The sequence below is a fragment of the Megascapheus bottae genome, chromosome 4 (genome assembly GCF_031878675.1).
Source record: "Megascapheus bottae isolate mThoBot1 chromosome 4, mThoBot2.hap1, whole genome shotgun sequence".
NCBI lineage: Eukaryota > Metazoa > Chordata > Mammalia > Rodentia > Geomyidae > Megascapheus > Megascapheus bottae.
In genome coordinates, this window is record NC_143512.1 from 13,392,024 (window position 1) to 13,453,286 (window position 61,263).

Genomic DNA, 61,263 nt, shown 5'->3' on the forward strand with positions numbered 1-61,263 from the left:
GCACTGCAAAGAGCCGGAGGACAGAGACTTCATATTATTTCCCTCCCCTAGGTGGAGAGGGAAGTAGAGGCGACTCAGACCCTCATTCCTAGAAAAATGAGGAGCCCCCTCCTCGCCCCCCCCACCAGGCTTCGGCCTGCTGGCCCAGCTTGCTGGCTGCTGGGCCGGGAGGGGCTGCCAGGCTCGGCCTCCTGCCCACTGCGGGGCGCCGGGGGAGGGCGGCGCGCGGCTCGAGATGCCGCGTTGCCATGGAGACGCTGCCGCATCCTGACTGCTCCTGGCAACGGGGTCCCGCAGCCAGGCAGGCGCTCGGCGGGGACCCCAGGGAGCGGGCGCGCCAGGCTGCCCACGGCGCCGCCAGACCCCCGGGACACGGATTCCGCTCCCCCACCCACAGACACCCCTCGCTCACACTCCCAAGGGCACACACATGTACACACGCGTCCCAGCTGCAGCAGCCCAGGCGGAACTGCAGCCCCGGCCCTCCCTGCAGCCCCCACTCATTAATTCAGCAAACATTTGCCGACCGTCTCAGTGCCAGGCGCGAGCTGGCCACTGCGGGCTGCGGCGGCGACGAGTCACCCGGGGACGCAGCGCCGCCCCCGCCCCCGCCGCACAGCCTGCGGGGGAGGCGGACGCGCGCACGGCTGTGGTCAATACTGTGACCCCAGGAACAGCCGTCCTCTGGCTTTGCTCGGCCCTCTGCATGCAGAATCGGCTTAGACTGTGCAATCTTTGGGGAGCCCTGTGGGGAACCCTTGTTTACAGAGGAAGAAACTGAGGCCCTGGAGAGCTCGTTTATCCACCTGAGGCCTCAGTTGATCTGAGATAGAGCTGACCTTCTGACTTGAATCTTAACCATCTCCCAGCACATCCTGCCTGTAAAGGTTTCCGGAGCATTAAATAAGGCAGGATTCATGAGACAGGATTCAGCTCGGCTCAGGAGTCCGTAGGAAGAATTCCAGGCTCAAGTTTGGGTCTTGGGAATAAAGAGGCAGGCATTCTGGGCTGGAAAAAAACAGCCTTTGCAAAGAGCTGGGGGGGGGGGGGGATGAGACTGCAAGCTGAGGTGAAGAGAGCAAGGACAGAGTGCTTACACATGGGCATGGCGTCCCCTGTGCCAGGTCACCGGGACTGGATTCTATCTCTCCTGGGGCCTGGCCAGTGTGAGCAAGGGAGGGCTTGCTCTGACTGTTGCTCTGGCAACCAGAAGGAGGAGGCTGGCCTACAGGGATGGACCTGGGGCTCAGGAGAGCAGGCCACCGTCTATCATTCCAGAGAAGGACAAATAGGCTCCAGCCATCCTGAGTCCATCAGGGGATGAGGCAAAATGCATCATTCTTGCAAAATGGTACCGGTACCACAAACTCTGGGAGTGGGGCTGGAGTTTGGCCTAGTGGTAGAGGGCTTGCTTAGCATGCATCAAGACCCCGGTTCAATTCCTGGCTACCACATACATAGAAAAGGCTGGAAGTGGTGCTGTGGCTCAAGTGGTAGAGCTCTAGCCTTGAGAAAGCCCAAAGACTGGGGGGGGGGAACCTGGAAGTGACAAAACTAGATGCACCCCAAGGTGGGGGCTCTAAGGGAACCAGAACAAAGAGTGGGGGCAGCAAAGGGAAACATGGTTCAGATTGACATGGGAGAAAGACAACAGCCAGAACAGGTTTGAGGTTCCCACAGAGGCCAGGGAATCCTGGAGAAACAAATCTCACACGTTACACATGAGGTGAAACAAGAGTTCTTTCTAGACTCCTCCTGCCATGGTTGCTCTTCCCTAACCCTGCCTGGCAGAGCCTGTCCAGGGCACCCCTCTAGACTAGCATCCGGCCCCTAGCCTCCCCCTTCCCAAGGTTAGCCTCATTTTTTCCCTTCCATGGATTCAGGTCATTGCTCCCTGTCCTCTCTCCAAGGTGCCGCAGAATGTGACTAATTCCCTCCCTTCATTTACGGGTCCTGTTACCTGGGAGGTATTTATAGCGCCACAGCCTGCCTCCCTCCCCTACCTCCCCAGACTCAGCTGCTCCCCCCCATCTCTTCCCACTCCCTCGGCCAACCTTCACCGCCTCTCTCAGCAGCCTCAGGTCTGCCACCTCCCACAATCCCCCTGACAGGAAGAGAGCTGGCTCTGGCTGGATAAGGCTTGGGGCCTTTCTGAATGGAGGACTGTCTGCAGAGAGGATGCCCCACCCCTCTTGAGCACCCCCAAAAGAGCACCAATGGGCTCAGGTCAGGGGAGGTTCACCATTAGCTGCCCCCCCAACAACATGGCATCATCATGCAGTCTGATGTGTAGACTCACAACAGGTAATGATTCTTGAGTGCTTACTGCAGGCCAGGTATTATGATTCTCCCTGCTTTACAAATACTGAGGCTGAAAAAAAAAAAAAAAAAAGCCACATCTGCCTTCAAACAGCGTCAGGTTTCTCCTGTTCTCTTCTAGAACCCTGCCTATAATGTGTAGGAAAACACCCCAGGGCAGGAACAACAAAACTCCCCCACACAGCCAGCACAACTTTGTCCTCCTGGCCACAAGCTATGTGGGAGCCGTTGTAGTGCTGTGAGAAAATAGCTCAGAATGGGGTACTCCTTTCACATATGTGACCCCACCTTGAGATAGGGATCACAGAAGAGCAGATGTGGGAACACAGATTCTTGCCAAGGACAGAACAAGGAGAGCCTGGTATACATGGAGGATGGGTGGTGAGAGAGTATAGCAGGAAGGGGAGAAATTAGAGCCCATGAGAGCCTTAGACATTTATAGGACTGAGATAAACACTCAATGGCCCAGGACTCCATAACCTCAGAAGATAACCTGGATGGGTAACAGTCTGGCTCAGCCTGGCTCAGATCCTCAGCAGAAATGCTTTAGGGCAGGATGGAATGGGAAAGAAGGCTGAGTTCGAATCCCAACTTTGTCCTCATAAGCTTGGTGAAAGCAAGGGACTTTCTTTTGTCTGAGACTTGATTTCCACGTTCAACGTCACACCTCACCCTCAAGTAGTTGTGAGAAAACTGAGGATTGTAGAACAGGCAAAATAGCAGCACCAGCCTGGTACACAGAAGGGACCTCTCCTCCTGGTGGTTGGTTGTGTGTGAGTGTGTGTGTGTGTGTGTGTGTGTGTGTGTGTGTGTGTGTCTTAGGGCTCCAGTTTAAGGTCAGGGCACTACCCTGAGTTTCTTTTGCTCAAGGCTACTGCTGTGTTACTTGAACTGCAGGTCCACTTTCAGCTTTTTATTTATTTAGCATAATTTAGTGGAGATAAAAGTCTCAAAGACTTTCCTGTTTGAGCTGGTTTCAAACCATGATCCTCAGATCTCAGCCTCCTGGGAATCTAGGATTCCAGCACCTGGGGATCATTTGTTTTTGAGATAGGATTTTGCTATGTAGCCTAGACTGGACTTGAACTCACAATCCACACCCAGCTTTGGTTTGCATTTTTTTCTTTTCTCTCAGATCTAAGGCAAGGTGTTGCACCTCTTCAGATCCTGCTAAGAAGGGTTGCTCTCCACCCTGGTGTTGCTCTCCACCCTGGTGCCCGCATAACGAGGCTGAGGATAAGCATCTCTGGTGTTGCTAATATTCACTGCAGGGAAGCCACCCCCTTACCAAGACCACAAACCCCCTCTCTCGTTGAGGGATTGCCTTGGATCCTTCCGCCTACACTGACCCCTCCCCCCGCCTTGCTTTTGCAGCCTGAAAGAAGAAAGACCCCGAGTCACTCTAGTTCCCACTGTGGGGAGCCAGGTCCAGTGGCAGTTCAACCAGCTCCTCTAGGGGGCCTCCAGGGGCAGAGTCCGGAGTGGAAACCCTGGGACTCCAGCCAGGCCGGGCACAGGTCTGTGTGGCAGCACTGGGAGCCAGATTAGGGAGAAGCAGAGGTGGGAAACACGAGGCCCCGTGGCTGGGCCTTGACAGGGCTGTGAGCACCGTATGGATCTGACCCGGGCCACGTCCCCACTACCCTGGGAGAGAGGAAGGCAGCCTGACCCGACCCAGGCTCCAGTAGGGGGCGCGGAAGAAGTCAGCAACCCTGGCCACAGCGGCAGACCGGAGGGTAGGCGTGGGCCTTGCAGGGCACAGGTTGGGAGAGAGCCATGGAAATGGGTGAAGTTCTTCGTCTTCAGCCCGGCGCGTCCCAAGCTTGCTGTGTGACCTTGGACAAGACCTGGCCTCTCTCTGGACCTCCATTTCCTTCGTCTTCACTCTGGAAACTGAACTCCCAACCTTTTTTCCCCCTCGGCCCCCCATTGTTGTAGCTGGGGGCCCGTGGGCTGAGGCACCAGAGAGGGGTGCGTGCCCAGGGGGCCCTCTCCCTCCCCACCCGTGGGCACACAGGGTCCTCAGTGAAGAAACACGGTGTATACAAATAATTAAACAGAAGAATTGGAGTGATTAGGGCAGATGATTATTGTCAAATTATGATTTATCTTGTAGTGGAATTAGTATTCCCCCAAAGGGCCCGGCGTGGCGCGGCGCCCGCCACGGCCCGTGATTAATCGCCGTCTCCAGAAGGTCACCTCCAGCCACTGCAGATTAACTCAGTGGGGAAACTTCTTTCCGTAATTCAAGCTGTTGTTCCCACAACCTGTCATCCACTGCGGAAAAGGACGATTTCGTCAGGGAGCCCGGGGCGGGGGCCGGCCGGCTCGGGGCCCCTCCCGGCTGCACACATGATATATGGTGCGTCCCGACACGGGTGACCGCGAGGGGGGAGGCAGCGTCCGACGTGGGGTGGGCGGCAGGAGTGGGGGCAGTGGGGGTGGGGTGACACGCCGCCAAGCACAAGTAGACTGTGCGGGGAGAGAACGCGCGGGCGGTGGCAATTAGGAAGAAAATTGGATTTTTCAGCGTCCAGAGGCAGCTGGGATCTGTGGTGTGATGCAGCCAATCCCCCCCCCCCCGCCCCTTTCCCAATACTCAGGCACCCAGCTCCAGCAGACAGGGACTCCCCCAAGAGAGATGGCCGTCTGGGGGAGGGCATCTGACTTCCTGAAGGGAAACGGGAGCTGTACAACCAGCCCTGGGCAGAGAATTGAGACTTTCTCCCTTCCCCACCCCACTGGTGGATTGTGACACCCAGGTTTCCCATCTTAGCTATCTGGAGCATGGAGCACAAGCAGGGGGAGGCTTCTGTGAGGAGGCCCTGCCTGTGAGAAGGCCTGAGGCTGGACACCCAGCAGCGAGAAAGGACCCTGGGAAACAGCAGCTTTCCTCATATGAGAGCTAGAATCCAGACCCCTGCACTTTGGAGACATTGCCAAAACCCAGGATCAAGTCGCCTGGCACTGCTAATCACAGCCACCTCTATTTAGCAGATCTAAAAAGAAGCTCAGCTTGGGCTCCCTGACCTGTCTCCAGTAGGAGATCCATGGAGTGCCTTCCCCTCCCTGCCTCCTCACCAGAGCCTCTGCTACCCACTGCTCCTTGAATGGAGGGAGGAGGAGTAGCTGAAAGCATAAGCCCCTCCTCTTTTCCTACCTTTCATCCAAAGTGGGGAGGGGGGCATCTGTACCCACACTACAGAACTACAGAAGTAGGACGGGTTCTCGAAGCTGTCTTAGCTTCCCAACACCCTCAAGATTATCTCCAAGATTTTTTTTTTTTTGGCTAGTCCTGGCTAGAACTCAGGGCCTGAGCACTGTCCTTGAGCTTTCTCAAGGCTAGAGCTCTACCATTTCTGGCTTTTTCTATGTATGTAGTACCAAGGAATTGAACCTGGGTCTTTGTGCATGCTAGGCAAGCACTCTACCACTAGGCCCCTCTCCAAATCTTTTAAGGCTCTTCCCTTTTGGGGTACAGCCACCCCTTCCACTTGTATCTTCCTCCCTACACCCAGAAATGTTAATGTGCACTAATATTTAAGCCTCCCCACTTCAAATATCTCTAACATGCTCAGTGCTCCATCAGTGAACTTCTATTCATCCTTTTCTTTCCAGCTCATTTGTCTCCCAGAGGAAGAGAGGGTACTCCAGAGCCCACAGCTCACCCTGCTCAAAAACCATGCTCCCTTGGTCTCCTCCACTGGGCTCTGTGGGTCTCCTACATCCATCTGCTCAGACCCCCCCCCACCTCCCCTAGCCTGAGTAGAGCAGGAACTCTGGGAAAGACAGAGGGGGGTGGTGTCTCCTTTGTCCACTCCTTCATCTCACCCCTTTTATTTGCTAGGGCAGAAGGGGGGTGGATAGAGGACAGAGGTGGAGCCCTCGCTGGCTGGCGCCCTCGAGGTCTGGAGGCTTGTTTTTACTTGAGAACAGAAGCATGTATTATGTATACTGTGGTTTGCTCAAAACATTCTGGAGTCTGAGATATTTAGAGTTGTGAAGACCCAGCACTATTTAGAAGAGAAAATCTATTTTTCTCCCTTTCTAAAATCATTAGGACTAGACATGGCCATTTTCTTTGGAGGGGGAAGGGGATTCATCCTATCTGAGTTTGCTGAAGGTAACTGTCTTGTTTAGACTTCATCTGATGATGTTCAGAACACTTTCTGTGGCATGCATGAACTGCCCACTGAGGGATAAGCTGAAGGAACTAATTCGCACCAGGCTAGATGAAGAAGCAGGGTACTGGTTGCTCAAGGCCAAGGCATGGAAGTCATAAGACGGCTGAGTCTGGGCTTCCAGTCATTCTCACTGGAGACACACTGCAGAGCCATGGACTATCCACACAGAGGGCGCCAAAACTCTCACCCCACCCTTCCCCAGACCCAGGATGGGGTGGGCATGTGGCCTTAGCAGGGACCCTCCTACAACCTAGAAGGAGCTTCCTGTGAGTTCTGGTTCCAGTCCCAGCTATGTCTTACCAGTCTTGAACCCTGGATCCTCTAAACCTGTTTTCTCATCTGTAAATGAATTCCAACCTTGGAGTTCCAGTTTGGTCACTAGCACTCCAATGCATTTGTTTTGGGTTGTTTTGTCCTGATAATGACCTAGCCTTCTCAGGGTGGGAGGGTCTAATATCTTCACCATTTTCCAGAGGAGGAAACTGAGTCAGGATATCCCTTCCCATTGGCAGAAAACCTCACCATATCAATGGTCCTGAAAGTTAACAAAGATTCAGCTACCACCTCAGAACTCCCTATTGCTCTCTGCCACAAAGCACAGCACAAAGCCCTAGCTGGCCAGTTCCTGCTCATTCCCAAAGCGTCCTGCTTCTGGTTCCAGCTCCTAGCCTCCTGTCTCCACATTGGTTATCAAAATCCTTTAAGCCCTGGTGCTGGTGGATCGCAGATCAAAGCCAACCCCAACATGTTGGTAAGTGGCTCAAAGTGGAAGAGCACTAGCTTTGAGCACAAAAGCTCAGGGACAGGGGACAGGGCCCAGGCCCTGAGTTCAAACCCCACCACCAATTAGAAAAAAAACAAAACAATTAAGTCTCAGCCTAATGACTCCAGGAATCTCCCCACCCCCACCGCCTTAACCTCCAACCCTGACGGCCCCAAGGCCCACACGGTCCAGCCACAGACCACCTGGTCCTCCCACGGGGCCCTCTGAGTCCTGGCTGTAGCAAGGCCTTCCTAGCCTTATAGCCCCATGGGTGCTTAAGGGGCACCCATGGTGGGTGCCCCGCCCCTAGGCGCCCCCCACCACACACACACACACACACACACACTCCCTGCAGCGCCGCGGCCCCTCTTTGATTCTGCTGCCTCTGCGCCCCAAACCTGATTGGCATCGAATTACGCCGCGCGGCGGAGGGAGATAATGGCGGGAGGCGCGGCAGACATGAAAGCAGGGGGGGCGCAGCGGCAGTCCGGGGCCGTTGTTAATGACCCAATAAAAAGGAAGAGGGGGGGAGAAATCACCCGCCCTTCCATCCCCGCCCCCAAGACAGCGGCCGGTGCACACAAAGCCGCCGCCGACTCGGAAATTACCGCGGCTCAGCCCAGCGCAGCGTGACTGGAGCGGGGGTGGGCTCACCTGGCGGGCCCGAGGGAGGGAGGACAGACGGACGGACCCACCGACTGACTGACAGAAGGCGGGCAGCAGCCACGTGGACGGTCTGGGGACTCGGACAGAGCACACTCACGCATGCACACGCGCACACACTGGTTTAATTGGATTTTGTTTGCATTGATTGTGACTTTTTTAAATAGGAGAGTAAAATATAATTTCTTTTGATTACTGAAATCCCTTTAAATTTTGTGCATATCTCCATCGCGGCTCTCAGACTCCTTAGTTATTTGCAGCGTGACCCATACACACAAAAGTGACTCAGACACACACACACACACACACACACACACACACACACACACACCTGCCCAAAGGCACTTTCAGAAGCATGACACAGACCCAAATGGTCACACACCCCTCAGTCAGGCTTCAGAAACACACATGGGAAAGACACAAATGGGGGGAAAGCACAGGGACAAACACATCACACAGGCAGGTCTTCCTTGACAAGAGAGACAGGAAGGCTGATACACACGCAGAGCTGTGGACAGTCACCACCAACACGTGGAGCCCCAAAGATACCCCTCAACACCAACACCCAAGCCTAGGTCACACAGAGACATGTGTCTATCAAACACCCCACGCCAATAGTCTCTGGGACACCTCCTATACCTTCCACACAACCCAGTTCACATCTTCACACATGTCCAATAGCGCTGCTCTCACCCGTTCTCAGGAGGCCCCACAACAGAGATGAGGTGGTGAAACTGAGTCACCAACCCCTAGCACTGCAGTGGAAAAGGGGGAGGAGCTGCCTTGAATCCATGAATCTGAGACAGATGGCTTTTATTATTTTGTTGTTGTTTGGTCAATCATGGAGCTTGAACTCAGGGCCTGGAGCTTTTCCTTTTTTTTTTTCCCCACGGCTACCACTCAACCACTCTGAGCCACAGTTTCACTTCTGGATTTTTACTGTTGGTTAATTGGTGATGAGTCTCCTAGACTTCCCTACCCAGGCTGGCTTCAAACTGCCATCCTTAGATCTCAGCCTCCTGTGTAGCTAAGATTACAGGCATGAGCCACGAGTGCCCGGTCCACAGAAATTCAGTTTTAATCATCGTGGTTGCACTTCTCACCTGTAGGATTGTCTGACATTCAATAGACAAGTGGCGATCCTTGGTTGACATTTCACACACACACACACACACACACACACACACACACACACTGCTTTTGGTTCCTAATGTCTTTGTAGGTAGGGAGGTCTCTCATAAATCTAATTTATGTCCCTTGTGTCATAATCTAAGCCTAAGGACATGGGAGATCTAGCCCCTCCAAGGAGCCTCTCCTGCTCCAAAACACAGTCCCCTGAGCACCATATGTCCTCACAGGCTTGTGTTTTGAGTTCAAAACTCATTTTCAGCCAGACCCTGTGGTTCATTCATACCTGTCATCCTACCTACTCAGGAGGCTGAGATCTGAAGATCATGGTTCAAAGCCAGCCCGGGCACTAAAGACTGAAAGACTCTTATCTCCAATTAACCGCTAGAAAACCAGAAGTGGTATTGTGGCTCAAGGGGTAGGATGGTAGCCTTGAGCTGAAAAGCTCAGGAAAAGTGCCCAGGCCCAGAGTCCAAGCCCCACAGCCAACATGAAGAGGAAGAAGAAGAAGAAGAAGAAGAAGAAGAAGAAGAAGAAGAAGAAGAAGAAGAAGAAGAAGAAGAAGAAGAAGAAGAGGAAGAGGAGGAGGAGGAGGAGGAGGAGGAGGAGGAGGAGGAGGAGGGGGGGGGGGGGAGAGGAAGAAGAAGTTTCACCTTGAATCAATTATATGTCCTTGGGCAAGGCCTTGGCTTCTCTGGGTTTTAGATGCCCTAACTATCAAATGGATTAATAGTGTCAGCATCCAACATAGAAACTGCTCCCTAGGGTTGGGAGTTTGGTCTAGTGGTAGAGTGTTTGCCTAGCCTTCACAAAGACCTGGGTTTGATTTCTTGATACCACATACATAGAAAAAACCCGGAAGTGGCTCTGTGGCTCAAGTGATAGGGCAGTGCTTGGGCCCTGAGTTCAAGCCCCAGGACTGACAAAAAGAAAAAAGAAACTGTTCTCTGACTGGGCTCCTGAGCCTTGATTAGAGTCCATGTTGAGGTCAGAAGTGAAGGGTTGAATTATTTATTTTCCTCCTACACACACACACACACACACACACACACACACACACACACAAAGACAAAGACTCTCCCTGCAATTCCTCAGGTTGACAAGGGGACTTTATGAGCCAAACCTCAGAATCTAATTAATGCAGTAAAGACAGGCCTAGCCATGCTAGCCATGGGAACACAAACAGCTCAGTTACCTAAAATGATGGAAAGGCAGGAAATAAGATTGTTGGTAGCTTTCTCTCCTCCTTTGACCTCAAACTCAGGCTTTCCTGTCCCTTGCTACCCAAAACCCACTCTTGAATTCCAGTTCACTGTGGAAGTCCTTTCCTACGTGTAAACCCAGTTTCTCCTGCTGCCATTGAGGAAGTTCATGAGATCCGCCATCAGGCTCCAGTCTGTCCCCAGCCAGGTAGGGTAGAAAGTCTGTGCTTGGTTTTCTAATAGCAGGGCTGGGTAAGGCTGATTTTATTGGAGAAGTGGAGTATGGGTTGAGACTTAACCTCTCAGAGCCCAATGTCTGGTCCAGAAGAAAAGCAAGAATGAAGAAAGGGACTGGTGGCAAAGAGAAAAAAGGTCCCTTTCTCCCTCACAGGGGCTTGTGAATATGACCCTAAAGGAGGGGGCCCTCTGGCCAAAGCTGTAGCAGGAGGGGGCAGCCCATGCAGGCAGGGGCTCTGCCGCGTTATAAATCACCCTCGACTCAATTAGAGCCTGTGAAAGGTTGTGCACACCCAGCAGAAAGCGCCGCGCTTGGCGGGCAGCCAGCTCCCTGAGGGGGGCGGAGGCGTGTGTGTGTGTGTGTGTGTGTGTGTGTGTGTGTGTGTGTCTGCCTAGTGTGCAGAATGTGCTTGTGTGTCCTTGTGTGTGTGTTGGTGTGTCGACATGTGTGTACCCACTAATTCCTGTCCTATGGATGCGTGCGAGTGGACTGAGAGAGTGTCTGTGTGTCTGGGTTCATACCTTTATTATGCTCTGTCTGTTGGTCACTGCGTGGGTCTGTATGTCCCTGTTTTACTTTATTTATACCATGTGTACAAACCTGTGTGTGTTAATTGTCCTCACACCAGTGCACTTTGTGAGCATGCGCATAGCTGTCTCCCCACCACCCACCACATTTCCTCTCTACATGACTCATCCCCATGTACACCCAGGTGTGAGTGTATGTGACTTGTGACTGTTACATGCATGAGTCTGCATCTCCCTATACAGGGAGATGAGTTGAGCTCTATGTGAGGGAGGAGGTGAGAGATATTCTTGGGAGTGGGGAGCTCTGGGAATTTAGGGAGAAGCAGAAACAGGAAGAGATACGGATGAATGGAATTATGGGCAGGCAGAGACAGAATGTGAGAGCCTGTGGTGACAGGTAGGGAAACAGCTTTCAGGAGTAGGGAAGTGGGCAATTTAGACGACCTACCAAGTCTAGCCACCCCATCCCAGACACCAGCTATGCCATGGGGGAGCTTCCCTAGAATGGCCAGGAAACAACCTTAAAGTTCACTCTCCTTCCCTAATAATAACCCAGATGAGCATTATCTCCTTGAACCCTCACAGGCAGCTAGGAAATATGCTATCACAATTCCACTTTGTAGATATGGAAACCGAGGCTCATTGACTTGCTCTCAGCTAATAATTAGTAGAGTCTCAACTTGGGTCTTCCTAATTCCACAGATTTTCTACATTCATTACTGCTTCCCTAGGGGTCTAATAGGTCACACTCAGGGGGAGGGTGGGAGCAGAATCTGTTTGAGCATGTGCGGGGGAGGGGGGGCTATGCCTCCCCATCAGCCAGAGCCCTCTGTCAACTCCTCAAGCCCTTGTAGGTTCCAAAGAAAATATTTATTGTTAGAAGTAGAGAACTGAGAATAGCTGGCAAAGGCTTGGAAATGGTCCCTGCAAGCCACTCCATGGATATTGGACACCATTCCTTCCCTACCAGGAAGAAGTGATACCTCAGGCCCTAAAGAAAGTTGAAGAAACAAGGTAGCTCATGCCTATAATCCTAGCTACTCAGGAAGCTGAGATCTGAGGACTCTCAGCTTCAACAGGAAAGTCCATGGAACTCTTATATCCAATAAACCATCAAAATTTGGAAGTGGAAATATGGATCCAGAGATAGAGCACAGGCCTGGGAATGTGGCTTGATGGTAGAGTGCTTGCCTAGCATACATGAAGCCCTGGGTTTTATTTCTCAGTACCACATACACAGAAAAGGCTGGAAGGGGTGCTGTGGCTCAAGTGGTAGTGTGCCAGCCTTGAGCAAAAGCATATCAAGAGAAAGAGAGAGAGAGAGAGAGATGGGGGGGAGCATAGCTGGGCACTGGTGGCTCAAGCCTGTAATGTTTGCTACTCAGGAGGCTGAGATCACAATTCCAAGCCAGCTTGAATAGGAAAGTCCCTGAGACTCTTATCTCCATTTAACCACCAGAAACAGGAAATGTACTATGGATCAAAATGATAGGCCTGGAGTTCAAGCCCCAGAAGTAAGATTTTTTTCTGCAACCAGGTTGGACCCTGCCATATCTTCCTCCAAAAAAGAGGTGAGACTCCTTGGATGTATCTCCAGATTAGCATGTCCCATATACTGACAAAGATTTTTAGGCTTTTCCATCCCCCAACCCCACCCCAGGAACACTCAGAGCTCTGAATCAGTATCCCCACAGAGAAGGGTATGCCCAGGCACCATTAACTGGGAGCCAATTAGAGGCAACTGACTTAGTTTCCCATTATGATTACATCTCTTTGAGAAGGAATGAAAGGATCAGAACCATTCATCGTGAGCCCCCTCACAGCCTAAAGAACTCAGACTTGGCTATGGCTCCCAGGCCCTAGGTGCAGACTCCGAACATCAAGAGAGAATAGAATGCAAGGTTTCAGCCTCTCTCCTACCACACACACTTCAGTCTGCAATAGGTCTCTTCCTCAAACTCTTGGGAGATGCTCCCTGAACCACCATCCCTTAGTGACTATATTCCACTCCTACATATTGAGTAGGTGCCAAGGGTAAGAGACTCACAGCCCCCACCCCAGAGCAGCATCCCCAAGGAAACCTAGCCGCAGGCCCTTCTTCAGCCCACTCTCCTGTAGCTCCCACATCTGGAACCATTTCAGGCCAGAGAATCCTAGAGCTGAGCCGTGCCTCCTTTGATGTTGGGGCTGTAGGGAGGGGTCGTGCCCTTTGGGGGACTGGAGGTCACAGCGCATGGATGGCACCCCTCCTGAAGCTAGGAAAAGTGGAGGGAGACTGGGAAGAGTGAGAGTGGACAGGGCTGGGGGCAGGATGGGGTAGTGATACTCAACACTGAAGGAGAAGATTCTCTACTCTGGTGATGAGCAGCAACCGCCATTCTGGAGGAAAGGAGTTCATGCTCTCTCTTACTGAGTCTCAGTTTCACCACTACTTGAATGGAGAAGATTTGTGGTGAGAGAAATCTTTTTTTTCCAGTCCTAGGGCTTGAACTAAGGGCCTAGGAGCTGTCCCTGAGCTTCTTTTGCTTAAGGCTATCACTGTACCACGAAGCCACAGTTCCACTTTGGGCTTTTTGTGGTAATTGATGAGAGATAAGACTCTCACAGACTTTCCTGCCTTGCTTGAACTGTGAGCCTCAAATGATAGCTAGTAGACAGGATCACAGGTGTGAGCCACCAGCACCTGTCTGACAGGATGTTTTAATGCAGCACCATAATGTTCCAAAACTTCAGTAATACCTAGGATGGAGCAGTAGATACTATCATTGTCTGTGAGTGCTGGGACTTGAGCTCAGGGCCTGAGCACTGTCCCTGAGCTTTTGTGCTCAAAGCTAGCTCTCTATCACTTGAGCCAGAGTTCCATTTCTGACGTGTGTGTGTGTGTGTGTGTGTGTATCATCCACATCAGTCAGGAATGGCGAGCCAGACACTGGATCATTTGAAGGGGAGGATTCCGGAGGCAAATCAGGAAGAAGTTTCCACAGGAAGGGCTGACCCTCAAATATGGCAGCATCAGACAAACTAGAGTGGTGGGGAGAGGGCATTCCAGGGGCGCAGCAGGCTTGAACTAAGTCCTGAGGATAGGAGGGTGTCCTGCAGGGAGAGGAGGGTCTGTTTATTTGAGGGTAGAGAGGCTAGTAAGCCTTGGTGGAAGCTTCTACGCCCCTCCCCTGCCAGTGGGCCTGGTTTATCCTGGGACAGTTATGAAGGGGGAGGCAGGACCCTAACAGCCACCTCTCAGGTAGGCCCTGAGGCCTGCCCCACCTGCCCTGCCACCTAATCCAAGCCCTAGGGTTCTACAGGGGCCCCTCACACCCACACCACCTATTCCCCATACTCCAAGCTCCTAGAAATCAGATAGATGCTCTCTCCTTTATTTATTCCTGTTTCCTACCCACCCACCTCACCCCCCCCTTTTATTTCCAGGAGACGATAATTATTCAGATCATCGTGGTGATTTACTCGGCAATCAGAGCCGCTCGATGCGGTGGCCGCAGAGCCGAGACAGACGAGCTTCGCCCGGAGGACGAGGCTGGGGGCTCAGCCCCCTCCCTCCCAGCCGCCCGGCCTTTGTTCTCTTCGAGGTCTGCACCCGCGCTGCTGGCGGCGTGGAGGCACCCACCCGCGCGGACACAGCAGCCAGCTCCGGGCTTGGGAGGCGCGTGGGGGACTCCTGGGTTCATTCAGGACTGAGAATGGTGCCGTTGCTGGGTGCACGTTTCTGGGGGGGGGTAATGGTGGATGAGTGTAACAACGTGCACGAGCAGTGTGGCCAGGTGTGCACTGCATGACGGGGGGGCGGGCGTACATCTGTCCCAGTCTCGTTCCGAAATGCAATGGGGAGGCGCCCCACGCGTGTGTTCTAGGTGCATAGTGGGGAAGGCAGGGGGCTGGGGCTCCTGCGTGGAGGTGTCCGCGGATGGGCAGGGTAAGGTTCTAGCGTGTTCTCTCCATCCGAGCTTCCCCAGGGTCAGGGCTGGGGCGCAGAGGTCGCGCGGGTGGCGGTGTTGGCCGCGCGCACAGGCACGTGTACCCGTACGTGTCCGCCGGCCCCTCCGGCCCCCGTTGTCGGGGTGACGGTGACCTCATTGCCGCCCCCGCCAAGGCCCCCTGAAATCCCTGCGCCTCCGCGTTTGGCTGATCTCAGTGATAGGAGCGGCCTGCGCTTCCTGATCAATCGCTTAAAATTCAGGGTCGGCTCGCTGGCGGGGGAGGCTGCCTGCCAGCCCCGCGCCGCGCCGCCGCCTCCCCCGTGCCGTGGGGCGGTGGTGGGGAGCCGCGAGGCTGTCGTATTGGAAAACATCCCCGCGCTGGCTGGGGGGCCCGATGGGGCCAGCGCTGGAAGCCGTTCCACTCGAGCAGATGGCTGTGAAACTTTGGCGGCGAGATAAATTGGGTCTGACGGCGTGAGGCCGGCTCACAGATGGGCGGGATTCTCACGCCGGCCCCCACGTCCGGCCGGGCTGCGGGGCAGGGCCGGCGAGGCTCCGAGCCCTCCGTGGGCACCCGCCCGACCAACACAGGCCTCCCGAAGGCCACTCACGCGCCCAGGGCCGCCCTCCGCCGAGGACGCCCTCCATCGCATTCCTTCCGGCCCCACATCCCCCCCCCCAACACACCCCGAGACGAGCCCAGAGGGAGGGGCGGCCCCCAGCTCCCGCCCAGTCACCTCCGCCAAGCTGGCAGCTGGGCTTTCCCCCTCCTCTGCCATCCGCCGAGGCCTGAAGCGTGAAGGTTAACAGCTGGGGGGGGGGGGCTGCGTCTCCCTCCCTCGCCCCCTCTGCTGCAGCCCCGCCCACCTGCCAGCCCTGGGGATGTCGTAAACAGGGCTGAGGTGTGTGTGTGTGTGTGTGTGTGTGTGTGTGTGTGTGTGTGTGTGTGTGTGCGCGCGCGCGCGCGGGTGTCAGTGGGGAGGCTGGAGGGAGGGAGAGCAAAGGGAGCTAGACAAAGAGAGAAAGCGAAATTGTGCAAGAGGCCGGACAGACCTAAGCAGAGACAGAAACGGGGACAAGCCTAGAAAGAGGTCGAGGTGGAGACGCAGAGAGACAACCCCAGAGAGGAGGGAGCGGGGCGCCTCAGAGCCCGAGGGGCAGCGGGAGGCAGGGGAAGAGTGGCGTGAGGAGTCTGGCAGAGGTACACGCTGGGAACCGCCTCGACGTCTCAGCAGCCGGGGAGGGTGGGGACCCGCAGAGGTTGGGGTGCAGGACAAGATCCTGGACTACCCCGCCCCCATGAGAGCTGAGGTCCAGATGGAAGGAATGTCACTGCCCCCGGCCGCGCCCTGGAGCCTCGCTCGGCCTCCAAAGGGGCGCTGGGGGTGCAGGCGCCGGCGGGGTGTGGACGCCGCACCGCCATCACTCTGCCGTAGAGCCGCGGCCCTGTCGAGCCGCCTCCCCCGTGCCGCAGGCCAGCGGGCAGATATCGATCCCGCCCAGCCAAGCTCGATACCCGCGGCCTGCGTCCTACAAAGAACCCAGGGCTCGCTCGCCAGGCCGCCCCGCGGGGTTTCCCTGCCAGAATGGACCCCCCCCCCAGCGCCAGTGTCAGAGCGGGGCACGGGCTCCCCCCCGGCCCCCCGCAGCAGGCCGGGCGGCTGCGGCTGGAGGACGCCCCGGTGACCCCAGGCCCGGCTTCCTGCGGGGCGGGTGAGGCCAGGGGAGGAAATCTTTGCTGAGTTGATGAAGTTGAAGTTTGGTGAAGGGCGTGAAGGAGACAGCCAATCAGAGGGCTGTTATGTATATGGGCTCTCTGATTGGCTCTCCGATGCCCTTTTAGAATGTTACTTTGAAATCTTGGGAAAACCAAAAAGCCCCACAGAGGAAGGAGTGCCAGAGCCCAGGCACACCCCACCCAGGTTTCTTACAGTTTCTCCCGGCCAAGCTCCAAGGGAAGGTAGGAAGTTTAAACACAGTCATTCAACTCAATACCAACTCGAAAGGCCAGGAGGATGGGAGGTGGAGATTGACCAGAACCATGGAGGTAGGTTCCACCTAGCACTTTTGCTTGCCCAGACACACAGGTAAATGATTAAGGAAGCATTTCAGACTGCCAGTTGGGAAGAGAGTCGTGGTTTTTGGAAACTGAAAAGCTATCCAGAGGCATAGGGATCCCATGTGTTTTGTTTGTTTGTTTTGCTTTGGGGGACTTTTTGGTTTGGGTTTTCTTTTTTTTTTTTTTTTCTTTTTTTGGTATCAGTCTTAGGACTTGAGCTCAGGGCCTAAAAACTGTCCTTGAGCTTTCTCAAGGCTAGCGCTCTACCACTTGAGCCACAGCACCACTTCTGGCTTTTTCTATGCATGTGGTACCAAGGAACCCAACTCCCGTCTTCATGCCTACTAGGCAAGCAGTCTACCACTAGGCCAACTCCCAGCCCCAGTTTTTTGTTTTTGTTTTTTAAGGTAGGATTCCAGGTGTACAGGTATATCTTTTGTAAGAACTTTATGGTCCATGTCACCAAGTTCTTCAAGCCCACAATGTAGATCGTGAGGTAGGCTCAGTTGGTTTTCCAGCATGACCTTGAAACTATGTTTTCCTTACAACCTGGACAGGCCCAGATAGGCATAAAGAGCTCAGTGACAGGCTGAAGCCTAGGGGCAGAAGTCCAATGTGTTTGTTCTGGGCAAAAAGTTCAGCCAGGCAACTCCCAGCAGTTTTCCTTAATGCACACAGATGGGTTCAACAGACCTGAGTCACTCTTGGGGAGGGAGAGAGGTCTGCACATTGGCTTCTATGAGCACACAGCCAGCTTCTGTCACAAGATCTCTCCCTTTCCTTCCCACCCAGAGTCAGCCTCTCCTGGGGTTGCCCTTTGCACATCTAGCCTGGCTTCCTGGCCCAGCATAGATGACTCAGAATTGTGGGGGGGAGGGGAGCTGTCATGGGAGACACTGTGTCTGTGACTATAGCTGAAAAGAAAGCCCCTCTATATTCTTTTGGTAAATTGGGGCACAGGTGGAAGAATTCTCTCTAATAGGGCTGTAACTCCACTCCAGTTCTTTCCTAGTATCATGACAAGACTTTGTCATACAGCCCCAAATAGCCTTCCCCCAAAGCCCAAGAGTGAAGGTTAAGGACAGGCTGTGCCTGTGAATCCTCCTTTGCCTGCTGATGCCTCTTTCACAGTGGAACCCTGGCTGCTGCAGTAAACATATTCTGTGGGGAAAAGGGGTGTGGGCAGGGGAGCTGGGAAAGGCTGGCATTGCCTAAAAAGAAATGCAGTAAACAAAACTTAACTAATTAATAAAAACTTGATTGCAGAGACTCATGGATCTAAGAGATTCTACCACCCTCCCAGTGATTCTCAGCTGACTCCAGAGTTCAACTTACATTGATTCAGTGACTCTGAGCTTAGCTCACACATCTCTGGGACCCAGGGTCTCCGTATAAAGGGTATACCCTCTTTAACCCTCCATGCCCAGTGATGGCAGCTACAGAGAAATCCTAGAGGCAGTAAAGGGTCCAAGAGTGGCCTAGGAGGATCTTCTCAGAGGCCCAGCTGGTGCCACCTGTGGTCTGGGAGCAGAGTAGGGCAGGGACAAGATTGCCAAGTCCCAAGTTTCTCACAGATTCATATAATCCAATCTCTCCTCCAGCCTCCCTACCTAACTCATAAATCACAGGAAGCTGGGCTGGGCCTAGGTCAGATCAGAAGTGGAGAGCTCCTATGAGCTTGTGCGTGTGTGTGTGTGTGTGTGTGTGTGTACACAACATGGGGAATGTGAAAGCCTCCCCCCCCACCCCCGCCACCCTGCCACTGCCAGTGGCTCTGAGAAGCTGAAATAATCCCTTGCCATCTGTCTTGTGTTGCTAACTCGCTCAGCCGGACAGCTGTCCAGGCCATAGCTCTGCGGGTGGGCAAGTGCAGTTCAGGGAAACAAGGGGCACTGGGGAAGCTAGCCAGCTTTGAGAACCTGGCAGCATGAACACTAGGTCCTGCTGTAGAGAGGGGAAAATTAAGATCTGAGACGGGACAGGCTTCTAACCATGAGAAAGAGTAGATGGATGGAGAACACTTCCCTCAGTAGGCTGGATTTCCAGGTGGACCTGACCCTTCCAGAATGCAGGAGGTTGGCACAATGGCCTGATAGCCTATCCCACATGCCCTTAGTACTTGTGCGCATGTGTGCGTGTGTACACACACACACACACACACACACACACACACACACACACTGTATGTAATAGGGCAGGACTTCTGGGCCCAGGGAAAGAGAGGAGAGTCATCTTGTCCTTCCCCTGCCTCTACGAAGGCCTCTGTTCTGGGGGCTGTGAGCTTGGCCTAGTGGTAAGAGTGCTTGCCTAGCATGTAGGAAGACCTGGGTTTGATTCCTTGGTACCACATATATAGAAAAAAGCCAGAAATGGTGCTGTGGCTCAAGTAGCAAAGCTCTAGCCTTTAGAAAAATACCCAAGGACAGTGCTCAGGCCCTGAGTTCAAGCCAGGACTTGGGGAAAAAAAAAAAAGGCCTCTGTTCTGGCCTTCTGTGATTTTCCTAGAGCCAGGAGCAGACTCATAGTAGAGTGGAGGCTCACTGTATTTTGTGTTTGTATCGTGTGTGTGTGTGTGTGTGTGTGTGTGTGTGTGTGCGTGCTGGTAGACTTGAAGTCAGGGCCTGAGCATTATTCCTGAGCTTTTTGGTTCAAGGCTGGTGCTCTATCCCTTGAGCCACACTTCCATGTCTAGCTTTTGGGTAGTTAATTCAAGAGAAGAGTCTCATACATAGACTTTTCTGACCGACTTGCTTTGAACCACAGTCCTCAGATCACATTCTCCTGAGTAGTTAGTATTAAAGGCATGAGCCACCAGCACCCCATCATTGTTCTGATGAGGAAATGGGCTCTTGTTAGTAGAGGGGCTGGGACTTGGGCCCAGGCAGCAGTCTCCAGCAGTTCTAGCTTTACCCTCTCTCCCCCGCCAATCATGTCTCTCACCCTGCCTCACACCTGTGGCTCTTCCCTCATGGGCTCAGGTTCTGCCAGCCAAAGGCAGGCAATCAGACTCTCAGCAGTGTGATCAGCACGCCGTCAGAGGGACATCAGGCTGTGCCAAGTAAGGCCTGAGGAAGGATGAAGCCGTGCAGCTGAGTGCAGAGGGACCCTCCCTTTTCTCTCCCTGTCACTCATCTTTCTCCTCTCACACAGCCAGCATGCTTCCAAACACACATGCACTCTCATGTACAGTTCACACATGCTTGCATGATCAACAAACAGGTACCCACATACAATAGGCACACACACACACACACACACACACACACACACACACACACACATACACACACACAGAGTCACATATAAAGAGCCTGTAAATCTCACAGGTACAGTTGCAAATGCCAACTCATAGCCTTACACACCAACACACAAACCTCAACAGTTACACCAAACGTACAGTCCTCATCCACCCTTCACACACAAAGGCTCCCAGTTCCTGAAAGCCCCACCACACACACATACTCCATTTTCCACACACAAACCAGTAACCTTGAAGGCAGATGTGGGGAGGTGTGGGTATGGCAGACAGAAGGTCTGCTCTGTTCTTCCTATGTGTGGAAAAACACCCTCCAAACTCTCTCCCCAGGCCTCATGTGTTGCTTTTTAGTGGCTAATTAGAGAGAAGAGTCTATTGAACTTGACTGCTTGGACTGGCTTCAAACTGCAGTCCTCAGATCTCAGCCTCTTGAGTGGCTAAGATTACAGGCAAGCCAGTGGTACCAAACCTCCTCCTCCTCTTCTCTTCTTCCTCTTCTCTTCTTCCTCTACTTCTTTCTCCTTCTCCTTCTCCTCCTCCTTCTCCTCCTCTTCCACCTCCTCCTCCTCACTATGGAGCTTCCTAGATAAGCCTTCTACCACTTGAGTCATGTCCTAGTCCTTCTTACTTTAGTTTGTTTTTAGACCCTTGGACAGCAATCATCCTACTTCTGCCTCTGAATAGCTGGGATTATAGGGGTGATTCACCATGCCTGAGAAGAACCCCATTTCTCCTGAGACTCTCACGTGGGCAACAAATAAAACATACCTCAGTGTCAGACTGACCGTAGTCTGATAAGGTCACAGACAGACTCTAAGCCCTGTTCACCACCCCACCTCTGCACACCCATCCAGCCTGTCTCCTTGTACCTCTTAGCTAAAATTGAACACGAGATATCTGTGTGCTTCTGAGCAGGAGCCTGTCTCTCTAGCCTGGCTTCCCACACACGAGGTGGGGCCAGGCTCCAACATATTCACATACAACAGTCATCTGTCCAGTCCTCACACTCATGGTCACTCTCCCATAGTCACACATAAGCACTCACAGTCCCCTCACACCCACACTGTCACTAAGTCCATACAAGCACTCAGTCATCCTTACATATCTTTACTGTGTCAGTCACACTCCATGTACATACTCAAGGCACACTCCTAGTCACACTAAGCTACATACACACTCCGGCCCTACTGCAGTCATGCCCGCCCCCCCTCGCCCTGACAACATAGCTCTTCAGGGTCCCTGAGGTCAGCAGCTTCTGGCATGGGCTCTGAGGCTTGCTTTGACAGCCGCGTGTGAGGGAGAAGGGAAGCGCTGCCACAGAGGCCTGGAGGCTCCTGAATAATTCAGAGCGGTGGCGGCTGTGGTGGCGGCGCCTGTCAGCTGCAGGGAAAGGTTGGTGGCTGGATTGTTCTGGGAAGAGTTTAGAGGCTCCTGGAATTCACAAAGGGCCTTCCATGGATGCCATCTCTGAATCCTCACCAGGGCCTTGTACCTTGCACCACAGGTATTGTGGCCTTATTCACAGAGGAAGACACAAAGGCTCAGAAGAGATAGAAGATGGAGAGAGTCCAAGCATCTGGCCTCTGCCATTTTTGTTTTTGTTTTTGATGATGCTGGTACTAGGGTTACAAGTCGGGGTCTTGAATTGTTTGGTTTGCTTTCTCCACCACCTAAGCTTTGCCTCAAGTGTAATGTGTGGGTGTGAGTGGGGGGGGGGCCCTGGGGCTTGAACTCAGGACCTGGGCATTGTCCCTGAGCTTCTTTTGTTCAAGCACACTACTCTAGCACTTGAACCAGAGCTCCGCTTCTGGCAAATTTGGGGGTGTAGAGTAGTTTTGTTGAAGATAAAACTCACAGACTTTCCTGCCTGGGTTGGCTTTGAACTAGGATCCTCAGATCTCAGCCTCTTGACTAGCTTGGATTATAACCATGAACTGCTGATGCCTGGCCCAGCCTAGCTTTTTGCTGGATAATTGTAGATTTATTTTCCCAGGCTGGCTTCAAACCTCAGTCCTTTAGATCTCAGTCTCCTAAGTAACTAGGGTACAGTCATGAGCGGCTGACACTCAGCTATATCTGACTTTGTTTTTTTCTTTTTTCCTTTCTTTATGCCAGAAGTAAGGGCTTGACCTCAGAGCGGGAGGTGTCTCTTAGCTTTTTTCCTAAAGGCTGGTACTCTATCATTTTGGCCAAACCTCCATTTCTGCCTTTTTCTTTTCTTTCTCTTTTTTCTTTTTGGATCAAGACTGGGACTCAAACTCAAGTTTGCTCTATCAACGGAACCATGCCTCCAACCCCTACTTCCAGCTTTTTGATGGCTAGCTGGAGATGAGTCTCATGTACTTTCCTGCTTAGGCTGGCTTTGAGCCATATCCTCAGATTTCAACCTTCTGAGTAGCTCATTGGTGTGAAGCATAGGTATCTGGCTTACTTCTTTATCCATAAAGGATATGTTTATTGCAGGTCCCGAAGTCTGGACCTTAGTCTGTGAAGCCCCACTCCCCAGGGGAGACTTGAGCCTGGTTTACTTTTCTCTTCCCCACTTGGTCCAAGACTGGCCCTGTGTCTCTTCATCAACCAGCCCCAAGCTGTTGGGGCTCAGGTACCCTCAGCTTCTCTGCCTGGCAGGCCTCTCACATCCTGCTCTGCACACCTGTGTCCAAGGACTATTCACTTAGGATGGGCCAGATTACATCGCACACATGCACACATACACGTACTCACCCATCCTGTGTGGTTGTCTGGGTGAAGCCTGGGCTCAATGTGTTTGTGACTCTGCTACTTGAGGAGCCCGGCAACACTCATGTTTATGAGCCCATGTCCCTTGCCTTGCACATTGAGCTCTACACCTGTTTATATTTATGCTTTCATTTGGGTGGTGTACTCTTTTTGTGGTTTGTCAGTCATGGGGTTTCAACTCTGGGCCTGGGTGTTGTCCCTGAGCTTTTTTTTTTTTTTTGCTCAAAATTAGTGCTCTTCTACTTTGAACCACAGCACCACTTCCTGTTTTCTGGTGGTTAATTGGAGATAAGAGTCTCACAGACTTTCCTGCCTGGGCTGGCTTTGAACTGTGATCCTCAGATCTCAGCCTCCCAAATAGCTAGGATTACAGATAGGAGCCACTAGCACTTAGCTCGGTGTACATTTTTATTTTTATTTTTTTAATTTTTTTTGCCAGTCCTGGGCTTGAGCTCAGGGCCTGAGCACTGTCCTTGGACTTTCTCAAGGCTAGAGCTCTACCACTTGAGCCTCAGCACCACTTCCAGCTTTTTTCTATGTATGTGGTACCGAGGAATCGAACCCGGGTCTTTATGCATGCTAGGCAAGCACTTTAACCACTAGGCCAAGTTCCTGGCCCCTCGGTGTACATTTTTAATATGTCTGTTCTGGATGTCTCTGTGGGGTGTAAGAGGCACTGTGGTGGTGGTGGTGGTGGGTGTTTCTCTGTGATGCTTTGTCAGCATGTATTTTGTTCCAGAAGAAGGCAAGCTGAGACTTGGTGGTGGGGACTGTGCTGAGGTAGAAAGCCCATAGCTTGGAGGACACATTCTCACCCACTCAGAAAGCATCTCAAGCTCTCAAAGAGCCCCTGCCCATCTTTACCAGCCCTGGTCAGTCAGGGTAGGTGGCTGGAGAAAGGCTTTGAGAGAAGCAAAACAGCCTGAGCCTGATTCCCACATGCTCCTGGCACCAGAGCCCTGTGTTGGCTGGACCCTAGGACTGTCCCTCAGGCTGCAGGCACTTGTGTTGTGGGGGTTGAGCAGAAGCCCAGAGACACTCATTTTGGCTTTTGTGATGAATTTCAGCTTTTAGTGGGCCACCAAGGCAGAGCTGGCCCCGGCCTTGTGGGGTTTAAGCGTCTAGGAGTACTGGTCTAGTCTGAGTGGAATCCCACTATACACATCATTGATGGGGTGTGTGCCATGTTCCTCCCCTGCTTTAGATGCTGAGATACACTAGTCTTCTCACAGAAGGAGGGCTAAGGAGGGCACACGGCTGCTGTGCATGGTACAAAGAATTGGAGAGATTAGCTGGGTACCAGTAACCCATGCCTATAATATTAGCCACCCAGGAGCCCCAGGTCTGAGGATTGTGGTCTGAAACCAGCCCAGGCAGGACAATCTATCAGGCTCTCTTTTGTGCTTTAATTTTTTTTTTTTTTGGTGGTTCTTGGGGCTTAAACTCGGCCTGGGCCTCTGTCCCTGAGCTCATCGACTCAAGGCTACTGCCCTATCCCTAGGCCTGGGCACTGTCCCTGAGCTTTTCAGCTCAAGGCTACCACCCTACCCTTGAGCCAAGCCCCACTTCCTGTTTTCTAGGGGGTAATTGGAAATAAGAGTCTCAGGTCCTTTTGTGCCTGGGATGTCTTTGAACCTTGATCCTCAGATCTCAGCCTCCTGAGTAGCTAGGATTACAGGCATATGCCATCATACCTGGCTGTCTTTAATTTTTTAATTTTTATTTTTTGCTAGCCCTGGTTCTTAAACTCAGGTTCTGGGCACTGACGTTGACCTTTTGTGCTCAAGGCTAATGCTCTACCACTGGAGCCACAGCTCTACTTCTTCTGGTTTTCTGGTGGTTAATTGGAGATAAGAATCTCACAGCTTGTCTGTAATCCTAGCTACTCAGGAGGCTGAGATCTGAGGATCAAGGTTCAAAGCCAGGCCCGGCACAAAAGGACCAGAGACCCTTATCTCCTAGAAAATTGGAAATGGGGCTATGGCTCAAGGATAGGGTGGTAGCCTTGAGCTGAAGAGCTCAGGGACAGTGCCCACGCCCAGAGGTAGGGTGATAGGCTTGAGCTGAGAAGCTCAGGGACAGTGCCACCCAGGCCAAATTCAAGCCCCATGACCCACAAAAAAAAAAAAAAAAAAAATCTCAGGGAGCTTTCTTCTCTGGCTGGCTTCAAACTCGGATCCTCAGATCTCAGCCTTCTGAGTAGCTAGGATTAACAGACATGAGTTGCCAGCACCCAGCTTCATCAGAGTTATTTCCAATTAATCACCAGAAAACCAGAAGTGGAGTAGAGCTGTGGTTCCAGTGGTAGAGTGCTATCCTTAAGTGAAAAAAAAACTAAAAGACAGCCTCCAGGTCCTTGAGTTCAAGCCTCAGATAGACACACACACATACACACACACACACACACACACACACACACACACACACACACACACACACACACACAAAAGGAATTTGAGAGCTTAAATGATTTGCCCAAAGTCCTAGCAAAACTGAGATCAGAAACCAGGCCTTTATCTCCAGACACCACCCCCTCCCCATGCTTTCCTCCCTCCTCCCCTCATCCTCATAAGTATTACCTTTGTGTCTCCTAAGCCAAGAAGGACCAAAGAGGGTGAGGGATGGGCAGACAGGCCTAGACCAGCTCCTGCTGCAGGCTATTGGCTCATGGATACAGCACATGAAATGAGCTTGCAGGAGCTCTACAAGGAGGGAGGGCTGCTTGGGGTGGGCACAGAGGTAGGAAGGTAGGAAGCAAAAGTAGCACATTGTGTCTCCCTCCCTTCTCCTGGCACTGCTTGGGCCCCATTTTTCTCTGAGCCACCACTTTCTCATCTTTAATGTGGACATCATAGCTGTCCCCTGCTAGTGGTACTGTGTTCGTGAGCTGGTGTGGGGCACACAGTAGGGCAACAGGGGCTAAGACAGTGCTAGAAGTGGGCAGGGCCTCCTCAGCCCCAGGAAATGGGCAGGGGGCGGGGAGAGGGAGGCGCAGATGTGTGCTTGTCTCACACGAAAAGCCACATTTAGCCACCAAGTTGGGACTGAAATATTCCTGAGGGAGAAGAACCCTGAGGCTTCAGGGCGACAACGGCTCGTCAGTGGGGAGCGGGAAAGGGATGTTGTCACCATCTGCCTCGTGTCTGTCTGCGACTAAAATAATACTGGGGTGAGACTCGCCGCAGGCACAGGCCCAGCCACAAGGTTCCCCAGAAGAAGGAGGGGCTGGAGGCAGGGGGGGAGCTGGAAATCTTGTTGGGGAGCAGTGGTGGGCAGGGGCCTCTAGAACAACCCTGGTCCTGTTCCCCTCCCGAGGGGGCTACAAGAACCCCCGGGGGGATGCACAGACCTGGACACCATGGAAGGGAATCAGCCTCAAATGTGAGGCCAGAGCACCCCCAGATCATCTGGGGTCTGTTCCAGGGGGAGACAGGCATGTACCCAGGTCCCAGCAAAACAGGAGCTCCAGGAAAACAAGTGAGAGACGCAGACCAGTTGCCCGGTTCCGCTTCCATGAACGTTCCAGAATACTGAAACCAGAAAACGTAGCAAGGAGCTATTTTAATTCCAGCCGACGTATAAGTTTTGGATGCATGGTTTACTGTGGTTTTTATTTTGAAGCAAAAAATAGAGGAGGCTCTGCAATCTCCTCAGGGCTCAGGGCTCAGGGGACTGAGTGGCTGCCTCTGCACTGGCATGGTAGTCCCCTGCCAATGGCTGTTCTGTGTTTCTACCCCTGGGCTCAGGCAGGTAGGCTGGGAATGTGGCTGGCTTCTGAAAAAGAGAAAGAGGAAAGTGAAAGAAACAGAAAAATGAAAGAAAAAGAAACCACTGAGGTCATGGATTTTCCTTGCCAAATCAAAAATGCCCAACTGATTATAGCTGTTTCAGCAAAAATATCAGAACATGGCTGTTTACCCCATTTGAGTAGGTGGGTTTTTTGTTTGAGACAGTGTCTTGCTATGTAGTCCAGGCTGGCCTTGAACTGAAGATCTTACTTCTGACTGGACAGCAGTGGCTCATGCCTGAGATCTGAGGATCATGTTTCAAAGCCAGCTCAGGAAAGAAAGCCCTTGAGAGTCTTATCTCCAGTTAGCCACCCAAAAGACAGATGTGGACCTATGTGTGGCTCAAAGTGATAGAGCACTATGCTTGAGCAAAACAAGCTCAGAGTGTACAGACCCTGAGTTCCAGCCCCAGGATTTGCAGGGAATGGATGGAAATAGAACAAATCATGTGAAGTGAGGTAAGCCAAGCTCAGAGAGACAAATAGCACATCTCTTCTCTTATATGTGGAACCGAGATGTAAAATATAACTAACCACGAATATATATGGGGCTCTATGCATTGTACACAAACTGATTAAAAGAGGATATACATAGGGGAGGAATCCAAAGATGTAACTCTAAAGTACTATTTATGGAAAGGAATTCCAAGAAATGGAAATATGGTTTTTTCTTTGTTTTGTTTTTCTTTTATGGGGGGGGGGAAGGGAGGTGGTACAGAGATGGAGAGAAGAAAGGTGAGCAAATGTCATCATTATATTTAATATACAAGAGTAAAAATCCAACTATGTGCTGGGTGCTGCTGGTTCACAGCTATGATCCTAGCTACTCAGGAGACTGAGAGCGAAGGATCACCATTAGAAGCCAGCCCAGGCAGAAAAGTCCATGAGACTCTTAACTTCAGTTACCCATCAGAAATCCGAAAGTGGTGCTGTGGCTCAAAATGGTAGAGAGCTAGTCCTGAGCAAAAGAGCTCAGGGAGAGCACCCAGGCCCTGATTTCAAGCCCCAGGACTAGTACCAAAAGAAATTAGTAAACAGCTATGTAACTGATAGGGATAGGTGGAAGAAAATAGAAAAACTAAAGAAAGGGGTGACATTGCCCAAGAAGCACTGTACACATAATCTCACTTAAGAAATTGTAGCTGGGGAGCCGGGAGTTTAGCCTAGTATTAGAGTGCTTGCCTAGCATACATGAGGACTCAGGTTCGATTCCTCGGTACCACATACATAGAAAAAAGCCAGAAATGGTGCTGTGGCTCAAGTAGTAGAGCTCTAGTCCAAGGAAAGACCAAGGACAGTCCCCAGGCCCTGAGTTCATGGTCCTGGACTGGAAAAAAACAACAAAAGAAATTGTAGCAGGGCGCCAGTGGCTCAAGCTTGTAATCCTAGCTAGTCAAGAGGCTGGGATCTGAGGATCACAGTTCAAAGGCACCCCAGGCACGAAAGTCTATGTGAGATTGATTGATTGATTGATTGATTGATTGATGGGTCATAGGGCTTGATCTCTGCCTGGGCTCTGTCCCAGAGCTCATCAGCTCAAGGTTTCTGCCCTATCCTTGAGCCAAGTCCCACTTCCCCTTTTCTAGAGGTTAATTGGAGATAAAAGTCTCAGGTCTTTTCGTTCGTGGGCTAGCTTTGAATCTTGATCCTCAGATCTCAGCATTTAGCTAGGATTACAGGCGTGAGCCACCTCACTCTTCAAGACTTTGATCTTTAATTAACCACTAGAAAACTAGAAGTGGTGCTGTGGCTCACGTGGTAGAAGACTAGCCTGTGCTGAAGTGCTCAGTGATAGTGCCCAGGCACAGAGTTCATGCCCCAATTAAAAGAAATATAAAAGAAAAGAAAAAGAAATTATAACCCCTTTGTACAACTCTTTTAAAATAGCAATAAATTAAAAAGAAAAAAAAGTTTCTCCTTCTGTATCTAGTTCAGTAATTTAAAAAAAAAGTGTGCTACCATGATCAACCTAAATTTTCTTTGCCTTTTCTTTCTTCTCTTTCTTTTTTTGATTTATTCAATATTTTATTGTATTTTATTGCCGGGGTAACATATAGAGGGGTTACAGTTACATTACATTCATCAGGTAGTGGGTACATTACTTCTGGAACATTGATACTCCTCATGATTTTTGTCCCCCTTTCTTTCCCCCACCCCCTCCCAATCATCTAATCATCTTGTTCTTCTCTTCCTATCTTTCTTTTTTGATACAATGGATCAAATACAAAGCCTTGCACAGACACCCCATCACTGAGCCACATTCCAGTCTAATAGAATAGAACCATATGAACAAGGGCTTTTTAGGGTACTCAATAAATTACTAAGTGTGTAAAGTAGACCCAAGAACCAAGAAGTTGACAACAGCTGGCTGGTCTGTGTTTCCACAACAGGAAAGACTGGGGGAACCATGGAGAAAGTATGGGTTAGGGGGCCAGGAGTGTGGCCTAGTGGTAGAGTGCTTGCCTAGCATGCACAAAGCCCTGGGTTCAATTCCTTGGCACCACATACACAGAAAAGGCTGGAAGTAGTGTTATGGCTCAAGTGGTAGGGTGCTAGCCTTGAGCAAAAGCAGCTTAGTGATATTTTGTGCCCCAGGCCCTGAGTCCAACTGGCACAAGAAGGAAGATAAGGGGGAGGAGGACGAGGAGGAAGAAGAAGAAGAAGAGGAGGAGGAGGAGGAGGAGGAGGAGGAGGAGGAGGAGGAGGAAAGTAAGTATGGGTCAGAGCAGTGACCCAAAGAGCTAACTGAATGAGTTCCTTGAAAAAGGTCCGTATCTCACAGTCTTGATTAGCAGAGTGAACAAGGAGGGCTTGGATGGGGGGAGGGTGTTCCTGCAGAGGCTTCTGGGAGTCCCTGATTTCCCTCTGCTACCCTTTTAAGTGTATGTGGGAGGAGGCCCCAAACACACCCTAGACTTCCTACATGTAAAGATGGGCCTGGAGCCCCTGCCCTCCCCAGAAGGCAGGGTTTCCATCGTCCCCCACCTCTACCCTTGCAAAGGACTGGGCCTTAAAATTCCCCTCACCAGGCATGCAGCAGACAATACAGAGGGGACATTATGCACTGAGAAAGAGGCCTCGTTGTTGGCGCAGCAGAGACAGCAGCGCTCTGTTCTGGTCAGGCTGGGGGCTGCTCATGTGCTCAAGCCCAGACCCCTTGCAGCTGGAGTCATGTCCTTGCCCAAATGCATGCTCACACACTTATCCTGGGGTGTGCCTGGTGCCCAGCTTGTGGCACCTAGCTCAGCTCCCACCTTTATGCAAACCCCAACCCATTATGCAAACCCACACCGGTTGCTACCTGCCCAGGGCCTCACTGCAGCCCCAGAAACACCCTTGAACTAAACCAAGGCACAGGGGTGCCACCTGGGGATCATAGGAAGTCCTGGGTGGGGGTCAGTGAAGAGGGTGGACATAAGGCTGCCACACTGGGGACACTGACACTGAGAACAAATGCCCTGCCCACCCCACCCTGCACCGCCCGGCTGGGATCCCAGGGCACTGAAACCAGCAGTCGCCTAGGCTAGGCCAGACGTGCCTGGACCCACTGAGGGACACAAAGGCAGCCTTGTTGCTTTGCCAAACACTTCCAGCTCTGGAGTGGGAGGGAGAGATCTGGGCACTGGAGCCCCTACCCCCAGCTTCTGGGCTGGCCAGGAGCAAGGCTGGACTTTAACCTCTTTAGGTCATTGCTGGGCTTGAGGGGACATTGCCCAAATAGGGCTCACAGGCCCAGAGCCACAGCTCCTCTAGGTCTCTGTGCAGGTAACGCATGCTCTGTTTCCCACATCTGCACACGTCTGTCCTCAGTCCTCTCTGGGCTGGAGATTTTCTTTTTCCTTTAGGATATAGTTCAGAGGCCTCCCTTAAAACAAGCCCTTTGCGCCATTGGCAAGCAGGCAGCTTCTTTGTGCTTCCCACAAACTGGGAGCTTGGAGCCTCATAGGAGGCACAGGAGGCCAAAGTACTGTCAAGAATGGATACTACCTAGGCTGAACATAAGAACTCAGGCACATCTCAGAGGTTAGACCAGCCCCATACCACTGTGGGGGTGAAGAAGGAGTGGGGTAGAATTGCCTGCCAGACATGGAGCAAGATAAGCTTCATCACCTCCATGGGGGAAGTTCCTTGGAGGAACCTCTTTTCTCACACCCTGGTCTTTCTTCTCTTCCTGGGACATATCTGCTTGACAAGTCTTCCTTATCCAAGTAGTAGCTGGGTTGTTGGGTTTTTCGGTTTTGTTTTTTTGTTTTGGGGGTTTTTTTGTTTTTTTTTTTTTTTTTTGCCAGTCCTGGGCTTGAGCTCAGGGTCTGAGCACTGTCCTTGGACTTTCTCAAGGCTAGAGCTCTACCACTTGAGCCTCAGCACCACTTCTGGCTTTTTTTCTATGTATGTGGTACCGAGGAATTGAACCTGGGTCTTCGTGCATGCTAGGCAAGCACTCTACCACTAGACCAAACTCCCGGCCCTTTGTTTTTGTTTTATTTAGGTTTTTTAGGTAGCTGTTGTTGTTTGTTTTTGTCAGTCATGGGACTTAAATTCTGGGCCTGAGCGCTGTCCCTGAGCTCTTTTGATCAAGGCTAGTCATCTATCACTTTGAGTTATAAATCCAGGTATGGTGAGGCTTGCCTCTAATCCCAACACTCAGACAGGAGAAGTTGTAGGCCAGTCTAGACAACACAGCAAGACATTGTATCAGCAACAAAAGGAAAGAGAGAAAGAAAGAGAGCGAGAGTGAGAGAGAGAGAGAGAGAGAGAGAGAGAGAGAGAGAGAGAGAGAGAGAGAGGACTTAGAAATCCATAAATACAGTGAAATTTTCTTCTTTTGTGTGTTTAATTTTTTGATGTTGTGGGATGAGGTTTGAACTCTGGGCCTCATAACTTTCTAGGCTGGTGCTTTACATACATCTGAACCACAACCCAACCCCCCTTTTTAAAATAAAAAGTATTTCTTTTTATTTCTTTATCTTCAAATAGTTATACAAATGACAAACAATTCACATGTCCATTTCTTGTACCATGCAGCTTCCCCTTCCATCCCTCTCCCCCTCGCTCCCACCCATCCTTCCCCCCCACCCATCTTCTTAAGCTTCCTAGCTCCATTTTCACCTATGTACCTCAAGTACTATGATTGCATTCACCCCAGAAGAGTGAAATTGTTCAAAAATACTTTGCATAAAATGAATAAAGTATGAGTTGCTCATATAAAATATAGTTATTGCTTTTCATAGGCACCCACCAAGAACCTTCAGGTCATTCCTCCCTGACCAGTGTGAAGGCTACCTGGACTGCATGAAGCCATAGCCCTCGGAAATGTAAGCCTATCCCTACTTAACTTGGAAAAAACAAACAAACAAACATGCTGTAAGCGACAAAGTCCAGGACCCAGGATGGGGGAAGGAGGGATGTGATAAAAACCCTCTTTCAGCCCTCTCTGGTTGAACACTGGCTTGATTGACTGTATATCAGACACTTTGGACACTCAGTGTCATCCTTTATCACCAGCCTGCAAGGAAGCATAGCTCCCATTTTGCAGATGAAGAAATTGAGAGGTGAGAAGTTTATCACTGTTTCAGTGCTAACTAGGCTCTATGCTCAGCACATTCAATCATCTAGAGCAACAACGAAAGAGAAGCCTAAATCACGGCATGTCACACTCCAACCCCTAGGGACACACACAATGTATGTGATAAAGCAACACAGAGAACCCATGCCTGTAATCCTAGCTACTCAGGAGGCTGAGATCTGAGTACCATAGTTCAAAGCTGTTAGATTCTCATCTCTAACTACCAAAAAGCCAGAAGTGGATGGGCAGGGAGTGTGGCCTAGTGGTAGAATGTTTGCCTGGCATGCATGAAGCCCTGGGTTCGATTTTTTCATATAATACACACAGAAAAAGCGGGAAGTAGTGCTGTGGCTCAAGTGGTAGAATACCAACCTTGAGCAAAAAAGCTAAGGGACAGTGTCCAGGCCCTGAGTTCAAGGCCCAGTAGCAACACACACATACACACAAATACTGGGTATGGTGATACCTGTAATCAATCCCAGTTCTAAGGGCAGAAGAAATGAAAATTTGAAATATAGTTGAAAAGAAGGAAAGGAAGAAAGGAATTACAGGAAGGAAAGGAGAGGAAAGGCAAACTTTCCAGGCTGGGTTAATTGTTTCAACCCAAGTTTTTTGACATCTCCTGTTTATATTGTGAATTTACCCATAGGCAACCCATGGTTGTAACTAATAAAAAATAATAATATATTAAATTACTGAAGTCTCCTTGTAATAAGACAGATATTCCAGGAAGCAGAGCCAATTGATCTTAGCCTACAATCCCGTCATGCCACCCAGCCAGCACCGGGCTGAGACACACAGGTGGCTGCAGGCAGCAGCCTGGCTTCCTAAGGGAGCCCTCACCTCTATATCTGCTGCTTCTCCTTCCTGCCTCCCCCCGCACCCCAACACACACCTTCCTTATACCCCAGCACCTGCATCAGCCACAGCAGAGCTGCACTTTCAAAACATGTGCTTCATAACTCAAAAGCTACCCTCTTCTAGAAACTCACATCAGCTTACCAGTCAGAAGGATCTTTCCGGACCTCGCTGAGTAAGCTAGCACATCACTCAAGTTTCATGTTCTCCTGGCTCAATTCCCAATCAGCTATTTCCTATTCATCTGCCAGCCTGCCAGCCTTTCCCAATCAGAATGTATATTCCATGTGTCCTCACCCCATAGGACAGAGCCCAGCACACAGTGAGGATGCCCAAGGAGTACTTGTAGGAATAAAAAACGGAAAGAAGAAGATAAGAAAGTAGAGAAACAATAAAGAGGAAAATCTCGGGGTGGGGGGAGGAGGTTCATTGATACTTGAAGGCAAGTTTCTGGTCTTTTTGTTTTTTGTTGGTACTGGGGCTTGAACTCTGGTCCTGGGCCTTTTCCCTGAGCTCTTCAGCTCAAGGCTAGCATTCTACCACTTTGAGCCATAGCATCACTTCTGGTTTTCTGGTGATTGATTGGGTAAGAGTCTCACGGTGTTTCCCACCTGGGTTGGCTTTGAACTATGATCCTCTGATCTCAGCCTCCGAGTAACTAGGATTACAGGCACGAGCCACCAGCACTCAACTCAGCTGCTTGGGTTTTTTTCTTTTGTCTTGTTTTTTTTTTTTTTTTTTTTTTTTTTTTTTTTTTTTTTGCCAGTCCTGGGCTTGAGCTCAGGGCCTGAGCACTGTCCTTGGAATTTTCTCAAGGCTAGAGCTGTACCACTTGAGCCTCAGCACCACTTCCGGCTTTTTTCTATGTATGTGGTACCGAGGAATCGAACCCGGGTCTTCATGCATGCTAGGCAAGCACTTTAACCACTAAGCCAAACCCCCTGCCCTTGTCTTGTTTTTAATTGTAGGGCTTGAACTTGCCTGAGTGATGTTCTCAAGCTTTGTTGCTCGAAGCTAGCACTCATCACTCTGAGCCAAAACTCCACTTCCAGTTTCTCTGGTTAATTGGAGATAAGAGTCTCCTAGACTTTCCTGCCTAGGTTGGTTGAACTATGACCTTCAGATCTCTGCTTACTAGGATTATAGGCATGAGCCACCAACTCTTGACTTAGGGGATTGATTTTTAAGACAAGGTCCTACTGTGTAGTTCATAGTTCAGGCCAGTCTCAAACTCATGATATCCTGCCTCAGTTTCTCAGGAAGCACCCTCAGTCACACCTCAAAATGAATAGGAAGGACCTCTGGCCCCAGACTCCCTGGCCAGTGACCAATGTCATCATAGCCATGCTGCAAAGTCCCAACCCCTCCCTGTGTGCTGTCACAGACCAGCCCCTAGATCACCCTCCCTCCCCAACACACCATCTCTGAGAGTCAGAAATTAATTTCCTTTGGCATAAACTGATTTTGATGAAGCCAGGCTCCAGCGAATCATCACAGACACAAGGGGAGAAGAGCAGAGAACGGCACAGCAGAGGAGCCTCAGACACCAGGCTGCTTCTAATGGCTCTGGACACATCCAGTGCCCCCCACACACACACACTAAATCAACTACCACAGAGAGACCTGGAGAGCTGCTCATCCCTCCTCAAGCCTGGCTGGTGCCCCTGGCAGGCGCCTCCCAGGTCAGGGAGCGCCGGCTGCACGGAAGCAGAAGTGAGTGACTTCACCCAGGCTGATTCACTCCAGCTGGCCACTGCCATGGACTGCAGGGGAGGCCGTAACAGACCTGTCCGGTGTGGAGTTTTCCGGGACTCTCATCCTTCCTCTGCACTCCTGGGGCTCCCTAGACACATATATGTACATTGTATTCACTCCAAAACCCCATGCCACTATCTGAGAATCCACAGTGCGTCCTGCAAATAGTCCAGGCCAGTGGTAAGCGTGGGCTTGTCTAAAAAGCCAGGTGCTCAGACTCAGTTTCTTCACCTGGTGATCCCTACTCCATCTGCTGCTCTGAAGTATTATGTGGATCTGACTGATGGGTCAGGGTCTTGGAAAGTGCCACGGAGTGCAGGTAGAACCAGAAGCTGGATCCAACATGCTACACCATAGGGATGAATCCCAGTCTCTGGCCTTCAGTGCCCTGGATGAAGGCTCTTCCCTCCCCCACCCCCAAATATTACCCTCAGTTACATCTAGTGTCCTTACGTTTCACCAAAAGGGTGCTTTCTTCCCTGATTCAGGCCTGAGATATTGTCTTCTCTGTCTGGAACGCTTCCCTTCCACCCTACCTTCTCTGTTGTTGGTTTGGGTTTTGTTGCTGTTGGTAGTGGTGGTTGTGGGACTTGAATTCACTGCCTGAGTCCTGTCCCTAAGCTCTTTTTGCTCAAAGATAGTGCGATTAATTGGAGATAAAGAGTCTCACGTTCTTTCCTGCCTGTGCTAGGTTTGAACTTCCATCCTTAGATCAGACTCCTGAGTAGCTAGGATTATAGGTGTGAGCCACCAGCACCCAGCTTGTTTGTTTGTTGCTCTGGTACTGAGACTTGAACTGAAGGCTTTGCACTCCTTCTCAAGAGTGGTACTCTTGGTGCTGGGGTGTGGCCTAATGGTAGAATACTCACCTAGCATGCACAAGACCCAGGTTCAATTCCACAGTATCACATACATAGAAAAGGCTGAAGTGGTGCTGTGGCTCTACTAACAGAGCTCTAGCCTTGAGAAAGCCCATGGACAGTACTCAGGCCCTGAGTTTAAGCCCAAAGACTGGTCACCAAAAAAAAAAAAAAAAGAAGAAAGAGTGGTACTCTTGGGGCCGGGAGTTTGGCCTAGTGGTAGAGTGCTTGCCTAGCATGCACGAAGACCCGGGTTCGATTCCTCGGTATCACATACATAGCAAAAACCGGAAGTGGTGCTGAGGCTCAAGTGGTATAGCTCTAGCCTTGAGAAAATCCAAGGACAGTGCTCAAGCCCTGAGCCCAAGCCCAGGACTGGCAAAAAAAAAAAAAAAAAAGAGTGGTACTCTTACTCAAGGCTGGTATTAGACCACTTGAGCCACATTCCACTTCTGGCTTTTCACTGGAAGTTGGAAATAAAAGTCTAAGATTTATCAGTCTTGGCTGCTTCAAACTGCAATTCTCAAATTTCCTAGCTCCTTTGTAGCTAAGATTAAAGATGTGAGCCATTAATGCCCAGATTTCCAGTCCAGTTTTTTTTTTTTTTTAAACAAGAGCACAGATTTACCTTATTTAATTTTCATTGAACTCTGGAGGGGTACAGCATCACACGGATTCTGTGTCCAATGGCCTTAGCAGGAAGGCTGCTGTGGAATTTGGCCCGAACCATGCCACTGTTTCCATGGGCACAAGTTACCTTTCCCCGGATTACTATGGTTTTGTTAGGTTTGCCGCCGGGAGTCACTGAGTTGTTTTTTGCTTTGTATACATAAGCATATCTCTTTCCCAAGTAGAAATTGGTATCACCTCAAGCATAAACACCTTCGATTTTAAGGAGAGCCATGTGTTCCCTTTAATTCCGAAGACCTCGCTTATAGCCAGCAAAAATGGCCTTGCACCACAGCCTTCCAGACATGTTGCCTTTTAGAAGTCCTGTTCCCAGCAGACCTCCACAGGCTCCAAGATGGCAGAGAGAGGGACATTTTATTCTTTTTTTTTCTTTTTGGTGCCAGTCCTGGGTCTTGAGCTCAGGGCCTGAGCACTGTCCTTGGACTTTCTCAAGGCTAGAGCTCCACCACTTGAGCCACAGCACCAATTCCGTCTTTTTTCTATGTATGTCGCACTGAGGAATTGAACTCCCGTCTTTGTGCATGCTAGGCAAGCACTCTACTACTCCGCCAAACTCCCAGCCCCAGTCCAGTTTTTTTCAGGTTAATTGGGGATGGAGTCTCTCTGCTCTTTCACCCCAGACAAGCTTCAAACCAAGATCTTCCAGATCTTAGCCTACTGAGTACCTAGGATTATAACTGAGTCACTAGCATCTAGCTTGGACCTCCTTAGACATAAAAATGGAAGAAGGAGACGGGTGCAGTGGCTCCTGCCTAGCTACTCAGGAGGCTGAGATCTGAGGACTGAGGTTCACAGCCAGCCCGGGCAGGAAAGGCTGTGAGACTCTTATCTCCCATTAACTACCAGAAAACTGGAAGTGGTGCTGTGGCTCAAAGTGGCAGAGTGCTAGCCTTGGGCAAAAGAACTTAAGGACAATGCCTAGAACCCCAAATCCAAGCGCCATGACTGACAAAAAAAGGGGGGGTGGATAATGGGGCAAAGGGTATAGCTCAGAGCACCTACTGAGCTGAGTTCAGTTCATAGCACTATCAAAAAAGAAGGAGGAGGAGGAGGAGGAGGAGGAGGAGGAGGAGGAGGAGGAGATGGTGGAAGAACTTAGTATTTAATAGAATGCTCAGGAAATACTAAGTATTACCTGTTATCATCATCCGTCATATTGTCTTGGAGCCTCAGGTACCATAGGCCTAAACAGAGAGCAGGGCCCTGCTTATTCACAGGTCCATAAGAGGCTTAGATGAGTAGACACGATTAACACAGGGCTAGGCACCGTAGTCATTATCCAAACAATACCATATCATATACCTCCAGACCACCAAGCATGATGGGCCCTGAGGTAGACACACTTCCATTTGCTTGAAGGACTTGCCAGTGAACAAGGATAGTTCTGTCCTCATGAGAGATAGTCTGGTACACACACACACACACACACACACACACACACACTAGCTGATGGAAGGGCTAATATCTATAGGTTTGCCCACACGGGTATGTGCAGACAATATTTTGTGTATTCCAGGTATGATCATGTGCTTGGGGACATCAGCGTGGCCACATGTCATGCGCACATTAGCAGGCATGCACCTGGTGCCCAATTGTGGAGCTGTGTGTAATATTTCACCAATGGAGTCGAGGAACACATGAACCAACATGACCCTCACTGAATGTGAGTATGTGTGAGTAGATGTGCAAGTCTACGTGAGAATAACCTCTGAATACACTCTTCTGTCCAGAAAGACCTCTGACATCTCAGCCACCTACCAGCCTCACTTTGACAACTACCTCTTCTCCAAATGATTGAATCCACTTGTGCTCAGTATGCCCCCAGGCCCCTCCCCATAGTACAAAGCCCAGGTTTTGCCGGGCACAATGGCTCATACCTGTAATCCTAGCTACTCAGAAGGCGCCCAGGCACTAAAGTCTCCAATTAACAACCAGAAAACTGGAAGCGGCACTGTGGCTCCAGGGGTAGTCCTGGGGACTGAACTCAGGGCCTGAGCACCGTCCTTGGTCTTTTTCCTCAAGCCTAGTACTCTGTCACTTGAGCCACAGTACCACTCCTGGCTTTTCTAGGTATGTGGTACCGAGGAATTGAACCTGGGTCTTCTTTGTGCACGCTAGGCAAGCACTCTACCACTAGGCCAACCTCCCCATCCCCTTATTTTAATTTTTTATTGTTATTATAAAGGTGATATTTAGAGGGGTTATAGTTACATAAGTCAGGTAATAAGTACATTTCTTTTTGGATAGTGTCACCCCTTTTCTTGCTCTCTCCTATTTTTCCCCTCCCATCTCCACCCTCAAGTTGAATAGTTTATTTTCAATATAGTGACTACTGTGCCACATTTCTTTACCCTTTGTCCCTTCATTTCTGTGCCTCTCCTACACTCCCAAAGACATACAAATGAACAAACAGAACAAAAAGAAAACAAAAACAGCAAAAAAAAAAAAAAAACTAAGCTCTTGTTTCCATTTCCTGGAGTTCATTTTGATAAGTATTATTTCATATGATCAGATGCACACTGGCATTGGGCCTTTGTTCCTCTGCTAAGAGTGTCCTGTCCTTCTCTGGTCTCACTGTGTGTGAATGCCTAGAGATGTGTATAGTTTATCATGTCCCAGTATATTTTAGATCTAGCTTCCACATATGAGAGAACCCTGTTTGTGTCTCTGAGCTTGCAAAGCCCTAGTTTTAGGAAATGCATCTTGACTTCTGACACACTCCCTAGGTGAGTGACACTGCAAACACCAGCAGTCCCCAAAATGCTTCCCCGAAAGTCTTCATTCAGCTCCAATCTGCCTTCCCAAGGAAGGGAAGTACAAATCACATTCTCAAAGGGTTCCCCAAACTAGGTATCCTGTTCCTACCACCCCCAACTTCTTCATCCCTTACAAGTGCTCTGCATCAAACACTGCTGAGGCCTATTACTGGTGGGTGGGGAAGGCAAAATGCTTCTTTCCTACCACACAGAAAGAATTTTGATGTTGTTAAGTGGTAAAGCACTAGCCTTGAGAAAGCTCAAGGACAGTGCCCAGACCCTGAGTTCAAGTCCTAAGACTGGCAAAAATAAATAAATAAGCAAGCAACCAAGCAAGTTGGGCACAGTGGCTCATGCCTGTAATTCTAGTTACTCAGGAGGCTGAGATCTGAGGATCCTGGTTCAAAGCCAGCATGGACACTAAAGAACCTGAGACTCTTATCTTCAATAAACCACTAGAAAACCAGAAGTGGTGCTGTGGCTCAAGTGATAGAACACTAGCATTGAGCTGAAGAGCTCAGGGACAACACCCAAGTCCACACAGCTCAAGCCCCATGGCACCACCACCAACAAAAACAAACAAGCAAATGAGCAACCAACTAGGGCTTTGAATCTCAGTCCTCAAATCTCAGCCTCCTAAATAGCTAGGACTACAGGCGTGAGCCAGTCAGGACACAAAAGTCCGTGACACTCTTATCTCCAATTAACCACCAGAAAACTAGAAGTGGTGCTGTGGTTTAAGTGGTAGAGCGCTAGCCTTGAGCAGAAGAGCTCAGTGATAGTGCCCAGGCTGAGAGTTCAAGCTTCAAAACCAACAACAACGACAACAAAAATTAAAAAAGAAAAAGCCAGAAGTGGCACTGTGGCAGAGTGCTAACCTGGAGCAAAAGAAGCTCAGTGCTCAGGCCCTGAGTTCAAGTCCTAGGACTGGCAAAAAAAAAAAAAAAGTTATCTCAGCTATCAGGAAGCAGAGATTAGTAGGATCTCTGTTTTCCAGGCCAGCCAAGGCAAAAGCCAGAGATCTGGAAAACAAACTAAAAGCAAAAGAACTAAGGCATTGCTCAACTGGTAGAGCACATACCCTGAGTACAAGTAACACACGAGTGTTGCTTTTTCTGTTTTATGTAGTACTAAGGAATTGAACCCAGGGCTTCATGCATGCTAGTCAAGCACTCTACCACTGAGCCATACACCCAGCCCTTATACACACTCGTGTGTGTGTGTGTGTGTGTGTGTGTGTGTGCCAGTGCTAGGGCTTGAACTCAGGTATTGTTCCTGAGCTCTTTTGGTCAAGGTTAGAGTGTTACCATTTGAGCCACAGCTCTACTTCTGGCTTTTTGTGGTTAATTGGAGAAAAGAGTTTCACAGACTTTCCTGTCTTGGCCAGCTTCCAACAGCAATCCTCATACCTTAGCCTCCTGAGTTGCTAGGCTTACAAGTGGAAGCCATCCACACCTGTTTTGTTTTGATTTTTTGTTTATTTGTTTGTTTTGATGGGGGAGAAGGGTAGTACCGTTAGTGTTGGGATTTTTTTTTTTTTTTTTGCCAGTCCTGGGCCTTGAACTCAGGGCCTGAGCATTGTCCTTGGGCTTTCTCAAGGCTCTACCACTTGAGCCTCAGCACCACTTCCGGCTTTTTGCTATATGTGGCACCGAGGAATTGAACGCAGGTCTTCATGCATGCTAGGCAAGCACTTTAACCTCTAGGCCAAACTCCTGGCCCCTTACGGATTTTTTTCTATGTATATGGTACAGAGGAATTGAACCCAGGTCTTCGTGCATGCTAGGCAAGCACTCTACCACTAGGCCAAACTCCCAGCCCAGTGTTGGGATTTGAACTCAGGATCTTGCTTTTTGTTAAATATTTTGGAACTGGAGTTTCAGAAATTTCTAACTAGACTGACTTTGAATAGCAATCCTCAGATCTCAGCCTCCAGAGATTACAGGCCTGAGTCAACAATGAGCAGTTTACAGAACCCACACTTCGTGTGTGCGCATGCACTTGCACACACACACACACACACACACACAAATATGGGTGCCAGTAATGGGGGATGAACTCAAGGCCTGGTAATCTCTTTCAGTTTTCTTCTACCACATGAACCATCCTTCCAATCCCAGAGTCCACACTCACCTAACAGGGAAATCCACACCTGGCAGGTCCTATATAGTTCTGGCTGGCTGTCTCCCAGACTGTGTAGTGATGTACTTAGATCACACACCTCTGATCTCCAGGGACTCCCTTGAGGGACAAGCCACCCCTCAGGTCTTGTGAAGTGCACAGATGACAAGGCCATGCCAGACACACTGGACTACATACTCCACACATGGCTGGCTTCTCCTTCCTCTCTGCATCTGCATTCCCTCAAGGCCTAATGGTCTGAGAATTCCTGGGGTGGTGGGATCCTTTGGACAGAAGAAATCCAAGGGAATGTGAAACACTCCTAGAGTTCTCCCCAGGGAAATCTCAGGTCTTAAATTGGGAGACCTCTGAAGCTTGGCTACAGCCCCTTCCCTCACCAAATGACCAATACTAATAGAGAGATAGATGGATTCCAGAGATGTTCTCAATTATAGAGGGAGACATAAGCTCCCCCACCCCCAAATCGTCTCCAGGCCTTCACTGAGCCAGACAGGCACACGGGTCTAAACAGACGCCCACTCCCCTGTGCCAAACTTGAGTGGACTGGAAACAACCAGCACAGCATGCAGGGAGGGGGCCGTTCCAGGCTGGGTCCACAGGGAGGGGGGAGCCCCTCACAGACAAAGGCTGCCCCTCACAGACAAAGGCTGACCCCAGCCAGGCCGGCTGGCCAGCCAGCCCACTCCCTCCTGCTGCAGCAGGCAGCTTGGCAGGGCTGGGCGCCAGCTCCTCACTCCAAACCGAGTTCCCGCCGAGCGTGCTTAATGCAGCAGCAGTGACATTTCTGCCATCAGAGGCAAAAACAGGAACCCGGCCATTTTGACGAAGGACTCCCAGAACACTGACGGGAGAGGAGAGTCAGTTCCAATTCCTGCTTTCCAAAATGCTTACCCCTGACCTAGGGTCCCAAGTCACAGGGCCCCCAAACCAAGGGCGCCAGATACGGCAAGTGTTTCAGGATAACCAGGGATATTCTTGTATGGGTGGAGAAACTGAGGCCAGAGAGCTGACACTAGCCACATCTGGGGAGGGGGGTGAACCTCAGGAAAGATGCTTCAGGGAATGTCAGGATGCGCGCGCCAGGCTGAGGAGCCGGGGGGCTGACCCAGCGGGCCACACGCTCCATCTCAGGAATCTGCACACCTGGTCTCCGCGCAGGTGCGCCCTCAGGAGGGCGCTGTGGCCGCCTCCGACCGCCAAGCAGCGAGAGGGTTAAGCTTCCTCGCGGTACTTGCCGCAGTAAGTGGAAAGGAAAGAAGTGTCAACTCCGTTCTCACCACAGCGGGGCTGTCGGATGGCACCTCCCCCCGCCCCGCGCACCCCGCCCGGCCTGCTCCCCCCGCCTCCCCTCGGAACGCGCGCGCACACACCTCCCACCGCTTTGCCCAAATTATTTTCGATCCCGGGAGACTCCGGATGCCAGACGCGCTCGGCGGCGGTGGCGGCGGCCGCGCCTGATTCATTGCGCCAAAGCTGCAGATGCGACCTCCCGCCTGCGCCCCGTGCCCCGGCCCGCGCCGGGCTGCCCGCGCGCCGGCAGAGATGGGGAGTGTGTGGTTGGAGGGGGAGCAATTTGTAGGCGCTTTCCCCTCCCTACAAAAGGGGGACTCTGCCCCCCCCCAGGGCCAAGTCCCCTGTCTCCAGCTCCCCGGGCTGCGCTAATTAGCTTCCTCCGGGGGCGCCACGCGGCGTGAGGGGCGGCAATTTCCCGGCTGGGCTGCGGGGGAAGCGCTCCCGCCGCCTGGGAAGGTGAAATGGGAAACTCGATTCAAAGAGAGCTCCCCCCCACCCCTCCCGCCAAGCTCCGTAGAAAACGGGTTTGAAATTCCTTTTTTTTTCTTATTTATAGTGCACGGTCTCCATGACAACCGTGGAGGAGGTCACGGTAGCTGGGCCCCCGCGCGTCACCCCGCGCCTCGCCGGCTGCAGGCGCCCGGATTGCGGCCTCCCAGGCGCCGTGGCCCGCGTGGACTCAGCTCCGAGTTCTCCGCCCCCACTCCGCCTTGCCCGCGGCTCAGCCCCCCTTCCCCTCCCCCCCACATGACTGCGGAGCCCCAGCAGGGAAAATCGCACCTGGGCACCAGTGCGCTCAGCTCAGCTCTGTCCCCGGGCTCTGGCACGCGGGACTGCGCCATGAAGCACGTGCCCAGCCCCGAGATGGGACCACGTGTGGCGAGAATCCGCCGAGGGGTTCGGCGCATTTGCGGAGGCCTCGGGGGAATCGACCTATATTGGTGCACAACGCCAGAGCTCTTGACAAGATGAGCCCGCCAGTGGCCCAGTAGAGCGGCCATGGCTTCAGAGCCCAGCACCACCTCTGTGACGCGGGCCCAGCCACCACCTTTCTGCTCCTCAGCAAAATGGAATTGATATTGTACGAGTTAAATTGATTCGCTTAGGGCAACACACTGCTTAGAGAGTGGTTCTGAAAATCAAGGGTTGGGTTGTTTTTTTTCTCAGGCTGGGAGAGTCAAGGCCCCAAAGGCTTTGATCAGCCCCCCCCCCCCATCCCCTGGCACCTCAGCATAGGCGCACAGGAGGCAGGTGGGGGACCAAGTATGGTAGGGCAAGACCAGGGACTGGCAGAGAGAGGCGCGGCGGGCAGGCTGGGAATCTCCAGAGCTCACCACATCCGCACCCGGAACCCGGGAAACGGGGGCCCCCCGCGGCGCCCTTTCCCTGCCCCCTGCTCGGCACCGTGAGCAACAGGCCGGCAAGCCCTCCCTCGCAGGACAGGCCGCACCTGCCCCACCGGATGGCGGCCCCGGGCCCCCCCACCGCGCACACTTCCTCCCGGACCCCCAGCGCCCCGTCGAGCGGGCAGGGGGAGGGGACCGGGCCGCCCCCGCCCCGTCAGCTTCCCACAGTCTGAGCTGCCCGGAGCTGTGGAGGCAGGAAGTCTCAGAGCCGGGGCGTGGAGGCGGGGTGGGGGGCAGGAAGTTGGGGGTGACTCTCCCAGAGACCCCAGACGGGGGCCCCTGGCGTGGGAGCGGGTGGGCGGGCTCGTAGGGATTAGGAGCGCCCCCCTTCTCCACTGGAGCCTTAGGCCCAGGGGCTGGCAGGAGCGCGCGGCGGGGTGAGGGCGAAGGCCGCTACCTCCGGCGACCCCCAGCAGCGCGCACGAGGAGGGAGGGGCCGCCTTTGTCTAGTTTGTCGCCGAGGCAGCCCCCACCCCCTCCCCCCGCGCCCCGCTGGCCCGGCACTGCCCGGGTTTTCCATCCGGCCCGGCTAGGCTCGGCAGCTGTCAGGGGACCGAGCTGACCTTCGCGAGCAGGGAGTTTCAATTAGCCGCAGATCAGATAAGCGGGCGGGCCAGTCTCTCTGGGCACCGCGGGGGCGCAGCCCCGCCCCCGCCACGCCGCGCCAAACGCGCTCCAGATGGGAACAAAGATGAGGACGCAGCTCCACCTGCCTCCCCGGGGAGGGGAGAGGAGGCCACGCCGAGAGGCGCTTCCCACCCGAGGGAGGGTTGCACGCCCTCCCCAGCTGGCCTGGGATCCTGGGTCTGGCCAGGCCAGAGGTCTAGCCAAGAAGATCTTCGCAAGCTCATCTAGCCTTCTGCACTGACCTCATCCCCAGTTGGGTATCGTGTCCTCCCTTCCACTACCCCCGCCCGAACTTTTTTTTTTTTTTTTTTTTTTTTGCCATCTCTGATCTCATCCTGAGCTTCCCTGAGAGGCTGGGAGGAGGCAATGCCCAATTAAAAAAAAAAAAAAAAGCAACTGAGGCAGAGAGTGACAGGGACTTCTTGCTCCAGGTCACACCAAGCACACACAGCCTCAGGTTTATAGAGCCCCTACTAAGTGCCAGACGCTATTTAAACTATGAGGACATCAGAGAACAAATAGTCTTGTCCCAGCCTCACAGAACTTAAATTTTAGTTCAGGGAGGCAGACCATGACCAAGTAAACAAATAGTTGAACAAGCTCGCTGTGGAGTGTGAGGAGCCAAGAAGACATTAAAATAGGTCATGTGAGACTGACTTCAGGGTGGGGACATATTAGCTATTGTAGTCAGGGAAGGTCTCTTTGAGGAGGTGACATTTGAGCTGAAGCCTGAACAACCAGAAACAGCCAGTCAAGCAGAGGGTAGGGAGAGGTAGAGCAGGGAGAGGTAGGGCAAGCAGGGTAGGGGCACAGCCAGTAGGGGCTCAAAGAGTGCCAATACTGACCTATTGAAAGTAGGGAACGATTTTGTGGGCATTTCTTTGAGCCTAACGTATTGCAGACAGGGAGGGGTCAAAGTTTGTGCCCTCAAGAAGGCTGGGGGTGGAGACCCTGGAGTGACAATGTCTGACTTAAATGTTTAAGATAGGTTAAAGGAAATGCTAGGGTTTCAGCCGGCCAGGAGAAATTGTCTAGGAAGGACATCAGAAGGTGGAGGACAGGCTGTTTCCTGGCGTAGTGGAATATTCTGGCAGGTAAGGCAGAAGTACAATGAGGTAGAATAACTGAAAGAAGAGCCATAATAGAAGAGGGTGGGACCAAGGCTTGCATTAGAGAACATGGAGGAGCTGCTGAGAGGCTGAGGGGTGCTAGCTGAATGACCTCAGACAAATATCTTTTGCCTTCAGCATTTAGAAAGGAAGTTGGGCCTGGCGAGGTAGCTCATGCCTGTAATCCTAATTACTCAGGAGACTGAGATCTGAGAATTGTGGTTCAAAGCCAGTCCCAGCACTGAAGAACAAGAGACTCTTATCTCTAATAAATCTCTAGAAAAGGGGAAGCAGGGCTGTGGCTCAGGGGTAGGGAGATAGCCTTGAGCTGAAGAGCTCAGGGACAGTGCGCAGGCCCAGAGTTTAAGTCCCATGACCCACAAAAAAAAAAAAAAAAAAGGAAGTAGGGATGCTCATCAGATGGTCACTGTAAAGTTTAATTTTTTTTTCAGTTTAAACTTTTACATTTTTATTGATTTTTTTTTTAGTTCAGGTCTTGGGACTTGAACTCTGGGCCTGGATATTGTCCTTGAGCTTTCTTGTTCAAAGATAGTGCTCTATCTGATGAGTCACAACTCCAGTGCTGCCCCCCCTTTTTTAAGTGTGTGTGTGTGTGTGTGTGTGTGTGTGTGTGTGTGGTGAATTGGAGATAAAGTCATAGGACTTTTTTGCCTGGGCTGCCTTCAAACCACAATCTTCAGGTCTCGGCCTCTTGAGTAGTTAGGATTCTAGGCATGAGCCATTAGTGGCCCGTGTAAAGTTTCAATTTGATGTAGCATGTGAAGTAGTTAGCACAGACCCTGGTAAAAAAAAAAAAGAACATGCTTGTACATTTTGGCTATTATTGTGGGCGTTGTTGCTGCTCCACGCACCAGAACCTCCCCAGCATAAAGTCTGTCCCTACTTTCCTTTGACCTCTGGCCTTATTTTTGTGCTGAAGGAAAAACGTTCTTCTCTGAACATTTCCCATCTTTGGGAGGCGGCGTTCATTGAGAATGAATCCACCCAGTCTGCCGATGTAGCTCACTGAACAACCAGAACCTGACTCCCCATCCTGGCCTAATCCTGATTACCTTGCCATCCTTCTTCCCCCTCTCTGTCCAGTCAGCTGAGTATCTTAGGCAGGGCTAGTGAAGACAGAGAAAAGCAACCCCAAGTTCCACCCTCTCAGACAGATCCCTTGGCCACCACATTTCTGTTGTTGATGATGACATTTCGTCCTCTGGGAGCTCCTGGCAGGAGTAAGAGGAGGAGGGGCTCCTTTGAAATCATAGTTACTACAATTACAGTTGGCAGCCTGACGCTTATAGCTCAAGCCTGTAAGCCTAAGTACTTAGGAGGACCTCAGTTCGAAGCCAACCCAGGCAGAAAAGTCCCTGGGAGACCGAGACCCTTATCTCCAATTAACCACTCAAAAACCAGAAGTGGTACTGTGGCTTAAGTAGTAGAACACTAGCCTTGAGTGCAAATCAGCTCAGGGACAACACCCAGGACCTGATTTTAAACACCACAGCCAGCAACATCAATAACAAAAATTTACAGTTGCGGGTGGGGAGTTTGGCCTAGTGGTTAAAGTGCTTGCCTAGCATGCACGAAGACCCGGGTTCGATTCCTCGGTACCACATACATAGCAAAAAGCCGGAAGTGGTGCTGAGGCTCAAGTGGTAGAGCTCTAGCCTTGAGAAAGTCCAAGGACAGTGCTCAGGCCCTGAGCTCAAGCCCAGGACTGGCAAAAAAAAAAAAAAAAAATTACAGTTGCCTTTATCCAGGACCACCTAGTAAATCTTTGCTCCACATGTGTTCTTGAGTCCTTAGAACTGCTACAGTTACTTCATATATGAGCAAATACATAGAAGTTTCCAGAAGTGACCTAGTGACTGGCCTTGTTCAAAGTCACACCGTGATGACATTGAGAATTAAAACCAGGTCTGACTTAGGCCAGGACAGGAGAATTTAACCATTCTGCGGTATGTCTTATACACCATTAAATAGACAGATACTTCTGAAAGTCCTTCCAAGTGCCATGCAAATGGTTCAGCCCTTCCTTCTTCCATGTCCTAGTGTTCCTGAATCCTCAAGGTCAGAAGCTTTTTCTGAATCCTCAAGGGCCTAACCTAGAACCAGGCTCCCAGTAGATGCTGCTTGAATGTGGCATTTTCTCCACAATGAAGCTACGACCCCTGTCTTCGCCTCTATGCCTCCCCTTGGGTTCTGGGCCCTCATATTTGCCTATTTCAGAGCACCTCAGTGTGGTTGACTAGAAAAAGAAGGTTCTACTTTGCATACCATTTGCATCTGCTTTGCATTTGATTCATATAACCTCAAAATGCACTGAGGCCCTGACATCCTATACCTCTTGGCCTCCTCACCCACCCTCCTGCTGACCCAGAGAAGGTTTTTAGGGCTCAGCTACTTCTAGCATTGGAGGTAAATGATAAGGCTTACTGTCGTCACCTCTGCCTCTGTCCTTCCTTTCCCTCCATTCCTTTCTGGAGAGGCTAAGTAGAGTGGGCCGGGCAGAAACCAGCCAGCAAAAGCCAGTGTTCACACCGGGGATGATGTTCACACACACACACACACACACACACACACACAAATGTAGCAGGAAATATAGGGTCTTCCAACCCACAATCATTGGTAAGAAGAAAAAGAGGCACTGCTGCTGCTGGGAGAATGGCAGGTCTGCTGGACCTACCCAGGACAGGCAGCCTCTCACCTTCCTGACAGACCTACACACCTACCCATCGGCCAGCCCCAGCTCGGGGAAGGGGCTGGCAGGGAGAACTAGAAAGCCAATAGTAAGATCTTAGCAAGGTCCGGAAAGAAAGAAACTGGACAAGAGGAATAACAAAGAGGGGGAATGTGGATGAAGTCAAGTGGGAAAAGTAGTTGGCTGGTACGGATAGAAATAGAACAATGCGAGGCCAGGGTTTGGCCTAGTGGTAGAGTGCTTGCCTAGCATACATGAAGTCGTAGATTCAATTCCTTGGTACCACATACATAGAAAAAGCTGGAAGTAGTGCTGTGGCTCAAGTGGTAGAGCTCTAGGCCTTGAGAAAGCCCAAGGACACTAATCAGACTCTGAGTTCAAGCCTTGGGACTGGCAAAAATAAATAAATAAAATAGAACAATGAGTGCTGGGAATGTGGCTAAGTGGTAGAGTGTTTGCTTAGCATGCATGAAGTCCTGGGTTCAATTCTTCAGTACCATATACACAGAAAAAGCCGGAAGTGGTTCTGTGGCTCAAGGGGTGTAGTGCTAGGCTTCAGGCTCTGAGTTCAAGCCCCAGGATTAGCAAAACCAAATATACAAATAAACAAAGAGCCAGGACCATAGCCTAGTGGTAAGAGTGCTTAGCTAGCATGCATGAAGCCCTGGGTTCGATTCCCTGGTACCATATACTAAGAAAAAGCTGGATGTGGCCATGTAGTTCAAGTGGTAGAGCATTAGCCTAGAGCAAAAAGTGGCCAAGGACAGCGCCTAGTCCATGAGTTCAAGCCCTAGGACTGGCAAAAGAAAAGAAAAGAAAAGAAAGAAATAGCGGGCTGGGAATGTGGCTTAATGGTAGAGTACTTACCTAGCATACATGAAGCCCAGGGTTCAATCCCTCAATACCACATAAACAGAAAAATCTAGAAGTCGTGCCATGACTCAATTGGTAGCCTTGAGTAAAAGAAGTTCAGGGACAGTGCCCAGGCCCAGAGTTCAAGCCCCGGGACTTCAGAGAACAAACAAAGAAAAAAGAAAGAAGCAGGGAAGGAAAAGAAGGGAGGGGGGGAGGGAAAAAGGGATGGAAGGAAAGAAAAAAATAGAAGAATGAAATTGCTTTAAGAAGAGAGAGTACGTGAATTAATGTACCTTCTATCTGGCAAATATAATGTAACCCTTCTATTAATTACAATAAAAAATATATGAAAAAAATAAATACATAGGAATATCCAAAAAAAAAAAGAAGAAGAGAGAGTAGGATAAGAGAGTGATTGAATTATTGAGGGGATACATTGTAGAAATGTTACAAATGAAACTACCCTTTGATCTGGCTGGTGAAGCATGGTGACTCATAACTATAATCCTAGCTACTCAGGAGGCTGAGCTCTGAGGCTCTCCATCTGAAGCCAGCCAGGGCAAAAGACTTGGGGTAGAAAAGTCCCTTTGAGATTCTGATCTCCAATTAACCACTCAAAAAGAAGTGGTGCTGTGGCTCAAGTGATAGAGGGATACCCTTGAGCACAGAGGCTCAGGGACAGCACCTAAGCTCTGAGTTCAAGCTCCAGCACTGGCAAAAAAAAAAAAAAAAAAAAAAAAAAAAAAAAACAAGCACCTGACCTGGTGGGTCTGACTGACCCTGACCGTGAGTTGTAAGCAAATGAGGAGTGGAGTTGGTATAGGTAACTTAAAACCACTCCTCCCTTTTTTTCCTGACTCCAAGCTGGTTTGTTGTTGTGGATGTGTTTTTACTGGGGCTTTGGATTTTGTTTTTGTTTTGAGGAAGTTGGATTTTTTAAATTGAATTATAGGGGCCGGGAGTTTGGCCTAGTGGTAGAGTGCTTGCCTAGCATGCAGAAAGACCTGGGTTCAATTCCTTGGTACCACATACATAGAAAAAAGTCAGAAGTGGTGCTGAGGCTCAAGTGGTAGAGCTCTAGCCTTGAGAAAGTCCAAGGACAGTGCTCAGGCCCTGAGCTCAAGCCCAGGACTGGCAAAAAAAAGAGAGAGAGAGAGAAAGAGAGAGAGCGAGAGATTAAATTGAACTATAGTGGACCTCATGCTTTCTAGGCAGGTGCTCTACCAATTGAGCCATATCTCCAGTCCTCCAGATTCAGTTTTCTAGCTTTGAGGTACCGATAGGTGCCTGAGAAAAATGTGAAGGGTTAGACTCACTTGGGTCTCTTAAGTGAATGGGAGGCAAAATGTGATACCTATTGAATGGCTGGCGCTATGTGATGGACCCTGAGGGTAACAGAGAATACCAAGCATCTGGCAGGAATCCTCAGGCCTACAGATAAACACTAATCCTGGAGCCTTCCTGGAGAAGGCAACATGGCGCCAAGTGATATGAGGAGAAAGTAGTAGGATATGTATCTGGAGTTGGGGACTTCTCCTAGGTGACTAAGACAACAGGAGAGAAGCCACCAGCAAGAGCTGGGCTCTGGTAACCCTCATCTGTAACCCTAACTACTCGGAAGGCTGAGATATGAAGATCCCGGTTCAAAGCCAGCCTTGGCAGAATTAGTCTATGAGACTCTTAACTCCAATTAATTAGCAAAAAAAAAAAAAAAAAAAAAAAAAAAGCCACAAAAGTCTTGAGCAGAAAAGCTAGGGGACAGGTCTTGAATTCAGCCCTAAAGGCATACTACTAAGTTTCTGACTCTTGAAATAACTACTTTGATTCATTTATTTAATGAGGGTCTCCTATTTGCCCAACTTTTTTTTTCTTTTTTCTTCTTCTTTTTTTTTTGTGGGTCATGGGGCATTGTCCCTGAGCTCTTCAGCTCAAGGCTACCACCGTACCCCTGAGCCACAGCACCACTTCTGGTTAATTGGAGATAAGAGTCTCACAGTCTTTAGTGCCTAGGCTGGCTTTGAACCTTGACCCTCAGATCTTAGCCTCCCGAGTTGCTAGGATTACAGGCATGAGCCACCACACCCAGCTTGCCCAACATTTTTTAAGGTACAGGAGCTTCCAGCAGTAAATCATAGACAAGGTCTGTGACAAGAGTTTCCAGTCTAGAGTAGGAGAGTAAATATAAGCTATAAATATATAAACGAAACAGAGAGAGCAAGGGAAGGGGTGACATTGTCCAAAAGGAAATGTACTCATTGTCTGACATGTCACTCTAATCCCTCTGTGATAGCACCAGTATAATAATAATTTTTAAGGAGAAAAACAAATATGTGTGTGTGTGTGTGTGTGTGTGTGTGTGTATGTTTTACCTTATAACAAATGTTGTGAAAGTATAACCAGGATGATGTCACATGGTGACAAACTAGAGTAGGGAGGGATGACAGTGATTTTTTTTTTGAATAAAGTGTCTCTGAGGTACTACTGAACATAGACCTGAAGAGCTAATCATGCCAAGAGGTAGAAAACAGCCAGTGCAAAGGCCCTGAGACAGGAAAAGCTTACTACTGGGGAGGCTGTAATAGATGGAAGGAGGACAGAGCACAGGAACTAGTGATTTACAAATCTTTGCACAGTCTGACTTGAATTTCCAGAGGCTATAGAAAAGCACTGGAGGTTTTCAATCCATTTATTGATTTATACAGTAACTGCTCAATAAAGGCTTACTGCAATCATTATGAATGTGATCAAGAAGAATAGCAATTTGTCCAAGACCAAGAGTCCTCATCTTCCCACAGTCCCCTTCCTCTTCTGGCAGGCCTTCCTCTTCCTCTAAAGAGCCATGTGACATAGTCCCTAGCTGGTGGGAAGGAGGTAGAGATGCTTCCCTTCCCTCCCTTCTGCTTCCCTCCGGCCATTTCCTGTGCTGCTGGCGCCTGCGCCCCAATTAGCCAGCGAGTCTGACGGCCTTGGCTCTAAATGACAGACACCTCCTGTCACCCCCTGATGGGTGAGGAGATTAACTCAGAGCTTTGCTGGCTGGAAGGGAGGATTGGGAAGGGAAAAAGGAAGGAATGACTGGACCCCCTCCCCTCAAAAGAGGATGCAGGAGTCTCGGCCCTCAAAGAAGGCCTCTGGCAGGCTAAGGGGGGGCCACCCCACTCTCCTGATTGGTTACCCCAACTTCCACCTCCAGCTTGTCTGAAGATAGGGACCTTGGTTTGAGGTATTTCCCTGCTGAGCCTTCTGCTGTGGTTGCAGGGTGGGTACCCACTAGTTATCTATGGGCTGACTGTGTGAAGTACTTTTCATGTAGCCTCAACTCTGGGCTCAGTAGCCCTTCTTCTACAGAATTCTTTGTTTTGGTTTTGGCTGCTGTTTGTTTGAGGCAGGGGTCTCCCTATATAGCCCAGGCTGGCCTTGCCTCCTGTGCTTGAGAGTCTGGAGTAACCTGGGCGACATGGGGAGATCCTTCTTTAAAAGGAGTTTAGCCGGGTGTGGTGGCTCACGCCTGTAAGCCTAGCTACTCAGGAGGCTGAGATCTGAAGACTGTGGTTCAAAGCCAGCCTGGACAGGAAAGATCATGAGACTCTGTGTGTGTGTGTGTGTGTGTGTGTGTGTGTGTGTGTGTGTGTGTGTGTGTGTGTGTTCATGGTGCTTGAACTCAGGGCCTGGGTACTGTCCCTGAACTCTTCTGTTCAAGGCTAATGCTCGAACTGCTCTACCACTTTGAGCCATAGCACCACTTTCAGCTTTTTTTTTTTTGCCAGTCCTGGGCTTGAGCTCAGGGCCTGAGCACTGTCCTTGGACTTTCTCAAGGCTAGAGCTCTACCACTTGAGCCTCAGCACCACTTCTGGCTTTTTTCTATGTATGTGGTACCGAGGAATCGAATCCAGGTCTTCCTGCATGCTAGGCAAGCACTCTACCACTAGGCCAAACTCCCGGCCCAACTTGTTTTTTTTTTTTTCTTTCTTTCTCTGGTTGTTAATTGGAGATAAGAATCTCAAAGAGTTTCCTGCCCAGGCTTGCTTTGAACCACTATCCTCAGATCTCAGTCTCCGGAGTAGCTAGGATTACAGGTATGAGCCACTAGCACCCAGCCTATGAGACTTTTATCTCCAATTAACTACCCAAAATGCCAGAAGTGGACCTCCGGCTCAAGTGGAAGAGTTCTAGCCATGAGCAAAAAACACTCAAAGACAATATCCAGACCCTGAGTTCAAGTCCCATGACCATTAAATAAATAAATAACAGGCCACCTGGATTTCTGGGCTCAAAGAATCATCTGTCTTACCTCTTGAATCACTGAGTCCACAGGCCCACATTATATAATTTTATTTACTTATTTGAGGAACTAGAGTTTGAACTTAGAGCTTCATGCTTGATAGGCAGATGTTGTACCACTTAAGCAAAGTCCTCAAACCTTTTTGTTTTATTCAGTTTTCAAATAGGGTACCAAGATTTTGTTCTGGTTAGGAACCCATTTACCCCTTCTATGGTGTAGGGACTGACAAATGCATGCTTCCACAAGCTGCTTTGATGCTTTGATTATGAACTTTCCTTGCCTGAGCTGGCCTCAAACTGCTTTTCCTGATTGCATGAGCATGTACATGTGAGTGAGTGTTTGTGTGTGTGTGTGTGTGTGTGTGTGTGTGTGTGTGTGTGTGTGTGTCCTGAGTCTTGAACTCAGGGCCTGGGCATTGTCCCTGATCTTTTGTGTTCAAAGCTAGTACTATAGTTGAGCTCTAGCTCTACCACTTACTTCACTATTTGAACTTCAGGTCTATTGCCAGCCTTTTGCTGGTTAATAGGAGGTAAGAATCTCATGAAATTTTTCCTGCCAACCATCTCAGATTTCAGCCTCCTGAGTACGTAGGATTATAGGCATGAACCACCAACTCCTGGATTTTCCTGACTAACTTTAGTCATCTGAGTGGCTGAGATAACACGTGTGCATTGCTATATCCACTGTAACAATACCACTATAAAGAACAAAAATCTCAGCGTTCAAGAGGCTGAGACATGAAGATAACAGGTTTTGTTTATTGGGGTTTTTTTTGTTTGCTTGTTTTGCTTATTGCCAGTCCTGGGGCTTGATCTCAGGGCCTGAGTGCTGTCCTTGAACTTTCTCAAGGCTAGAGCTCTACCACTTGAGCCACATTTCCTGCTTGTTGTATGTATATGTGATACTGAGGAATTGAACCCGGGTCTTTGTGCATGCTAGGCAAGTACTCTACCACTAGGCCAAACTCCTGGCCAAGATCACAGGTTTTAAACCCGCCTGGGTGATACAAGGAACATCTCCACTCCTCCCTCTCCTTCCCTCCGTCTCCCTCTTTTTCATACATATATAGGTATGTGTATATATGTGTGTATACATTTACATAAATGAATATGAAACTGAGAAGGACTAGTTCAAAGACCTCACACAGATGGGCTAGTTTGAACTGTGGATGCCCCATACCCTCACCAAGCTTCTGACTGCTCTACTTCAGAAGGGGACTGGGCGCTTGGCATTTAGGATCTTCCAATCCACTTTGGGACTGTGGCATGTAAATCTGGAAAGGGACATGAACAGAAAGCCGTGTAGCCTAGCACTGAGCAAGCCAGGACACCAAGCATAGATCAGCAGTCCCAGGCAGCTCTTGAGAGTGGGGAGAGGGCAGTGAGCCTCCTGGAGGAAAAGCAATGAGCTGAGCCTCTACACACAAGACTGGCTGGTCAGGCAAGGGCAAGAGGAGGCATTCCATTTCTAAGCAAAAGAGTATCATATGGACATAGGCTAAAGTCAGACATAGGTAAAGCCTGAACTATCCAGGAAGAATTTCAGGCTGGTCTGGGAATGTGGCTTAATTATAGAGTGCTTGCCTAGCATTCATGAAGCCTTGGGTTCAATTCCTTCTAGTTCAAGTCCCAGGAGGAATGGCAAAAAAAAAAAAAAAAAAGAAAGAAAGAAAGAAAAGAAAATCTCAGGCTGCAAATGTGAGAAATGCGACACATACTGGCTTATTCTGAGTCTTGTCTACAAGATAGTTTGGCTTTGAATACAAGGAGATCACTTTCTCAGATTTTTTTTTTTCTTTCTGCCTTGCTGAAGATGAAACCTGGGGCCTTATGCATGCTAAGCAAGCATGCAAGCATTCCACCACTGACTTACATCACTAGCTCAGATCAGTGTCCTTTGGTGGCTTCACAGGTGGTGACTCCAAATTCTTCCAGTACTAGATCAGAAGACCCCCATCAAAGCCTTGGGATTCATCTGATTAGCAAAGCCCTAGTCACATCTCCATCTCTAAACCAATCACTAGGAAGGAGTAGTCTGCTGATTGGCTAGTTCTCCTCTCTCCCACCAACCAGGAATAAGAGGAGTCTGTCTAGAGCCCTAAGGCTGCTGAAGATGGAGCCCCCGTCAATACCAGGATATCCCTGGCTCCTGGGCCCTGAATGCAGCCAGGGGCAACATGGGACTCCTATTTTCTCCTCACTTCTCACAGTCTCCATCTAGGCAGATACCACCACCAGACCAGCTCCAGCTCTGGCTAGATAATCTAGGATGAAGAGGTCTTGAAACTTTCTCTTCCAAGCTAGTTCTGATGTCCCTGGATATCTGCCTGATCTTTCCATGCCTGACTTTCAGCTTTTTCTCAAGTTTCTGCCATCATCACAAACTTGATGATGTAAAAAATCTTCTTTACCTGGTTTCAACAAAGTTACTGGCTCTTGTTGAAGCCAGAGAAGGCCCTAGTGCCAGAAAGAAATGCCACACAAAGAAGGGTTCCACCCCTTAGCCAGGACTAGCTATGGTTGTCAGTCTCAAGAAGCAAGAAGATGGCAACCAAGCTTCCAGATTAGTGTGGAAGCTTCCATTGGCCCATGCAGAGTTAATGACCTGGAGATAATGAACTTGGCTCACCAGGAATGAGGAAGCAGTGGCCTTTTTTCAATTGCTCCCAGTTTGAAGCATAGACTCAGAAGACATGCTGACAGATTTGAATTCTGCCTTAGGTGGCCTTGGGCTAGCCCTCTCCAGCCTTGTTTTTCTCATCTGTAAAATGGAAAGATATAGTCAGAGATGGCCTGACCTCAGAGGGTAGTGACTCCCATAACATAGTGCACACCAGGTGTGGGCCACACTTCTGGCACCGTAATGTCTCTTCCCTAAAGGGACAGCTTTTGCTGCTACTTATTCTAGTCAGACTGAGACTGGACCTTAGCCTGAAGCTCAAGGCAGCCCCTTCTAGACCTCAGTTTCTCCGTTTGTCCTTCCAGCCCTCTCTGCTCTTCCAGTGGGTGACTTAGATGATCTCATTGAGGGGAAGACCCCTCCCACATGGGTCAGTCCATGGGGGGTGGGGGTGGGAATGCAGCAGTGCCCAACCAACGTTTTCACCAGGCTGGGCAGGCAGCGCCAGGCAGGCGGGAGCTGGTCAGGTTTTTAATTGAACACGATGCAAATGAAATGTAAATACCATGCAAATAAGCTCTTGCCAGGAGGCCTAGGGCTGGGAGCAGAGGGAGCAGGGAGGGGGCTGCTGAGTAGGGTTCTCTTCTGGGGGGCGGGATTCTCCTGTGGCTGTCCACCACCCACCCCCTGGTGTTGCCACCCAGCCTTGATATTCTGTTGGGGGAACTGAGGCACTTCATCCCCTCCCCTGTTATTTCTCTCCCCCTGTAGCTTCCCTAACCCTGCAGCTCTTGGTGACTGACAGTGGGGTGCTCAAGGAGAACAAGAGATCCCCACGGATGGAGTGAAGCTGACACTGTCACACAGACTCACACGTAAACACAGAAGGACAAACAGAGGCACATTCTCTCCCAAACCTCTTTCAACACTGAAATCCACACACCAGCAGCCAGTCATACAGAAATATGCCCCAGTGCACATACAGTACACCATCACAGGTGTGTACACACACACACACACACACACACACACACACACACACACACTCCGCCCTGTTCTCAGGACTGCAGACCCTGCAGGAAAGTCCCTCTGTTAGTTGGAGGTCAGAGAATGTGGGAGTTGAGGGGGTAGGACAGGCACGCAGTGTGGGCACAGCCTGGTAGCCTACACAAGGCCAGTCGGGCCACAGGGGGTGGAGGGATCTTCGGGGTGGCCTGGGCCCTTGGCCCAGCCCCCACTCCAAGACATGGCCATAGCCCATGGCTCCCAGCCATTAACCATCCCAGGTGTTGGTCCATCCCCAAGTCCTCCCAGTACTCAGAGCCAGCCACTTGAGGGTCATCCCACCAAGGTGTAGGTGGTGAGGTGTAGGGGAGCGGGGGAAAGACTGAGCAGTCTGGACAAAGCTCCCTTCCACCCTCCATGTCTGAGGGTGGTCTCTTCCCCCTCTGAAGTGACTCACGCCCTACATTTAACTCTCATTAGCGCCTCGCCTCTGAGCCCAGCTGGAGGGACAACTGCCAGCCAACCTCCCCTAGCAGTCAAGAGAGCTCTGGGTGGGCCAGCCTAGCCTCAGTTTCCCCCCTAGGGGTCTGGCCCGGGGACAGGGGCTGCGTGGGAGAGCCGCGCTCCAGTTCCCTTGGCTTTAAGGCAGGAGGATTGGGTGTGGCCTCTTCCAGCAACCGCCCTCCCCAGCCCCCCCTCCGGATGCCCGGCGGCCCCGACTGGGGCGCAGGGGTCGGGAAGGGTGCGGGAGGGGGGTGGGGGGAGGCCGATGGCGCAGATCCTGGGCAGCCGAGGTGGCCGACCATCCCATTGCCAGGGGTGTCAGGGCACGTCCATCAATTCCAGTGCGAAAGCCGGGGCGGGGTGGATGAAAAGGGGGCCCCGGGCGGCAGCGACGTGGCCTGGGATCCATGGCCGTCCCGGGCCTCCTTCCTTCCCCCACTTTCCAGTTGGGAATGCTGCTTTGTGTGTCGCTCCCCGAGTGCCGGGCACGGAGCACAGCCCCGACCACCCCGGGAGGCCTCCCTCCCTCCCTCCCCTCCCCTCCGGCTCTGTGGGAAGCAGGCAGCTGGGGCGGGGGTGGCCGCGGGAGCGTCTTGCCCGTGTGATCGTGCCGAACGGGGAACTTGGGGCCATGTGGGAAAGACATTAGTGCCGGCCGCTCTGCCAGCCAGGAATGCACCCCCCCCCCCCCCCGCTCCGCAGCCGCCGCCTGCCTGGCCCAGAAACGGTGACTCACCCGCTCCGTGTCCCCACCCCCTCGTCCTGCACCCTCCACTGCCCACCGCAGGCCTGGCCCGGACGCCCGGCCTCCCGCCTTATCGCCTGCTGGCCCTGCTTTCTACCTTGCCCATCCTCCACTCACTCCCCCGGCGCCCTAGAATCCCCCGCATGGCACCTCGGGGAGTCCTCAGACAGGCGACACGCGCCTCCCCCTCCACACAAGCCCGTCTTCTCGGGGCTCGCTCTGATGGGAACACTCCTTGGAAACCTAGCTGGGGGGCGGCGAACCCACCTGGGCGGTCCTCACACCCAGCGCAGATCCTGGAGCCGGGAGCAGGTGCAGAAAAACAACAGCAGCCATGGGGGACTGGACACCGGTGGCTCACGCCTGTAATCCCACCTACTCAGGAGACTGAGCTCTCAGGGTGGTGGTTCAAAGCCAGCCTGGGCAGGAGAGTCACAGGACCCAAGCCCTGAGTTGAAGCCCCACTGACTGACAAAAAACAACAGCATGGGTGAACGTTCTACAGGCTGGAGCTCTGTTGACTTTAAGGCCCTCCTCTGAATAATAATGCACTATTACCCATGGCACAGGGCATGTGGCCTCAGGGTTCTCTCCAACCCCCCCACCCCCATGCTAGCCTTGCTGTTTTCATCCTGCAGGATGGGGTGACAGTCCCTGTGCCAGCCAGGAAGCCTCTGCAGAAATGGAGGCCTGTTATCCTCAGCTTGGAGCCTGCAGTTGAGAGGGACTCAATCCTGGCGATATCACTAATAATCATAGCTGCTGAATGGACACCTACTATGTGCCAGACCAAGGCTGGATAATTTCTAGACAATGCTGCCCAGTCCCAGGAAGTAGGACTGCTATTATCCCCCCTCCTCACTCCCACCCTCCACCCTCTCCCCGCAGATGAAGAAACCCTGGGGTTTATTTGTTTGTTTATTGCCAGTCCTGTCCTTGAGCTTCTTCCTCTCAAGGCTAGCACTCTACCACTTGAGCCACAGCACCACTTCTGGCTTTTTCTGTGTATATGGTGCTGAGGAATCAAACTCAGGGCTTCATGCATGCTAGCCAAACACTTTACCACTAAGCCACACTCCCAGCCCCAACCTGAGGTTTAGTAAGTGGAAGGTGCCCACCCAGAGACCTGTAAGAAGCACAGCCTGGGCCCACCCTCAGGGCTCTGAAGCCAGCTCCCCATTTCTCTACTCTCTCTCTCCCACCAGCTCACAAGGGAGCACCCCCTAGGTTGGCTTGCATAGGCGGCGGCTCGCCACCCCACCCCCATCCAGACCTGCAACCAAGCCCCCACCCAAGGCTACCTCTCATAACTTTTAATAAGAAGTAATAGCACCAAGCAGCGGGCATCAGCTTCATTTTTAATTATCTAATTTACATTTAATTTTCCCCACCAACGTGATGTAGATTTTATTAATGTTTTACCTGAGAGCATCCATTCATGGGGCTGAAACCATGTTTAAAAAGCTAATGGACATAGCTTCTCTTTGAGAGGAGGCCCCTAGTTCAGAGTAGAGCCTACCCAGATTCGGAAGCCTCACACCCACAAATCAAACAACACAAACTCCAGCACTAGAATAATTACTGAAGAAATGCCCCAGAACTCTTTCAGTGTATGCCTCTACCTCTTCCTTATCTCCAGATAATGATTACTCTGCCAGAGAGTTTTTATGGGATTTTTTGTGTGTGTGTGGGGGGGGGTCATGGGGCTTGAACTCCACCTGGGCGCTGTCCTTGAGCTCTTCAGTCTAAGGCCACCTCCCTACCCTTGAGCCAAGTTCCACTTCCCGTTTTCTAGAGGTTAATTGGAGATAAGAGTCTCAGGTTATTTTGTGCCCAAGCTGGCTTTGAACCATGATCCTTAGATATCAGCCTCCTGAGTAGCTAGGATTACAGGCGTGAGCCACCCTACCCAGCTGGGAATTTTTTACCTAGTCCGATGCCTACTCTTATAGGCAGGCACTAGTAAACACCTGTTTTACATCCAGAAAGGTAAAGTACCTTTCCTAGAGTCTCACAGCAGCCAAAGAGAGGAGGTAGCATTGCAAATTTAGAGGGTTAAGATTCAGAGCCCATCCTGCCCTGAAGGATTGGACAGCCTCTTTAAAAGTCTATATGCGGGGCTGGGAGTTTGGCCTAGTGGTAGAGTGCTTGCCTTAGCATGCACGAAGACCCGGTTCGATTCCTCGATACCCCACATACATAGCAAAAAGCCGGAAGTAGTGCTGAGGCTCAAGTGGTAGAGCTCTAGCCTTGAGAAAGTCCAAGGACAGTGCTCAGGCCCTGAGCTCAAGCCCAGGACTGGCAAAAAAAAAAAAAAAAGTCTATATGCTAGAGGCCGGGAGTTTGGCCTAGTGGTAGAGTGCTTGCCTAGCATGCACGAAGACCTGGGTTCGATTCCTTGGTACCACATATGTAGAAAAAAAGCTGGAAGTGGTGCTGAGGCTCAAGTGGTAGAGCTCTAGCCTTGAGAAAAAGTCCAAGGACAGTGCTCAGGTCCTGAGCTCAAGCCCAGGACTGGCAAAGAAAAAAAAAAGTCTATCTGGTAGCCAGGCACGGGTGGCTCACACCTGTACTCCGAGCGAGATCTGAGGATCACGGTTCAAAGCCAACCCACATGGGCAAAGCTGTGAGACTCTTATCTCTAATTAACCAGAAGTGGAGCTGTGGCTCAGAAGACTAGAGT

General features: G+C 50.9%; 1 long non-coding RNA gene and 1 pseudogene across 1 annotated transcript; both read right to left on the reverse strand.

Annotated features, from left to right (window-relative positions):
• Nucleotides 1–26,588: 26,588 nt before the first annotated feature.
• Nucleotides 26,589–59,043, reverse strand: LOC150064042 (uncharacterized). Its single transcript, XR_016535109.1, has 3 exons — nucleotides 58,848–59,043; nucleotides 56,336–56,467; nucleotides 26,589–26,784 (listed from the first exon to the last, which is right to left on the reverse strand). It is a non-coding gene; the product is annotated as an uncharacterized LOC150064042 (long non-coding RNA).
• LOC150064043 (large ribosomal subunit protein eL33 pseudogene) lies at nucleotides 36,443–36,868 on the reverse strand (annotated as a pseudogene).
• Nucleotides 59,044–61,263: the final 2,220 nt, after the last annotated feature.